Raw genomic sequence first — 67,308 nt, 5'->3', positions numbered from 1 at the left:
TGACCTCAGGTGATTCACCCGCCTCAGCCTCCCAAAGTGCTGGGATTATAGACATGAACCACCCCACCTGACTGAAACTCTGTAACTTTAAAGCAATAACTGCCCACTCTCCCCTCTGGTAACTTCTCTACTTTCTATCTTTGAATGACTTTGCCTATTCTAGATACCTCGCATAAGTAAAATCACACATTTTCCCTTTTCTGTTTGGCTTACGTCATGTAGCATGTTTTTAAGGTTCATGCATGTTATAGCATGTTTCAGAGCTTCATTCCTTTTTATGTCTGAATAATATTCATTATACATATATACTATATTTTGCTTATCCATTCATCAGTTGATAGACACTTGGGTTGGTTCTACCTTTAACTAGTGTGAATAATGCTGCTATGAACATTGGTACACAAGTTTCTGTTTGAGTCTGTTTTCAATTATTTTGAGTATATACCATCGAGAAGTGAAATTGCTGGGTCATCTAGTAATTCTATATTTAAGTTTCTGAGGAACCACCAAACTGTCTTCCACAGCAGCCCACCATTTTATATTCCCACCAGCAATGCACAAGGCTTCCAACTTCTCCACATTCTAACCAACCCTGGTTTTCTTTCTTTCCTTCTTTCTTTCTTTCTTTCTTTCTTTCTTTCTTTCTTTCTTTCTTTCTTTCTCTCTCTCTCTCTCTCTCTTTCTTTCTTTTCTTTTCTTTTCAATAATAACCATCCTGCTGGATATGAAGCGGTACTTCATTGTGGTTTTCATTTGCATTTCTTTTTTTCTTTTTTTTTTTTTCTGAGACGGAGTCTCCCTCTTGTCGCCCAGGCTGGGGTGCAATGGAGGCTTACTGCAACCTCTGCCTCCCAGATTTAAGTGACTCTCCTGCCTCAGCCTCACAAGTAGCGGGGATTACAGACACCCGCCACCACTCCAGGCTAATTTGTATATTTTTAGTAGCGACGGGGTTTCGCCATGTTGGCCAGGCTGGTCTTGAACTCCTGACCTCAGGTGATCCACCTGCCTTGGCCTCCCAAAGTGCTGGGATTACAGGTGTGAGCCATTGTGCCCGGCCTCATTTGCATTTCTCGAATAACTGTGATGAATATCTTTTCATGTGCTTATCGGTCATATTTATATCTTCTGTGGAGACATGTCTATTCAAGTCCTTTGCTGATTTCTTATTTGGGTTTTGTTCTTGTTGAGTTTTAGAAGTTCTTTATATATTCTGGATATTAATCACTTATCAGATAAATGATTTGCAAATATTTTATCATATTCTGTAGGTTATCTTTCCACTCTCTTGAAGGTGTTCTTCAAAGCATAAGCATTTTAAATTTTTATTATGTCCCATTCATCTATTTTTTTCTTTCTTGCCTGTGTTTCTGATGTCATATTTAAGAATTCATTGTAAAATTCAATGTCGTAAAGATTTCTCCTTATGTTTTCTAGTTTTAGTTCTTACATTTAGGTTTTTGATCCATTTTGAGTTAATTTTTTTTTGAGACAGAGTCTCACTCTGTTGCCCAGGCTGGAGTGCAATGGTGTGATCTAGGCTCACTGTAACTTCTACCTCCCAGGTTCAAGAGATTATCCTGCCTCAGCCTCCTGAGTAGCTGGGATTACAGGCATGCGCCACATGCCTGGTTAATTTTTTTGTATTTTTAGTAGAGACGGGGTTTCACCATGTTGGTCAGGCTGGTCTCGTACTCCTGACCTCGTTATTGGCCTGCCTCGGCCTCCCAAAGTGCTGGGATTACAGGCGTGAGCCACTGTGCCGGCCCACGAGTTAATTTTTATACATGGTATAAGGTAGCATCCAACTTCATTCTTTTGCGTGTGGATATCTAGTTTTCCCAGAACTGTTTGTTGAACAGAATGTCTTTTTCCCAGTCCAGCTTTCTTTCCATTAGTGTTTTTGGTGGTAAGCTTTTTTCCACCTATTTACTTTTTTCCTCCCAGAGACAGGGTCTTACTCTGTTGCCCAGGCTGGACTGCAGTGGCACAATCATACCTCACTGGAGCTTTGAACTCCTGCACTCAAGTGATTCTCCCACTTCAGCCTCTGGAGTAGCTAGAACTACAGGTGTGCACCACTACACCCAGCTGGTTTTATTTATTTTTTTACTTCTATTTTCATAGAGATGAGGTCTTACTTTGTTGCCTAGGGTGGTTTGAACTCCTGGTCTTAAGCAGTCCTCCCTTCTTGACTTCCCAAAGTGCTGAGATTACAGGTATGAACTACCATGCCCGGCCTCTTCTATTTATTTTTAGCCAATCTGTAATTTTTTTTTGAAAGTGTCTTTCTTATTTTATTTTGTTTTATTTTTTGTAGGCATGAGGTCTTGCTATGTTGCCTAGGCTGACTCTAACCTCTGGCCTCAAGTGATCCTCCTGCCTCATCCTACCAACGTGCTGCGCTTATAGGCGTGACTGACTGCACCTGGCCTAAAAGTATATTTCTTGTACATAGCATATAGTTGCTTTTTTGTCCAATCTGATAATTTTTGCCTTTTAATTGAGGTATTTATACCAGAGATCCACAAACTTTTTCTATAAAGGAACAGATAGTAAATATTTTAGGCTTTGTAAGTTTTCCAGTCTCTATTTTAACTTCTTAACTCTGTCACTGTAGTGAAAGAGGAAGTCATAGACATCCTCAAATTAATGAGTGTGACTGTGTTCCAATAAAACTTTTCATTTTCTTTCTTTCTTTCTTTCTTTCTTTCTTTCTTTCTTTCTTTCTTTCTTTCTTTCTTTCTTTCTTTCTTTCTTTCTTTTTCTTTCTTTCTTTCTTTTTCTTTCTTTCTTTCTTTCCTCTCTCTCTCTCTCTCTCTCTCTCTCTCTCTCTCTTTTTTCTGAGATGCAGTTTCAGTCTGTCACCCAGGTTGGAGCACAGTGGTATGATCTCGGCTCACTGCAACCTTGACCTTCTGGGCTCAAGCAGATACTCCTACCTCAGCCTCCCAAGTAGTTGGCGCTACAAGTATACGCCACCACACTTGCTTAATTTAAAAATTTTTTCTGTAAAGACAAGGTCTCCCTATGTTGCTCAGGAGGATCTCGAACTTCTGGGCTGCCTTGAACTCCCAAGATGCTGGGATTACAGGCACAACCACAGCTGGCCAATAAAACTTTTCTTGTACAAACAGGTAGCAGGCTAGATTTTAGCTGAGGGCCATACTGTATCTACCCCTGGTTTAGACCATTTATATTTATTTTAATTATTGATATGGTTGGGTCTTGCTATTCATTTTCTATTTGTCCCATTTAAACTCTTTTTTATTTTGGTTCTGCCTTCTTTAGAATAACAGTATTTTTTAATTAATCTTTTTAATCCACTATTGGCTTATTCATTATGCCTTTTTTTTTAAGACAGAGTCTTGCTCTGTTGCTCAGGCTGGAGTTCAGTGGCGTGACCTCAGCTTACTGCAACTTCCACCTCCTGGGTTCAAGTGATTCTCCTGCCTCAGCCTCCTGAGTAGCTGGGACTATAGGGACCCACCACCACATCTGGCTAATTTTTTGTATTTTTAGTAGAGACGGGGTTTTACCATGTTGGCCAGGCTGGTCTTGAGCTCCTGACCTCAAGTGATCTACCCACCTCTGCCTCCCAAAGTGCAGGGATTACAGGCATAAGCCACCCTGCCCGGCCAAGTTATGCCTCTTTTTAAATAACTGGTTGCTCTAGGGTTTATAATATGTATACTGAACTTATTAGAGTCTACCTTGAAATAAATACTACTTCATGTATAGCCTAAGAATGTCCCAACAGTACACTGCCAATTCCTCTCCCAACCTTTGTGTTATTGTAGTCATGAATTTTAATTCTATGTGCTATAAATCCCATAATACATTTACTAAGTACTATTCTACTTAGTAAATTTTCTTTTAAAGAGAATAAAAACTTAATTGTCTTTTAAATTTATACTACTTTTTATTGTTTTCATTACCCTTCATTTCTTTGTTTTTTGTTTTGTTTTGTTTTTTGAGACGGAGTCTTGCTTGGTCACCCAGGCTGGAGTGCAGTAGTGCAATCTCAGCTCACTGCAACCTCCATCCCCCAGATTCAAGCAATTCTCCTGTCTCAGTCTCCAGAGTAGCTGAGATTACAGGCATGCAGCACCACGCCTGGCTAATTTTTTTTATTTTTAGTAGAGATGGGCTTTCACCATGTTGGCCAGGCTGGTCTTGAACTCCTGACCTCAGGCGATCTGCCTGCCTTGGCCTTGCAGATTGCTGGAATTACAGGCATGAGCCACTGTGCCCAAGCCATTTCTTCATGTATACCAAAATTTCCACTAGTATCATACTCTTTCCGCCAAAGAACTTCCTTTGTTTTTGTTTTGTTTTGTTTTGTTTTTGAGACAGGGTCTCGTTCTGTTGCTGAGGCTGGAATGCAGTGGCTCAATCTTGGCTCACTGCAACATACGCCTCTGGGGCTCAAGCAATCCTCCCACCTCTCAGCCTCCCAAGTAGCTGAGACTACAGGTGCATGCCACCCCACCTTATTAATTTTTGTAATTTTTTTGTAGAGATAGGGTTTCACCATGTTGCCCAGTCTAAGAACTTCCTTTAACATTTTGTGTAATACAAGTCTATTGGCAATGAATTCTCTAATTTTTATTTTAAAAATTTATTTCATCCTCATTTTTAAAAGACATTTGCCTTAGGTATAGAATTAAAGGTTGACTCTTTTTCTTCTTTCTGCACTTAAACATGTCACTCCATTGTTTTCTGTTTTGTACAACTATGGTCAAGAAGTTCGCTGTAATTTTATCTTTGTTCTTCTGTATATACTTTTTTTCTCTGGCTGCCATTGAGATTTCTTCTGTATCTTGGGTTTTTGTCATTGTGACTATAATGAGTATATAGATAAATTTTATTTTGATTTTGTTCAGTTCAATTGTATTTATGCTGTTGAGTTTCTTGGATCTGTAGTTCTTTATCATTCATCAATTTTAGAAAATTCTTGCCCATTAAATCTTTAAATATTTCCTCTTCCCTATTGTCTCTCTATCCTCTCCTTCATATTGCTCTCCAGTTTTTTAATGATGAGTTCTGTACCTTCCTTCTCAACTTTTTCCCCTTTGTGTTTCATTTGTGATCATTTCTATCATACTATCTTCAAGTTCATTGATTTCTTCATCAGCTATGTCCAGCCTGCTGATGATCCTATTACAAGGATTCTTCATTTTTGATGTTGTGTTTTTTTGTTTCTCACATTTTCTTTTTTTATAGTTTCTATCTATTCTCCAAATTACCTATATGTTCCTATGTATCTTCTATTCTGCTAGATCTTTTAATATATTAGTGATAGTTATTTTAAAATCCCTGTCTTCTGTACCCTTATTGCTGAGCCTGGTTCTGTTGAGCCTGGTCCTATTGATTGTTTTATCTCTTGACAATAAGCTTTCTCTCTCTCTCTCTCTCTCTCTCTCTCTCTCTCTCTCTCTTTCTCTTTCTCTCTCTGTGTCTTGTTTTTATTTTCTTTTTTTGTACTATAATTTGTTATTGAATGCTGGACATCATGTGTACAAGCCATGAGAGATGAGGTAAATATTTATACCTGGAAATGGCCATGCTCTTTCTTTTGTTAAGTTAGTATTGTAGAGGGTTGAGTTAATCTAGTTAGCAGTTGAACTGGTTTGAGTTATGTTTTTGCTATCACTAACCTCAGTGCACCAGAAAGTGCCACTGTCTTGTGCTTAGTGTGGTGAATGGAGGGTTTCTCTCAGTATTCCTGTTCTGTCATCAGCTTTCAGCAGTACCTGTATACCTGTACTGTTGAGCAGGGATTTCTCTCCATAGTATTGCCTCCCCTTCAGCAATAGACTGTTGTTGCTTGCTATTTGTTACTGGGGTTGTTGCTCAGCCAAGTGGTGATTCTTGATTCTCCTAGTCCAGTCTTAGTCTTAGGTAAGGCCTATGCACCTGGGCTTGGGGGATGGGACCTCCTCAAATTCCTGTCCTCCTCCCCTCACCTGCCCCATGGTAGCCAAACTCTGCCATGTATCTTCGGTGGGCTTGGGCAGAAGACTTTTACCTGTATCTCTCCCATGGGTAGTCTATCTCTACTTTATATTGGTTCAGGTTCTTGGACTCAAGAGGTTTTTGTGACCCTCCCAACCCCACCCTAGAAGCAAATAGCTTTTACTTCTGCCCTCCCACTGAAGGATTAGATATTTACTGATATCATGAGAACACAAAGGATGAATTCTTTTCCTTTCCCAGATGTACACATGTTTATCTTCTACCCCTCCCCTGGTCATCCTGGTAGTCTGCTGCCCCTCCCCTAAAGCCCTTTAATAAGAGAAGGGTCATAGAATATGGGTGGTGGTTTGTGACTGTCTTCAGAAGCAGCAGCAAGTCATGTCCTGCAAATGTACACCACTAAGGGGGACTCTCTCTGGTCTCCTATCTTGCCCCCATCTTTCTTTTGAGCACTCAGTGAATACTGTTGGAGTAGACATTGCAACAAGTAAACATACATTCCCCTTGTGTCTGGGGCTCTGTATTAGGGTTCTCCAGAGGAACAGAAACAATAGGGTAAGTGTGTGCATGCGTGTGTGTATTTGTGTGAGTGTGTATGTGTATGCAGAGAGAGGAAAATTTATTTCAAAGAACTGGTTCATTGGCTCACACAATTATGGAGGCTGACAAGTCCAAAATCTGCAGGGTAGGTAGCCTGGCAGGCTGGAGACCCGGGGAAGGGTTCAAAGGTGGTCTGCTGGCAGAATTCCCTCTTCCTTGGAGAAGATCAGTCTCTTTTCTCCTGAGGCCTTCTACTGATTTCATAAGGCTCAACCACAGATAGAGGGTAATCTGCTCAGAATCAACTGAGGTAAATGTGATCTCGTCTTTTAAAATACCTTCACAGAAATATCTAGAATAGTGTTTGATCAGATACATGGGTACCACAGCCTAGTCGAGCTGACACATAAAATTAGCTGTCACAGGCTCCCAGTTATTCTAAACTGGTCTGCTAGCCCAAACTCAGCCTTTAGGATTAGTGAAAATTTGAGCTGATTTCTTCTTTCCCACTTTTATGATGGTTACCTTTTCCCCTAGTGCTCTGCCAAATGTGAAACTGTTTGCATATCTCTTCTATTCTCAGTGGGGCTTGTTACTTTTGGAATTAGGTTATGTGGTTGCTTTGTGACCTCAACTCTCTGAAGAATTCAAGATAACTTATTGGCTGGGTGCAGTGGCTCAGGCCTCTAATCTCAGCACTTTGGGAGGTCGAGGCGGGTGGATCACCTGAGGTCAGGAGTTTGAGACTGGCCTGGCCAACTTGGCAAAACCCAATCTCTACTAAAAATACAAAAATTAGCCAGGCATTGCGGTGGGCACCTATAATCCCAGCTACTGGGGAGACTGAGGCAGGAGAATCACTTGAACCTGGGAGGCAGAGATTGCAGTAAGCCAAGATCACGCTACTGCACTCTCCAGCCTGGGTGACAGAGCGAGACTCTGTTTCAAAAAAAAAAGGAAACTTATGATTTTGTAGGCTATTCATTTTTCTTATTTTAGGATGGGAGCGATGTTCCCTTGCAACTGTTTACATCCTAAATCAAAGCAGAACTCCATTAATGTGGTTTTCGTTTTGTTTTTACTATGGCTATGATGTGGATTCTTTAAGAACCAGGAAGGACAGGAATTACATTTGCAGCATCTAGCACAGGGATTACAAGTTAATGGCCCATAGGTTTCACATGAAAACCTAGGTTTCTAGATTATTTTGAGAAACGTGAATATCTGACACAGTTAATCCACATTTACTGGCCTTTTCATAGGTCACAGGCTCGCTAGTTGTGCATTGTGCCAGAGCGAGACGGGTACCTCTCAACACTGACGCCTCCTTCATCCCCTTGGGGCAGACCGTTCTGAGACCCAGGTCAGCTCAAGAGCCCCCTTGGAAGTAAGTCTGTGGCAGAGCATTGTTCTATGCAGATCCCGTGCCAGAAACCAAATCGTGGCATGTGACGACCAAGTGCGCTGGGTTTGCTCACAGATGGCAAAGGAGGTCTTAGATCTCGCTGGAAGAGCCATCATGCATCTCTTCTGCCACAGCTAGGAGTTCCATGTGGCCCACAGAGGTGGCTCCAGAACTGCATAGACTAGAATGCCAGCCCCATCAGGTAAGCAACCAGAATGCCAATTTCCTCATTTCATCAGAAAGTAACATAGCCTGTGATCGTCCCAAAGAAATTCTGGGAAGTAGGTATTATTCCTCTGCAAGGGGCCATAGGAATGGTTGAGCCCTTTGGGCTCAGGCCAAGTACTTCAACTCTAGCCTAAGCTGGAGGCAGGCAAGGGCCAGGCCTCCACTCAAAGGCTGGTATGTCCCTCTCTCAGACACATTCTGCTACTAGGTGGAATGAAATCAAATTGTTACCACATTTGCAGGGACTTCATTGCACAGTAGGACATGCAGATCTGTGGGTTCACTGCCTCAGGTGTAGTTCCATTTCTGGAGACCAGGGGAAGGACCCCGGGCCTGGACTGGATTAGGCAGAATTGTTCCAGAAGCATCTGGAAGTGCATGTCATTTAGGGAATGAGGGTAAATGAAGCCAAGGGAAGTAGCCAAGGCCCACATCAGAGAAGTAACATCATGAGACAGGTCTGAGGGGAGGCTGTTTGGCTGCAGTTAGGAAATCAGGCTTGAGAGCCGAGGGTGAGAGAGGAGAGTTCTTTGGGGGCTGTGAGGTTGGAGGAGAGGGATTCAGGATGGGAGAAGGTCCAGAGAGCTTTAAGTTCAGGAGAGGGCCAGCCTGCTGGACACCAAAATGCCCATTTAGTTCCAGGGGAAGGGAAATGATCACCTAAAACACAAAATAGCCCTAAACCAACCGCACTTAGCTATCTAGAGCTTCCACCAGCTCTGCAGAGAATAAAGGCTTTTTGGAACACATAGAGAGTTAAAAAGAAGACATCAAACAAATGGAAGTTCGCAAGAGCACTTCTAACTTTGAGAAAAATAAGATTAATCAGTGGAAGTAGGAACTTTTAAAGAAAAGAATCAGAATTTCTTCTCTTACAGACAAAGCTTGAACCTCTTAGCAATCACGACTTTGATTGCAAGACTCTTACTAAAGCGCCTGGAGAGTCTTTTACTGCCAAGGACTGCAGCACTTCAGATAGAGGAATTACTCAGAACTCAGCTTCAGTCTAAATCAGCCCACACAAAAGCCATAGACAGTTCGCAGGCTAAAGTCAACATCAGGTTTTTTGTTTCTTAGAGTGAGAATGTAATTTTTAAATTATAAAATTAATTCACAGTCAATGAAGAAAATTTGTGAAACACACAAAAGTATAAAGAATAAAACAAATATCTGCATTCCATAATCCAAAGATGGTTTATATTTTTGATTTTTTTTTCAATTTTTCTCTGCAGATACCTGTACTTTTCCTCCATGCAAATCAGGATTATATTAAATAAAAAGTTGTTTCTTGCTCTTTTCCTTTACTGTATCAGGAACAGTTCTCCACTGCCTTAAGTATGCCTTGAAACATACTTTTAAATGATTCCATAAGATTGCTTTTTATAGATATGTCAGCATTTATTTTAATCATTTTTAAATTGATAATCAATTAGATTGTTTCAATTTTTATCATTTTAAATATACTTCCAGTAAACATCTATGGATGTAATGTCTACACATTCGTCCAATTATTTCCTTAGGAGGAATTCTTAGCATATTAAGATTTGAGGACTTCTCAATACCTACTCTCAAATTATTCTTCAAAATTGTCATGCTCCTTTATATTCACACTAACAATATGTGATCATGTTGTTTCATGAATCGTTAGCCAGCACTAAGCATTATCACTAAATAAAAAATAAGAAAAAAAATTTTGTACATTTGATAGTTGAAAAATGGGGTCTAGCTATTTTGCTCTGTGTTTTTTTATATGTTTATTGGATGTTTTTCTTTTATCAATTATCATTTTGTACCATTTGCCTATTTTTTACAAATAGAGACAGGGTCTCTCTGTGTTGCCCAGGCTGGTCTTGAATTTCTGGCCTCAAGTAATCCTCCCGCCTTGGTCTCTCAAAGTGCTGGGATTGGCCGGCGCGGTGGCTCAAGCCTGTAATCCCAGCACTTTGGGAGGCCGAGACGGGCGGATCACGAGGTCAGGAGATCGAGACCATCCTGGCTAACACGGTGAAACCCCGTCTCTACTAAAAATACAAGAAAAATTAGCCGGGCGAGGTGGCGGGCGCCTGTAGTCCCAGTTACTCGGGAGGCTGAGGCAGGAGAATGGCGTGAACCCGGGGGGGCGGAGCTTGCAGTGAGCCGAGATTGCACCACTGCACTCCAGCCTGGGGCACAGAGCAAGACTCTGTCTCAAAAAAAAAAAAAAAAAAAAAAAAAAAAAAGTGCTGGGATTGCAGGCATGAGCCACTGCAACCACCATTTGCCTATTTTTTCAAAGTAAGCACTTGGCGTTCATTTTGATCCAGTTTTGGGTAGCAGGATCCAAAAAGGAATCCTAAAGAGAAATTCATGATATTAAAAATCTTTTGGTTTATAGCTTTAAGCTTTCCAAGGATTCCATTGAAGCCAAATGTGAAGGAAAGGGGTGACTCTTTTAAAGCAGAGTCTCCTTGGACCTCCCCCCTACAAAACCAGAATCAGAATTGAGGGGTTGGGGAGGGAACATGTATTTAAATTACCCCACCCAGACACACTGTCAGTTGGATTCAAGAACCAGCTGGATTCTGTAATCTCTCTATAATGCTTCCTGTGCAGTCCAAATGTGACAACCACAATGACTAGTGAGGCAAGTAAACCAGATGTTCCTATACCCTCTGGAACAAAAGAGAGACAACCATACAAAGAAGTGAGCCAAAACACTGAAGAATGGAAGTTGAATGGACTGGTGGACCTTCTTGTACCTTCTGCTGTTTGGGCTTTTTGACTGTTGTTCTTTAACTTGATTAATGCATTATCGCCCATCTACTCAGTTCCTCAAGTTAGAGAAACTATAGCCATCTTTGATGAATTTCTATTTCTCATACCCCTTATCTCTTCTCGTGTATGCTATTGATTTTACCTACAAATGTCTTTAAATCTCTCCTTTTCTCTCTTTCTCACCACCTCTGAGTGTAGTCCCTCATCATCTCCCTCTCTCCTTTCCCCTGTTATTCTACGCATAATCTCGATGGTTACCCACAAGGTGCACCAGGTAAGCATACATTCTAAATAGTAATGAATCTAGAAGTTTCTGCTTGCTATGCAAAAGCTTCTAGATTAACATACTTCCCTCTGCCTCCTTCCAAGTTTTTTGCAGCCTTCAAACCCTTCCTTAGTAGAGGAGTGAGACTGAGAATTTTAGAGGGGTTAAAGAACTGGCAAACACTATGAAAATTAAGACAAAACCTAGTAAACATGAAAGAGTGACTCAAGTACAAGAAGCAGCTGTGGCCAGAATTCAAGATTCTGGTCAAGCAACACTGAGTGGCAACATGATCCAAGGTGTAGCCCTAAGGTTGGGTTGCTGAAGTGCCTAAGAGGACAAGGGCATGTGAGGCCATGCTGCTGAATGGGACATCTCACAGACCCTGAAGTAGCTCAGAAGTGTGCTATTATTCACTAACAGAGAACTGGTGAGTATGAACTGCTCAGAGTAACCTTTCTCCATTCCTGGAAAAACAAGTTAGAGCAAAGGACAAAGGGTTACTGTGTTGTTCCTTCCATGTAAAAGGAAATAATAATTTTAATGGATTTGGTGGGACATTTAGAAGCCAAGTCAAACTGTGCGTGTAATTGTTTTGTAAAGGTGCTAGGACTTCATTTTCAGATCCGGAATGGGAACAGGTGGTGGCTGGTGGCAGGAGTCACAATGGTTTCCATGACGACGGGATTGGGTCCTAGTCATCCTCCCATCCTCCACAAAACCTACTGCAGCTTTTCTCATAAGGTGCTTATTAAGTATTTGTTAAATGAACGATGAACCACAGAATGGCGCGTGTGCTTTGCAATTAAGGATGTCACTCTTTAGCTAGCCTGAAAGCTTTTAAAGCACGGATAATTATTGTATTTACACACGTATTTTGCATAATTTGCATATTAACCTAACCAGAAAATAATAAACCATACTCTCCCATTTCTGCTGAACAACCCTGGCCCATATCATATTCCCTATTGTGGAATCAGTAGCCCAGATGTTTGGTCGAAACGGCCATAAAACGGAGGTGGGGGATGGGGAGTCTTGTGTCGTATTTATGGTTCCACATCAGCTAAAACTCGCATTTTGTCCCCTTTCTCGAGCCCCTGTCCCCGCCCCCGGCTTTGCGCAGGCGCCAGCCTTCCCCTCCCCCCACGTCCCTCTTCCCGCCCTAAGGCTGGAGCCGGCGAGCCCGGGCCCAGAGCACAAAAGGCCTCACTAGCCGGCGTCCCGCGTTGCCCTTGGCAACCACTGAGCGGAGTCTTGCCCTCCTGTGACCCTAAGATGAGAGAGTAAACGGGGCCCCCATTGGCTGGCCGGGGAAGACGGGCCAATCGGAGAAGGGGGTATAGGGAGGCGGCTGAACGAGGTTGTGGGGGTAGGAAGCTAGGGTTAGAGGCAACCGGTGAGGCTAGAACCCCGAACGTGGTCGGTTGGAGCAAATATGTCCCTCCGGAGGCACATTGGGAACCCTGAGGTGAGGGCCAGGTCCCGGCCGGAGAGCCGGAGGGGGCGGGCACACCGGAAAAGACTCCATGTGGGCAGGGAAGAACAGCCAGCGACTTCCGCCGCCCGGAAGGCGGGAAGGGGCCGGCGTGAGGAGGGGTCGGGGTGCAGGGGCGGAACGGGGAGGGACTGGGGGCCGCGGGGCCGTGTTCAGGACCCCGTGGTGAGGAGCGATCTCTCCCCGCGAACGCACGCCAGTATTTGTGGCTGCGAGGAGCGAAGTACACAAAGACACGGCCCTTGCCCTCAAATGGCTTACAGTCTCGGAGTGACCGTTACAAAACAGAAAAGACAAAGGAACCGCTGCACACTAATGGCACGTGATGAAAGCCAGCCAGCATCTCTGATTGTGGGGATACAGGAAGAGCAGGAGTAAGCTGACCAAACATTTGGAAAACGGGCAAAATAGGACATTAGGCTTACCCGTCTCTCCATAGGACCCTTCAGTTTCTTCGTCAGTTTCACCCCTAGTCCCCTGCTGCATTTGTGGCAGTTCGAACAAACGTTATTGGACTTCTACCGTGCAGTAGGTGCTAGATGTACAAAGAAGACAAGGCCTCTGCCTTTTAATGGGCCGGGCGCGGTGGCTCAGCCTTTGGGATCACAGCACTTTGGGAGGCCGAGGTGGGCGGATCACGAAGTCAGAAGTTCGAGACCAGCCTGGCCAACATCACGAAACCCTGTCTCTACTAAAAATACAAAAATTAGCCGGGCTTGGTGGTGGGGCGCCTGTAATCCCAGCTACTCGGGGGGCTGAGGCAGGAGAATCGCTTGAACCCAGGAAGTGGAGGTTCCAGTGAGCCGAGATCGTGCCATTGCACTCCAGCCTGGGCGATAAGAGCAAGACTCTGTCTCAAAAAAATAAACAATAAATAAATTGCATCTAGTGAAGGAGACAATGAACAGAATTTGAGTACAGTGTCGAGGAGCAAGATGTTATGAGAAAATAGGTAGGACTCAACTGAGAGAGTGAGAGAAGGGTTGTGGAGATGAAAGGGGTGGCAAGGCCTTCATTAGCCAGGTGAAGCAGCATCCCAGGTAGAACAGCACAAGTGAAGGTAAGGAGTGTGTGAACTCCTAACAGGCCCCTGTAGCTTTCTCTGTCTTGCTGAGGTTCTTAACCTTTATCCCAAATAGGAGTTGTAACTGTTTCATCTTTTGGTGACTGCCTGGTACTATGTTGAGAAAGTTGTAAGGCTGAGTCTAAGCTCTGCAAGAGAGCCATGGTCAATTAGTAATGTCTGAATGCTGCATGATCTCGCTTATATGTGGCATCTTCAAAAGTCCAGCTCATAGAATTAGAGATTAGAATGGTGGTTACCAGAGCCTGGAGGGTTGGGGGAAGGAGGCAGAAATGGGAAGATGTTGATCCAAGGGCATAAAGTTACAGTTAAATAGGAGGAATAGTTTTTGAGATCTCTGGCACAGCATGGTGACTATAGTTAATAATAATTACAGCAGACTCAACACTCCCAGTAGAAAATCCATGTATAACTTTTTACTCCCCTCCCCACTGCAAAAAAACCTTAACTACTGATAGCCTACTGTTGACTGGAAGGCTTACTGATAACAGAAATAGTTGATTGACATAGTTTGTATGTTGTATGTATTATATACTGAATTCTTTAAGGTGGAGGAAAGATTATTATTAAGAAAATCATAAGGAAGAGAAAATATATTTACTATTCATTAAGTGGCAGTGTATCATCATAAACATCTTCATCCTAATTGTCTTCATGCTAAGGAGCAAGGAAAAGGAGGGGTTGGTCTTGCTGCCTTAGGGGTGACAGAGGCAGAAGAAAATCTGGGTATAAGTAGACCTGCACAGTTCAAACCCATGTTGTCCAAAGTTCAACTATATTGTAGATTTCAAAATAGAGTAAATTGTGTATTTCATTGAGAGTAAATTTCAAATATCTCACCACAAAAAAATGATAAGTGGGTTGATGGATATGTTAATTAGTCTGATTTAATCATTCCACATCGTGTGTGTGTATACCAAAACATCAAATTGTACCCCATAAATGTATACAGTTATGATTTGCCCATCAAAATATTAATAAAAAATGTTAATATTGTCTTTCATGGGGGTAGGAGAGATAGGTGACGAGAGTGGCAGTTTGCCACATATTTATCTTGTTTGCTGGTCAGAATTTGAGAAGTTTTTTGAGTTATTAAGGGAGTGACATGGTCAGATCTGCGTTTTAGGCAGATGGCTGTAGCTACATTGTGGAAGATGGGTTTGAGGAAGCTCCAGGACTGGAAATGAGATTGGTTAAGTGGTTACTTTTTTTTCTTTTCTTTTCTTTTTTTTTTTTTTTTGAGACAGAGTCTCACTCTGTTACCCAGGCTGGAGTGCAATGGCGAGATCTCAGCTCACTGCAACCTCCACCTCCCGGGCTCAAGCAATTATCCAGCCTCAGCTTCCCAAGTAGCTGAGACTGTGGCACACACCACCAAAGCCCGGCTTATTTTTGTGTATTTTGTAAAGACGGAGTTTTACCATGTTGCCCAGGCTGGTCTTGAACTTTTGAGCTCAAAGCCACCAACCTGCCTTGGCCTCCCAAAGTGCTGGGATTACAGGCATGAGCCACCGCTACTATTTTGATAGAGATCTAAACTAAGGCCATTGAACTAGGGATGGAATTGAGGATAAATATTTAGGGGGCAAAATCATCAATACTTCCTGATTAGCTTTGAGAGATGTGTGATGGGTGACTTAAGTCTCAGCTTAGACTACTCATTGGTGCTGGCACCATGAATGAGAGCAACAATATGGGAGGAAGAAAAGGAGGAATAGTTTTAGGAATGTGGGGAAAGAGGAGCAGAGATGTTGTGTGTGGTTCTGTTTGTGCCCAAGACAAAGATGCCCAGTTACCTCTCTTGTTTGAATAGAGCACAACTTCCAGTAGTTTCTTAAGAAAGAATTCGCAAGAAGTAGATTTTAAAATTTATGTCTAAAATGTTAGGCATGTCTAAAAATGTACTTATTCTACCTTAACATTTATTTGCCAGTGAGTTTGGCTGAGTATAGAATTATTGGTTGAAAATCATCAACTTTTTTTTTTTTTTGAGACAGAGTCTTGCTCTGTCACCCAGGCTGGAGTGCAGTGGTGCAAACATGGCTCACTATATCCTTGACCTCCTGGGCTCAAATCTCAAATAATCCTCCCACTTCCTGAGTAGCTGGGACCACAGGTGTGCGTCATCGTGCCCAGCTAATTTTTTTATATTTTTTGTAGAGATGGGGTCTCCCTGTGTTGCCCAAGAGGGTCTTGAACTCCTGGGCTCAAGCAATCCTGCCTTGGGCTCCCAAAGTGCTAGGATTACAGGTGTGAGCCACCACAACTGGCCATCATCAGCATCTTGGAAACATTGCTTAGTGGTCTAGTGCCTTGTGTTGTGAAGTCCAAAGCCATTCTGTTGCTTCATGACTTAATTCCTCTCAGGAAGCTTGTGGAACCTTTTTTTTTTTGTCCCCAGTATGACTTTACAAAGATATTTCTATTTTTCTGATAGGCACCAGAAATTTATGTCTTTTTAGTCTGTAAAATTTTCTTAACTTTCTCCTATTTTCTCCATCCTCTTTTTCTTGAATTCATTATTCTGATGTTCTCTATTCATATAGATAACCTATATGACTGGTTCTCTGATTTTCCTAACTTTCATCTCCTGTTTCCCTCATCTTTGTCTTTCTGCTCCCTTTGGGAGATTTAACTTTTATCTTCCAATCCTTTTTAGTTTTTAATTTCTGCCGTCATGTTTTTAATTTTTTTTTTTTTTTTTTTTGAGACAAAGTCTCACTCTGTTGTTCAGGCTGGAATGCAGTGGCACGATTTCGGCTTACTACAACCTCCGCCTCCCAGGTTCAAGCGATTCTCCTGCCTCAGCTTCCCAAGTAGTTGGGATCACAGGCACCCGCCACCATGCCCAGCTAATTTTTTTTTGTATTTTTAGTAGAGATGGGGTTTTACCACGTTGGTCAGGCTGGTCTTGAACTCCTGACCTCAAGCCATCCACCTGCCTCAGCCTTCCAAAGTGATTGGATTACAGGTGTGAGCCATCATGCCTGGCCCATGTTACTAATTTTTAAGAGCTCTGTTTTTTGCTCTGTTGTACGTTTAAAACACATTTTATTTCTAAACAAATATAGATTCACAGAAAGTTGCAAAAAAAAAAAAAAAAAAAATAGTACAAAGAGGTCCTATGTATCCTCCACTCGTTTTTCCCCGATGATTATATTTTACTTGAGTACAGTACAATATCAAACTAGAAAATTGAAATTTGTACAATGTATGTATAGTTCTAGGCCATTTTATCACTTGTGTAGATTTAATCAAGATTTGCACATATGTAGATTTGCAATCAAGATAAAGGACTATTGTATTACTAGAAATAATCTCCAAGCTATTCTAGTCACACCTACTTTCTTCCCTCTCATCATCCTAACCCTGGGTAACCATCTCCATAATTTTATCATTTTGACAATGTTACATAAATGGAATCATACAGTATGTGATCTTTTGAGATTGGCTTTTTTTTTTTTTCACTCAAGATAATGTCCTTGAGTCGCATACAAGTTGTTGCATGTAGCAGTAGTTCATTCTTTCTGATTCCTGATCAGTATTCTGTGGTATGAACGTACAGCAGTTTTTTTGTTTTGTTTTGTTTTGCTTTTTGAGACAGAGTCTCACTCTATCACCTAGGCTGGAGTGCAGTGGTGCCATCTTGGCTCACTGCAACCTCTGCCGCCTGGGTTCAAGCAGTTCTCCTAACTCAGCCTCCCGAGTAGCTGGGATTACAGGTGCCTGCCACTGCGCCTGGCCAATTTTTTGTATTTTTAGTAAAGGTAGCATTTCACCATCTTGGCCAGGGTAGTCTTGAACTCCTGACCTCATGATCCACCAGCCTTGGCCTCCCAAAGTGCTGGGAGTACAGGCGTGAGCTACCATGCCTGGCCTGTACAGCAGTTTTTTTAACCATTCAACTAGTATAGGACATTTTGGTTGTTATCAGTTTTGGGCTATTACAAATAAAGATAACATTTGGGTATAACTCTTTGTGTGGATGTTAATTTTCATTTATCTGGGATAAATGCCCAGGAATACAATTGCTGGGTTGTATGGTAAACATATACTTAGTTTTATTAGATACTGCCAGACTTTTCTAGAGAGGCTGTACCATTTTACATTCCTGCCAACGGTGTATGAGAGATTCAGTTTTTATATACTGGGCAACATTCAATACTGTCAATATTTTTTATTTTAATGGTTATAATAGATGTGTAGTGCCATCCCATTGTGGTTTTAAGTTGCATTTCCCTAATGGATACGAAGCACATATTTTCATGTGCTTATCTGTCATCCATATATCCTCTTCAGTAAAATATCTCTTTGTGTCTTTTGCCTATTTTCTATGTTTCTTAACTGTTGAGTTTTTGTTTCCTTTTGTGTTGGTGATGACTGTAAATATTATTGCAAAACAAGGAAATGTAGGATTATATTTCCTTTCTTACTGCTTTTTGTTTTTTCCTGGAGTTTCTGTTTGCCTTTATTTTTAATTCTATACTTTTAATGAATAATTCAGGGCATTTTCTTATATCACTACTTATTATGTTTTCATAGTTATCTTTTCCAAAACCGTCTCTATACATTTGAACGTGTGGGTGATTGGGGGAAGAAGAGAAATATAAGAGTTTTATTTTGTAGTTTTGTTTTACATAAATGTTATAACATTTTTATATATAGTTCTTTGACTTGATTTTTTTTCACTTAACAATATATCCTGGAGATCTTTCTATGTCAGAAAAATATACCTCAATGTAATGATTTCCTTTTAACTCTTGCCTAAGTATTTGGTGTGATTGTATCACAGTTTTGTTTGTTTATTTGTGTTTTTGTTTTGCTAGTTCTGTAAGACCTCAGTTGTACAAATGGACTGATATGATTTGATTATCTGTATACTTCAGTTATAGCCAATTTTGGTTCTTACTGCTTTTATTCCCACTCATCTCCTTGGACTATAGACATCTGCTCCCATATATTTAATGTATAGCTTTCTAATTCAGCAGCCATATTTTTCTTATAAAACAGACATTATTTTGTGAGCTTAAAAATTTTACAAAAATAGTGTTATGCTATTTGTATACAATTTGCTTTTATCATGCAAATTATGCTTCAGATCCATCTATGTTGATAAATATGTCCAGTTTATTACTTTAACTATTGTATAGTAATCTAGCATGTGACTAGACCACATTTTATCTATCAGTTTCCCCATGGTGGTCATTTAAGTTGTTTTTGACTATTTGCAGTTACAAACACTGTTACAATGAATAGTTTTACTGTTGAGTTTTGAAAGCTGTTTATATATTTGAGATAGTAGTCCTTTATTGGATATGTGCTTTGCAAATATTTCCTCCCAGTCTGTAGCTTATCTTTTCATGTTCGTAACAGGGTCTTTTGTAGAGCAAAAAGCAATTTTTTAAAAATGTATTTACTTTTTACATTTTTTTCTGTAACAGCTTTTTTGAGATATAATTCACATAGCATAAACTCACCCATTTCAAGTGTGCAGTTCAGTGGCTTTACTGTATTCACAGAGTTGTGCAATCATCACTGCAATCAATTTTTTTTTTTTTTTTGAGACAAGAGTCTTGCTCTGTTGCCCAGGCTGGAGTGCAGTAGTGCAATCTCGGCTCACTGCAACCTTCGCCTCCCAGGTTCAAACGATTCTCGTACCTTACCCTCTGGAGTAGCTGGAATCATAGGTGCACACCACCACGCCTGGCTAATTTTTTTGTATTTTTAGTAGAAACGGGGTTTTGTGATGTTCCCCACGCTGGTCTTGAACTCCTGGCCGCAAGTGTTCCACCTGTCTCAGCCTCCCAAAGTGCTGGGATTACAGATGTGAGCCACTGCATGAGGCCACTGCAATCAATTTTAGAGCAGTATGGACATGTATTTTCATTTCTTTAATGATAGTTTTCTTAAATGTTCTTTTCCCCTACATGGTCTCTGTTTCTTCCAACTTGCTATTTTTGTTTTGTTGGAGATGTCGTATTACTCAACTTAGGCTGCCATAACAAAATACCGCAGACTGGGTGGCTTCAACAACAGAAATTTATTTCTCATGGTTCTGGAGGCTGGAAGTCCAAGATCAGGGTGCCAGCTGATTTAGTTTCTGGTGAGGACTCTTCCTGGCTTGCAGATGGCTACCTTCTTTTTTTTTTTTTTTGAGACGGAGTCTTGCTCTGTTGCCTAGGCTGGAGTGCAGTGGCGCGATCTCAGCTCACTGCAAGCTCCGCCTCCCGAGTTCATGCCCAGATGGCTACCTTCTTACTGTGTCTTCACAGTGGCAGGAGGAGAGAAGGAGTCCTCTAGAGTCTCCTTTTATAAGGACGTTAATCCTATTGGATAAGGGTGTGAGCTCACTTTGTTTTAGTTGCCTTCCAAAGGCCCTATCTCCAAATAGTCACATTGGGCTTCAACATACAAATTTTGAAGGGACACAATTCAGAATATAGCAGTGTTCTCAGACTTATTTTATTCCTCAGTTGTAAATTTATGTTTTCGAGTAGGAGACTTTATTATTTGTTTATTACAAAGACCACATTACAAGCTTCAATCAAGTAGGAGATTTTAAAAGAAGATTGAGATCTTTGTATATTTGAGAGACACTTGCTGATGGTAAGATTTATTATTGAATGATCTTGCTAGGCCATGATTTGGGGGTACCCTCCTCCCAAATCTGTACCTTCCTCTCAGGCTGGCCATTTTCCCCAGAGAACCCCTCCAGTCTCCTGAGGGTAAAAGCCTAGTTGAATTCCTGGAGGCATTAGAGCTGGAGACTAAGTCTCAACATTGGTATTCATTATTCACCTATTAACCCTATTTTCAGTAATGATATCTCTGGCTTTCCCTGTGTGCAGACCTCCCCCTCAAGAAACCTTTTCCAGGGAATAAATCTATAGATATCTGCCAGGACTGGGCAGAGGCAATCATCCAGTGCGTGGCACAGAGAGGAGAGGGATTTGGAGATCTAGCTGCTTCTCAAAGACTCTTAGGCCTTTAACCAGCTTTTGTTTCAGCCACTCCTCCTACTCCCCACTTCTGGAGCTGCCTAAGGCTGTCAATTCCTCAGCCTTTTAAGAATTTGTTCTTTGCCTTCCCTGTTGCCCCATACATAGTCTTCAGCTACCTTGAGTCCATCAAGGCATTTTCACTTGTTGATTGACTTTGTAGATTTCAGAATTCTAGTGCAATATCGCTGTCACTTCTCCCACTCTATTTTTGGGGCTTTATGTCCTCAAAATAATATCTTTTTAATGACGTTTTATTGAAGCTTCAAGGAGGGACATTAGATGCATTCATTCATTTGGCTGCCTCCAGCCCATAGATCATAATCTGTATTTTATTTACTTTTTTGGGCATACTTACAAGACCATAAAATAGAGACCTTGTCTGCATTGTTCCATTGGCTGGCATACAATAGTTGCTTCATAAATACTAACTGAACGAGTAAATGAATACACGTCTGAACTGCAGAAGAGAAGTCAAGGCTAAGGTTCAGTATTTGGAAATCAGAAACATATACATGGAATTAAGCCTAAGTGTTAGTCCACAGGGAACTTACAGATTGAGAAGTTGGAATCCTGAGAACACAATAATTAAATGGCTGACAGAGGAATGATCCATTTGTTAATGGAGAATCAGGGGAGAAAGATGTCACTGAAACCAAGGGAATGGAAACTGAAGAAGATGAGGATCTATAACAGTGTTATATGGCATAGAAAGGTAAAGTAAGTTAAGGACTGTTAAATGTCCATTATATTCAGCAGCTAGGGGATCGCTGATGTTGGTTAGTGCCATAGGAACCTCAGTAGAATGTGGGCACAGCAGCCATGTTGCAATGGATGGAAGAGTAAGGTACAAAATACCCAGTGTAGATTTCTTTCTTTCAAGGAGCTTGGCTAGAAGGGAATAAGGGTGGGTCATGTTCCAATTACATATTGGTTTATAATGAATCACCCCATGTTTAGTGGCTTAAAACAATAATAGTCATTTATTATTAGCTTTTGTGATTCTGAAAGTTGACTTGGCTCTGCTAGACTGGGATTTCTCATGTGGTTTTGTAGACAGACAGGAGCTAGGGCTAGCATTATCTTGAAGGCTTCATTTACATATTAGGCCACTGATGCTATCTGTTTTCTGTGACCTGAGCTGGGGCTGTTGGCCATATCACCTACGAATAGCCTTTTTTATGTGGCTTGGACTTCCTCACAGCATAGCTGCTGAGTTCTATGGGCTGCCATAACAAAATACCACAGACTGTGTGGCCCCAAGTGTCCCAAGAGAACCAGGTGGATGGAAGCTGTACTGCCTTTTATGATGTAGCCTCAAAAGTCATCTGACACTGCTTCCCTGTAGTCACAGGCCCCTGTAGATTCAGGAGCGGAAGCAGAAGCCCTTCCCTCAGTGGGAGGGGTGTAACGTCACAGTGTAAGTGGGATGGGAAATTTTTTTGTGGCTATCTTGAAAAAATGCAATCTGCTACAGGTGGTAGCTGCTGAGAAAGTAGGGGCTGCTGCACATGGAGACATGGGTCAAGGTTGGTGTTTGAGATCAGGGTAATTAGACCAGGTTAAACATCCCATTTTAAAAAGTTCTCGGCCGGGCGCGGTGGCTCAAGCCTGTAATCCCAGCACTTTGGGAGGCCGAGGCGGGTGGATCACGAGGTCAGGAGATGGAAACTATCCTGGCTAACATGGTGAAACCCCGTCTCTACTAAAAATACAAAAAACTAGCTGGGCGAGGTGGCGGGCGCCTGTAGTCCCAGCTACTTGGGAGGCTGAGGCGGGAGAATGGCGTGAACCCGGGAGGCGGAGCTTGCAGTGAGCCGAGATCGCGCCACTGCACTCCAGCCTGGGAGACACAGCGAGACTGTCTCAAAAAAAAAAAAAAAAAAAAAAAAAAAAAGTTCTCTAAAAGGCCTATTTTAAATGTGAGATTTCCTTCCATGCGGCTATAGTAAAACTGGTACCCACTCTCTTCATTTTATGGACTTTCTCTCCACAGAAAATAAGTAGTCTGAACAAAATGTATAATGGTATTTTAAAAAATCTTTTAAATGTAAATATTATTACATATGTTGCAGTTGAAATACAAACAACTTTGTGAGTCCCATTTGAGAGAGATGGGAAGTCTTGAAAAGCTCATTCATTTTTCGATATTTTCCTTCAGAAAAATCCCATCGTTGACTTCTCATTCTTACCCCTTCTTCTCCAACATCCATGTATTCGCAAAGCCCAGTCTTACTTTGCATATGTTAATAATCTTCCAAAAAACTGATGAGATTGTGTAGCTCACAGCTCGGTATTTTTGGCACTTTCCATTGCCTTCAGGACCTAGTCCAGACCACTCAGCCTACATTCAGGCTTCTCCACGTGCAGCCTACCTGTCCCTGTCCAGTCTTATATCACAGGGTTCCATATACCAATTATTCTTAACTCTTTTGGGGCTACATACCCCTCTGAAAATTTGGTTAAAACCAAAGACCCTTTCCCCAGAAAAATGCACACACACAAAAGTTTGCATAGTGTCATGAGACTCATGGACTTCCTAAATCCCATCAGTGGACCCCGTATTAAGAACCCTTGCTGGAGTGAAGATGTACAGTGGTTGTGGGGAATGAGACAATGTAGGTAAAATGCTTAGTGCCTGATGACGTAGTGAGTGCTCAATAAATGTTAGCAGCATTACCATGTTTCTTGTTGTTGTTAAATCATCTCCAGCAAATAGAACAATTTGTTGTTCTTTAAACTTGTTTTTAAAGTGGCTTTGCTATTAAAAATTGCTCCACTTGGAATACTTTTGCCATTCCTCCTTCCCATCTTTTTTATCCACAGAAGGTCAACCCTTAAAACATAGCTCCAGTGTCCATTCTTCCATGAAGTCTTTCTTATCACCCCCAGTGGATGAGCAATCTCCTTTGACATTCCTCCCTAGAGCCCTTGATGTCCGTGCTGCCCACATGACACCAGCATGCACACTACATATGTTGCTCAGGTCTTCATTTGGCAGGTACTTACTGCTGTTTCATTAGCAGAGGGTCTTGTAGTAGGTACAGAGTTCTACAAGATAGAGCCCCTGTCCCAAGTGCAGGAAGTAAGAAGTGTGAATGGTACAAAGAACTGGGAATATTCAGTCAAGGAAGAGATTTCCATTTCACTGAGGCCTTCAGAGGAATCTTCCCAGAAGATAAGTTTGCCCTGGGTCTTGAAAGTCACGTAGAAGTGAAATAGCTGGGGTCTGGTGGTTAGACAGGGAGGACATTTTCTTTTATGTAAACCCTGAAACAGTCTTTGACATTTTTGGTTGTTTTCAAAGAGCCCTGTAATGATACCACAAACATGAACTTTCTCAGCTTCCTGCCTCTTCCAGATGAACTTCATTCTGACCACCTACCTATCTTATATATTTATCTTAAATAGATCTAAAGTTGACCCTGCTGTCTGGGCTTTGGACCTCATCCTCTCTCACTCTCTCCATACTATTTTCAAACTCTCTTATCTTGCCCATTAGCCCGTATACATCCTCAAATCTCTCCTTTTTTTTTTTCCAAAACAAAATAACAACAACAGAGATTATTCCTTAGCAACTCTCTTAAGGGAAAATCTTAAGGGAAAAAGAAAAGATCATCCAGCTACTGTCCTCTTTCCTCCTTCGCCTCTCATATGCTTGACCTGCTGTTTTTTGCATCTGCCCCATCAGTTTCCCATAGCTGCTTCCACCAGGGCCGTCAACAGTGTCCTGGTGTGCTACATTCAGATTCACTTTTCTCTTGGTCTCTTACCTGAACAGCATTCTTGTTCACTTGTTCATACTTGACCTCTTGTTCTCTGACTTGACAGCATCGTTCACTGTTGGCCACTCCCTTCTTCCTGATTTAATTTTCATGACCCATTTTTGTATGGCCTCTTCTGAGTTTCATCCAGGGTGCCTTTCCTCCACCTGACCTTAAATGTTGGGGTTTTTCAGTCTGCCCTCTCCCCAGGATGATTTTGTCCATTTCCACGGCTTCCTCTGCTGCCTGTATGCTGACAACTACCAAATCTTGTTTTTTTCTAGCCCAGGTATCTCTCCTGATTTCTAGACCCAAATAGACAACTAGATACTTCCATTTTGTTTTTTGGGGTTTTTTTAGTGAGAATGTCGCTCTGTCACACAGGCTGGATTGCAGTGGCAGGAACATGGCTCACTGCAGCCTTGACCTGGGCTCAAGGGATCTTCCTACCCCAGCCTGCCGAGCAGCTGGGACCACAGTCACATGCCACCATGCCCAGCTAATTATTACTTTTATTTTTATTTTTTTGGGGAAGCAAAGTCTTCCTGTGTTGCCCAGGCTGGTCTTGAACTCCTGGGCTCAAGTGATCCTCCCACCTCGGCCTCCCAAATTAATGGGATTACAGGTGTGAGCCACTGTGCCCGGCCGATAGTTCCATTTTGGACAAGCCACAGATATCTCATACTCAGCATGCTCCAACTGACCATATTATGTTTTTAATATGTGCTTCCTCCTTAACTCCCTTTTTTGGAGAATGGTATCACTGTCCTGTTACTACATGAGTCAATTTCAAATTATATTGATTTAACATTTTAAAGATTTCTTCAAATGGTCTCTTCCTCTTCATCTTTATTGCCACTTCCTTAGGACTACAGATCCTCTTAGCACAACAGCCTTTCAACTGATTTTCATGCCTCCTTTCTTGACTCATATTCTCCATATTGCTCCCAGGGTCACCTTTCTAAAACAGAAATATAATCTTGTCACTCCTCCTTCAAACTTCTCCAGTGACCCCCTCATCATCTTCACCACCCTGGGCACTATTGGCATTTGGGCTCATTCTTTGTGGTGGGGCTGTCTGTAATTGTAGGGTATTTAGCAGCACCCCTGGCCTCTACCCACTAAGATGCCAGTAGCACCTCCTACCACTCAGTTGGGACAACCAAAAATGCCTGTAGACATTGACAGATGTTTCTGGGGGTAGAAGGAGCAAAATGGTACCTGTTCGAGATCCACTGATCTATAGGATGAAACCCAAATTTTTTTAAACATGTATGCGAGGCTTTTTGTGATCTGCCCCTGCTGCCTCTCCAGCGTCCTTTGTCCCCATATTTTCCGCTATGCTCCAGGCAGGCCAGTTACTGTTAGATTGCTGAAAACTGTTGGTACTCCCTTGAGACTCCACTCCTTCGCCATGCTTTTCCCTCGCCAGAAACCCCGTAGCTCCCATCCACTACTCCTTTAGCTTGACTAACCTCCTTAACCCTCAGAATTCAGCTCAGATGTGACCCTTCAAGAAACAGTTCTTGACTCTTTTAACCTGGATTAGATGCCAATCTGATGTGCTTTTGTCACACCCCCTCCTTCCCTTTCCTTGTTCCTCAGGCAGCCTCACGTCTGTTTATCCCCTTGTCTGTCTTCCCAGCAGTCAGTGAAAGCTGGATGGCAAAGACTGTTTTTCACCTCTCTGTCCTCAGCACAGAGGCTTGCCCCTAGTAGGCACTCAGTAAATGTCCACTGAATGAATGGTTGGTCTCAATAAGTCTTTGTTCAATGAACAGTCTTCCTTGAAAACAGCTTCTTTTTTCAGCTTCTTCACTTTCCACCATTCCATCCTGTTTATGTAATTGAAAGAAAGCCAGTTGGTCAGTAGGTCAAGAAGCAGTCACCCCACAAAGCAAGAATTTTAAAGAAAAAAAAGTATGTCCATCCCATAAAAATCTGTGGTGCTCGGCTTGCAGTGGAGCACAAATAGTTTTACATTGCGGTTGGTACTAGAAAGACAGGAACAAGAAATTGGACTGCAGTGGGAACACAGAAAAGAAACTACATTTTTTCTCCTGCAGCATATGGATTTCTCATTAGTCTATGTAAGGGAAAACTGGGGGCGGGAAGGGCTCAGCCACTGCAGCTGTCCACACTCTCTCCCCTCATCATTCTGCTGCCACCACACCTGGTCCCCAGAGACACCCTCACTTCTTAGCTATTTTGGCTTAGGTATGGACAAATCCCCTTGGTTCAGCAGAGACTAGCCTGGAATTTTTAAAAGAAGCTTTGCTAGGAAACTAATGGGAAAAACAAAACAAAAGTAAAAACAGGAAATAGAGTATAGAAATGATTAAAAAAAAAAAAAATACAGAGTGCAGAAAAAAATCCCTTAGCCTAAGATAACTGCAATCTAGTATTAGCATTTCTTGACTCAATTTACCAGACACATACTTTCCCTGTTTTTTTTTTTTCTTTCTTTGTTTCATTTTGCCATGATATTGTCTGTCTCTGGGGAATTTGTACTGAAGTCCCACTTTTCAGTCTTTGGATATTTTCCATCTTTTGCTCAAGAATCTGCTCTGTCTTCCTCTAGGGAAGAAATTGAAATTGATGTTATTTTCTCATATAGACAAGTTACTTTCTCATATAGACATGTTACTGATCATGTGGAGAAACAAGCTTTCCAACCTTTTTCTAAGGATAAAATAGCTCAATGGTTCCAAACACAATCTGAGGACAGATGCTAAGAGTTGATGATAAAGCTGTGACTTGCCTGGGGCGAAGTGAAAATCACAATGTCATGAATGGTTTTTAATGACACTGAAGGACTGACCCTTTCACGCTGGGCCTTTTTTTTTTTTCCCCCTTACCTTTTAGATGTTAAAATAGCAGATGTTGTGAGGCTTTTGCTTTGGTTTTGTTTTTTTATGTCCTTGGCAATATTAAAAGGTGGTAACTGTAGGTGCCTCTAGTTTTTAAAAATTCCCCCTGGTCCTGAAATCTAAAACTCTGGCCAACAGATATTTTGTAAGACACTAAAGTATCCCATATTGTTTGTATGCTTTGTGGGTCATTTGAACCATTATTTTATAGGTAAATGTTTATTTTGCAATCCTCCCGACAGAGTATGCCGTGGTTAACTGTTTTCAAAGGCAAAGGATGCAGTTTTTGTAAGTCCGATGTTCTCATCTAAGGAACCAGATAGTTACTGTAGTACAATCTTCATTTTCGGTATTCACTTATTCACTGAATATCAATAAATGTACTTACCATGCACTAGGTCGTAAGCAAATGCAAATATGAGTAAGTCATTGCCCCTGCCTTCAGGGAAATCCTAGACTAGGGAAGAAGATTGAGGTTTAAACAATGGAGCGGGCTGTGAGTATTCTGGGAGCCAGGGAGAAGAAAGTGCCTAGTTCTGTACTGGATAGCTTTACAGAGGAAATACATTTTGCCCAAGGAGTAGTGAAGGAAAGGCATTCTAGGCAGACATCTGCAGAGACTGGCAACCTGAATGAGTGTGCTGCATTAAGGAGACATTCCCAGCAACTTCAACGTGGGAACATGAGGAAGGGTAGCAGAAGATAAAGCCGAAAAGGCACTGCGGTAATTTCATATTCCACAGCTACCTGTTATTGAGGAAAGGACTTTCATACCTGCAGGCCAGAAAAAGGCCTGAGCAAGAAAGCGCTATTTCATGATACCTTTATTCATTAGCTTCTCCTCACTTAATGGCTTTCACAATCGCCACTGTAATTTAATGTGGGTTAATGTCTTATGCTTGGATTCAAAGAGTTAACTACCAGAGAGCAGCACAAAGGAGAACTGACATGACATATGCATTTTTGCTGAACCTACACTTGCACTGAGCCCCAGGTGAGCCTCAGCTGCCATGAGAGCAGATGCCATGGTCGACATCCCTGGAGCTACAGACTTGGGAGCAGTGGGAACCTGCCCACCTGGGGCCTGGCCTGCCCACATCTGGAGCACTGTGCTTAGGGCTGGATCCCTGCAGGGGAGAGATGGAAAAATCTCAGGGGTGTCCAGAGGAAATGGCCTAGAAACCATCATAAAGAAAGTGAAATGAAACAGGGTCAGGACGACTGCCTTTGGTCATCTCAACAGATTTCTTGAGACAGAGGCAGATGACTTACAGTGGGTTGCAGCAGTGGACTGAATGAAAATTAGAAAGACTGATTTGGGCTCAATGTAAGAAATATGTTTTTTTATTTTTTTGAGACAGAGCCTCGCTCTGTCACCCAGGCTAGAGTGCAGTGGCGCGACCTCAGCTCACCGCAACCTCTGCCTCCCGGGTTCAAGTGATTCTTCTGCCTCAGCTTCCCAAGTAGCTGAGACTATAGGTGCGCATCACCCCGCCCGGCTAATTTTAGTATTTTTAGTAGAGATAGGGTTTCACCATGTTGGCCAGAATGGTCTCGATCTCCTGACCTCGTGATCCACCCGCCTCAGCCTCCCAAAGTGTTGGGATTACAGGCGTGAGCCACGGCGCCTGGCCAAGAAATAATTTTTTAGGAGCTCTTTTTTTTTTTCCTTATCATGTAGTGCTCTGAGATGAGTTTGACGAAATATGGAAGTTTTCTGACAGAAACAAGATAAATATATTCAGCTATGGAAATGCTGTCGAAAAAAGTCCTATGTTGAAAAGACAATTGGACCTCTGGAGCTCATTCCATCTTTTTTTTTTTTTTTTTTTTTGAGTTGGAGTCTGGCTCTGTCACCCAGGCTGGAGTGCAGCAGCATAATCTTACCTCACTGGAGCCTCTGCCTTCCGGGTTCAAGCGATTCTCCTGCTTCAGCCTCCAGAGTAGCTGGAACTACAGGCGCCCGTCACCATGCCTGGCTAATTTTTGTATTTTTAGTAGAGATGGGGTTTCACCGTATTGGCCAGGCTGACCTCAAACCCCTGACCTTAGGTGACCCGCCGACCTTGGCCTCCCAAAGTGCTAGGATTACAGGCGTGAGCCTCCATGCCTGGCCCCATCTTTAATTTCTAAGAAATTTTACCTTTTTTTTTTTTTTTCCGTTTTCTGAGTATCTGACTCCTGACTTTACCACCCTTATCCTTACATTAACCCAATTAATTGTGAATTACCTTGTTTTTTAGTATCTGATGAAAAGGATACCACAGAACCCAAGATACCAGCATGTCAAATCAAGACTGGACACTGGTGAGTAAAGATTAGAAAATTAGAATTTAAAAAAACCCAATAGCGAATTATTGACAGAAAGCAACCCTACATGTCTGGTAAAAATCACAGCTAAAAGTTTCTGACTATTTTGCCTGATGTCTTTCTGGGCTCAGGATTTATCCTTAAAAGATGTTTTTCAGAGTATCAGTAAAAATTTATATTTACATAATTTAGCTGATTATTCCTTACCACATAAGAAATATTGTAAACTGAGAAAATGAAATTCTAGAAATCAAAACCATTGTTCAGTAAGTTTCAGGGCTTTAGCTAAATAAATATCAGGAGGTCAGCCTCTATTTTGGAATAACTTAAGTATATTCCTTTAAACTGGCAGTAATAGATTAGACACATGCATATTTGTTCAGTGCAGTGTTTGCAAAGTGCTGACCATATGCCAAGTTATGGACCATGAGAGATGTGAAGATGAGTATGAATTGTGTGTTTTTTTTTTTAGTTAGAGAGTTTAGATCCAAGTGGAGGCAGACAGACTTGAATGAGTAACCAAAATACCAGTCAGAATTTAATTAGTGCTGCAGTGCAGGTAAAATGAACTGCTTATTTCCACGCTGTTCCCATTTTTCAGTGTTGTGACAGACTGCTGCACAGACCCTAATGGATTTTCTGTCTTGTGGGGTTTTGGTTGTTTGTTTTTGTTTTTTTCAACCTTTTAAAGCCTGCTGTGGAAAATTCACGTGATTAAAATGGTTTCGCTAGTGGATTGGGGTACTGTATGCCTTTAGCAATACCGAATTTTCCACTAGCAACCTCAAGATAATTGAGAAAAGTAAATGACGATGTTGACTTGGTTTAAATCATTTTGTTTATTTTGTTTCTCTTTCTCCAGTCTCCTTCAAAAAATCATTGGTTTCTTCATATAAAACAGACTTAAATTCAGTGTTTTAAATTCACCTCATTTGCAGATGCTATTTCTTGGTACCCTTCATTCAGACATTTCCATGCTGTACAGATATTTATCCTTGCAAATATCCTGTTTGATGGGCAGGTGAAAATATTATCTCTGTCTTAGAAGAGGAGGAAATTGTGGCACGGGGATTTTGTGATTTATTCGGAGTTCAATAAAGGAGATAGAACTAGGATTATATACAGGATGAGGAAGTCAATATTGGAGATCTGGTGCCAAGTCTGGTGTACAGTTTCTTAGGCCGTACTGTTCCTGTATTTCCCCCAAGCCTTGTTTCTTCTGCCACAAAAACCCTCAACTCTTTCATCTCTACCCATCTAACCCCTAATTGCAACTGTGATCCATCCTTCTGAAGTAAGTGATTCTGTGAGGTAAGCACCTAGATTTAAAGTGCTGTATTTTTTCTGAGGAGTCTAAATATTATTTTACAGACTACTATAAAGGAAGGAATTTCTTTTGGAATCTGTATGCTTTCTTATAATTAAAACTTTAAGAGCTGAGGTTTATTTCAGATATATAGATTTGTCTATGCCTTCATAGTTTTTTTTTTTTTTTTTTTGTCTCCTGGAAATTAAACTGGGATTTGTGAAGGACAGCTCCCTTCTTCCTCTTTAATTTTTCACTTCATAACCAGAATTTGACTCAATAATGGTGCCTAAGATTAATTTCATTTTTTTGATATTGAGATAAAAGTATATCTGCTTTTTATGATATATATTAAATACATATGTCTTTTTATATCCTGAGATTTTTAAACTGGCTTTTTTGTTAAACTTTTAATTTCAACATAATTGTAGATGCATATATATTTTGTAGACAATAATGCAGAAAGATTCCATGTGTACTTTACCCAGTTTCCCATAGAGGTAACATTTTGCAAAACTATAAAGCACTATCACAACTGTGATATTGACATTTGATACATATAGTCAAGATACAGAACATTTCCATCACCACACGGATTCCTTATGTTGCCCTTTTATAGCCACATCCACTTTCTACTCCCATCCCTTTCTTAGCCCCTGCAATCACCAGTCTGTTCTACACTGCTGTAATTTTGTCATTTCACAAATGCTGTATAAATGGAATCATACAGTATGCAACCTTTTGGATTGGCTTTTTCACTTAGCATAATTTTCTGGATATTCATCCAGGTTATTGCACGTATCAGTGATTTGTTCCATTTTATTAATGGCTGGTATTCCATGATATGAATGTACCAAGTTTAATTAACCGTTCACTTGTTGAAGGACATTGGGGTTGTTTGCAGTTTCTGGTTATTAAAGTAAAAGTGCTATAAACACTTATGCACATAGTTTTGTTTGAACCTGAATCTTCATTTCTCTGGGTTAAGTGCTCAGGAGTATAATTGCTGGTCAGAATATACGTGCCCGTGTAGTTTTTTAAGAAAATGCCAAGCTGTTTTTTAAAGTGACCGTACCATTTTACATTCCCACCAGCAATGGATGAATGATTCATTTTCTCCACATCCTTGTCAGCATTTGGTGTTGTCACCAGTTTTTATTTTGGCCATCTTGATAGCTGTGTGGTGGCATATATCACTGCAGTTTTGTTTTGTTTTGCTTTTTGAGACAGAATCTTACCCCGTCACCCAGGCTGGAGCGCAGTGGCATGATCTTGGCTCACTGCAACCTTTGCCTCCCGGGTTCAAGCAATTCTCCTGCCTTAGCCTTTCAAGTAGCTGGAATTACAGGTGCTCACCACCATGCCTGGCTAATTTTTGTATTTTTAGTAGAGATAGGGTTTCGTCGTGTTGGCCAGGCTTGTCTCAAACTCCTGCCTCAAGTGATCCACCCGCCTTGGCTGGGATTACAGGCGTGAGCCACGGCGCCCAGCCCATTGCAGTTTTAATTTGCATTTCCCTGTGGTAATGGTGAATATCTTTTCATGTGCTTATTTAATTTCTGTATACCTTCTTTGGTGAAATACCTGTTCATATCTGTTGCCTATGTTCTAATTAGTTTGTTTGCTTTTTTATTGTTGCATTTTGAGAGCTCCTTATACATTCTAGCTACTAGTCCTTTGTCAGATATGTGGTTTGCAAATATTTTTTCCTAGTTCATAACTTATCTTTTCATCCTCCTAACACGGTCTTTGGAAGAACAAAAGTTTTTAATTTTGATGAGGTCCATTTTATCAGCTTTTCCTTTTATGGATCATGATTTTGTTGTCTAGTCTAAAAAGTCTTTGTCTGGCCTCGATCCCCATGATTTTTTTTTTTTTTCTATCATGATTTTTTTTTTCTAAAAGTTTTATGTTTAAGTTCATGATAAACTTTGAGGTAATTTTTATATAAGAGATGTGACTCACATCAAGACTAAGATTTTGCTTACGGATATTCAGTTGGTCTGGTGCCATTTGTTAAAAAGGTTACCTTTTCTCCATTTAATTTCGTGTTCACCTTTGTCAAAAATCAGTTGGGCATATTTATGTGGGTCTATTTCTGGGTTCTCTATTCTGATCCCATGATGCATGTGTCTGCCTTCTGCCAATACCATAGTATTGATTACTATAGCTGTATAGTAAATTGGATAGTTAAAATTGGTTAGGCTAACTATGCCCACTTTCTTTTTTTTTTTTTTTTTTTTTTTTTTGAGACAGAGTCTTACTCTGTAGCCCAGGCTGGAGTGCAGTGGTGTGATCTCGGCCCACTGTAACCACTACTTCCCGGGCTCAAGCAATTCTCCCACCTCAGCCTCCCAAGTAGCTGGGACCACAGGCGGGCGCCACCGTGCCTGGTTCATATTTTTGTATTTTTTGGTAGAGATGAGGTTCTACCATATTGGCCAGGCTGGTCATGAATGCCTGACCTCAAGTGATTCACCCGCCTCAGTCTCCCAAAGTGCTGAAATTACAGGCATGTTCTACAGTGCCCAGCCTTTCTTTTTCTTTATACAGTTATTTTAGCTATTTTAATTCCCCTGCCTTTCCATATAAATTTTAGAATAATCGTATTTACATTTACTTTTTAAATACTGTGATTTTGATAGGAGTTGCATTAAGCCTGTTTATCAACATAGGGAGAATTGACATGTTTACTATGTTGAGTAACCACTAATCTGCTTTCTGTATCTATGGATTTTGCTATTCTGAACATTTCATGTAGATGCAGTTGTACAGGATGTAGCCTTTTCTGTCTGGCTTCTTTCACTTAGTGAAATGTTTTCAAGATTCATCTATGTTGTAGCATGTGTCAGTTCTTTACTCCTTTTTATTATCAAATAATCTTCTGTTGTATAGCTATTCCACATTTTGTTTATCCACTCATCAGTTGATGGACATTTGGGTTGTTTACACTTACTGGACATAGTGCTGCTAAGAACATCAGTGTACAAATTTTTGTGTGAACATGTGTTTTTAATTCTCTTGGGCATATACCTAGGACTTGAATTGCTTTTCATATGGTAACTGTGTGTCTAATCTTTTGAGGAACTGCCAAACTGTTTTCCACAGCAGCCACACCACTTCACATTCCCAGCAGCAATGTAGGAGGGCCCTGTTTTCTCCACATCATCACCAGTGCTTGTTATTGTTCATCGTTTTGATTACCATCTTTGTGGGCATGAAATGGTATATTATTACGGCTTTGATTTGCATGTTCCTAATGACCAATGTTTGAGCACCTTTTTATGTCCTTTTTGGCATTTGTATATCTCCTATGGAGAAATGTCTATTCAAATCATTTGTCCATATTTACGTTGGGTTATTTTTCTTCTTATTTGTTGAGTTAGAAAAGTTCTTTTGGCTGGGCGCAGTGACTCACACCTGTAATCCCAGCACTTTGGGAGGCCAAGGCAGGTGGATTGTCTTAGCTCAGGAATTCAAGACTAGTCTGGGCAACATGATGAAACCCCGTCTCTACTAAAATACAAAAAAATTAGCCAGGCGTGGCAGCGTGCACCTGTAGTCCCAGCTCCTCGGGAAGCTGAGGCAGAAGAATTGCTTGAACCCAGGAGACAGAGGTTGCAGTTAGCCAAGATTGCGCCACTGCACTCCAGCCTAGGTGACAGAGCAAGACTCCGTCTCCAAAAAATAAAAGTAAAACAGAGTTGTTTTATATATTCTGGATACTAGAGTCTTGTCAGTAATATGATTTGCAAATATTGTCTCCCATTCTGTGGGTTGTCGAGGGTTTTCTTTTTCTTAGCTGGAGGAGTAGCTAAGTACATCTACCCCATCTTTCTGGAAGCAGAAGTCTCCCAAACTAGTCTTGTAAAGCTTTTGGAAGGGCCAAAGTATGTTTCATTGCTTAAAACTCACAGTATTTTAAAGTCAGTGTGGGAGAGAAATCTTATTCTAGTGTTCAATTTTTTTTTGTTTCAAATTTAGAAATTATTCTAAAGTCAATTTAGGGGAGAGATTTTTATTTTAATGCTTATATTTCTGTGCATTTTTGTGACTCACCTCCCTGTGTATTCAGAAAAACTTTTCTACCTGGTGTGCAGCAGCCTATGCGTTACGTGCCAAGACACAGATCCCTACAGCCCTTTGGGTAGCCAACAGGGCCTGGATCAACCCAAACCCAGCATTGTATCCACATTGTATCATTGTATGTGTGTCATGAGGTGAAAAGGATAAAGAGTTAAGAAAACAGAAAAGGGACCTTATAGCCCAAGTAAGAGTACGGAGTTTCTACCTGTAGTATGTTTTTAAGCTCTGCAGTCAGAGCATTGAAAATAGGCACAGGAGTGAGTGAGCATTTCTCATTTTTAGGCTAAATAGATGGGTCTTTCATCTTTTCTTACCAAACAGCAAGCAATTCAGAGTAATCACAAGAAATCAAGAATTTCGTGATATCTCCTGCCTTCACCCAAATCAGCTTCTACTGAGTTCTTCAAAGACTGCTATCTTCCTCCTGGGTAAAGATTATTTTTTTGTTTTTATACCTCTGGCTCTGCTTCTCATATGAACTCAAACACTGATGTGTGGCCATGGCTAGAAATCTCAGAATTATTTTGAACTTCAAATATTTCTTTTGTTCCATAGGTGCCTGTGTGTGTCTTACCAGCTCCCCAGCACTGCCAGACTGTGCCATGAATGGATTATGCTTCTGATGAAATCCCTGGCTGCGTTTTGTTCAGTCACCACCGCAGGGTTCTTGTATATTCTCAAGCACCCTCTCTGGGTTTCTGTTTTGCAGCACTGCAGGCTGATTAAGGGACACTTTCCAAACCACAGGGCTCTCCCTTTATTAGTCCCCACAGTCTTTCATTGGCTGCATTGTCCTCTCATTTCTATCTATATTCAATCTAATTTCCAATTTCTTTAGCTTTCTGAAATTCTGTAGGCTTTCTCCACTCAGTCTTTTCTAGCCTTATTTTTGTCTTTTTAAAAATTCACCTTCCTTTTATTATCTCTAGACAAACTATTCATTCCCTTTTTTCTTCTTTAGGCTTTACTTTTCCTGAATATTTGCTAATAGCCTTGATTGTAAGCATCAAACTCATTATAGACTAGGTACTCTTCATTTTTATTTGTTGTTTAATTCTGTTCCTTCCGTCAAAGGAAGAAATGTATGTGAAAGGCTTTTATAAACCAGAAAGCACTATACACACATATCACTTATTGAGGTTAACAAAGGACCACTGTGCCTCTTTTCATGCTTTCTGCTCTTCCGAGCCAAGAGAACTTCTCCATAGAGGAGGGAAATATTGAAGAAAAATAAAGCCATGGAGTTGTCTCTTAGCAACTGAGTTCGTGCCTTATAAATCTCATCTACTTTAGATTACTGCTGCACAAAATCACTTGCTTTTCTTAGTGGCTCTGTATAAATAATGTTATTAAATTATAGGAAAACAATGGAAAAAATCTAATGAATGACTCATTCATTTAATCAGTTGTACTCTGTCTTTGCATAGCACTATTGATATAGTTGGGTTATTTCTTCCTCTTGAGTCTAATTGTAAAGTTTTGTTATATATCTTTTATCAGAACTTTAGTTGTAAGTAAACAAAGTAGAAGCTAAATTCTACCTTATACATTTCTAGGTTGCTTAAGTCGTGAAGCAATATGAGTCATATATGTAGCACATAACATATGCTGTGTAGAGGTCAAGTTGTACATAGTTTCAAGAAAATCAGGTGTGCAGAAACTCAGACCAAATTGGGAAGTATTTGCATTATAAAAGAACTCATTATAAGGATTTTTCAGATAGTAGATCTCCATAGTATATTTCGTTCATTTCATTCAGCAAATGTATATTTTTCCTTTTTATTTATTTATTTATTTATTTATTTATTTATTTATTGAGACAAAGTCTCGCTCTGTTGCCCAAGCTAGAGTGCAGTGGCAGGATCTCGGCTCACTGCAACCTCTGCCTCCCGGGTTCAAGCAATTCTCCTGCCTCAGCCTCCTGAGTACCTGGGACTACAGGTGCGCACTACCATGCCTGGCTAATTTTTATATTTTTAGTAGAGATGGGGTTTTACTATTTAATTTATTATTTATAAATTAGTAATTTGTAAATATAAATTTACTATTTAATATTGATCAGACTGGTCTCGAACTCCTGACCTCATGATCCTCCTGCCTTGGCCTCCCAAAGTGCTGGGATTACAGGCGTGAGCCACCACGCCCAGCCTATTTATTTCTTTATTTCTTTATTTTTTATACAGATGGGCTCTCACTGTGTTGGCCAGGGTGGTCTTGAACTCCTGGCCTCGAGCAATCCTTCCACCTCAGCCTCCCAAAGTGCTGGAATTACAGATGTGAGCTACCACGCCTGGCCTTTTTTTTTTTTTTTTTTTTTTTTTGAGATAGAGTCTCACTCTGTCACCCACACTGTAGTGCAGTGGCACATTCTTGCTCACTGCAACCTCCCCTTTCAGGGCTCAGGTGACACTCCTACCTCAACCTCTCAAGTAGCTGGGACTTACAGGATGCGCCACCATGCCTGGCTAATTTGTGTGTGTGTGTGTGTGTTTTGTAGAGACAAGGTCTCGCTATATTGCCCAGGCTGGTCTGGAACTCCTGGGCTCAAGCAATCCTGCCTCCTCAGCCTCCCAACATGCTGGGATTACAGGCATGAGCCAGTGCACCTGACCATCATTGAGCAAATATTTTCGAGTGTCTCCTATGCTAGACAATGGAAGGGATAAAGATTGTACATGCATGCATGTTGTGTGTGTGTGTGTGTGTGTGTGTGTGTGTGTGTGTGTACGTGCCCATAAATAGTCTTTGGCTTTCTGTCTAGTAAAGTAGGTAAGACAATACAGTGATAAATGCCTTGTGGGTTGTAAGCCGAGTGCTGTAGAAGCTCAGAGGAGGGAAAGGTCAATTCCTGCTGGGTGGGCTGTTATGAGTATGTGGCAAGGTGATACGTTAGAGAATGGAAGATCAGGAGTTTGTCAAGTTAAGTAATTAAGGCAATATTAAGAAGTAGTGAGTTGGTGTCCAGTGCTAGAGCAAGGAGTTTCAGCTTTAGTTAGGATGCAATGGGGAGCCACTGACTTTTTTTTTTTCTTTTTGATCAAAAAGTCTTATCTGGGAAAATGTATCTGGCAGTAGTGTGTAATTTCAATTAAAAAAAAATTGGTTCTTGGATAGTCTTTTAGGCTCCTTTTGTATGAAACAAAGCCATGTTTATAAATAAGTGAATTATGAAATGGATTCATTTCCAATCTTTTTAAAAGGTAGTCAGAAACTATTTTCAGATGCAATTAGATACAGTAAGATAGGCTATATAGTTAAGATATAAGCAGTTTACAAAGTGGGATAAAAATGCTACTTTTCATAATTTCTCAAACCATTTTTAGGGGTATTTTTGTGTCAGCCATCCTGCTATCTCATTTGCCCAATTAAAACAAGGAAGAAATCCTCCATTCTCCTTTTTTCCCCATTCTTGGATAGAATGAATGTCTGTAGTGAAAAGAACTCATCAGTAGTCCTCTCAGATTTGTTCTGAATTTCACCAAATATTTGTATAATTCTGCAAAAAACGTTTGTTTCTCAGCCTTCTCCTTTAGGGAGAAAACAAATAGTGGGCGTGATGGCCTACCTCCCTGCATTGTGGTGAGGGTCAGCTGATACAAGATAAAGTGTTAAGTGTAATTACCCTGAAATGCTTGTAATTAATGGAGAAATGAAGTGTAGACACTTTGTTAGTAGAAACCACGGTGGTTTGGAAATGCAGTGTTTCAATAATAAAGACTGGATAAATAAGGTTGTGGTTTGGAAATGCAGTATTTCAATAATAAAGACTGGATAAATAAGGTTGTGGTTTGGAAATGCAGTGTTTCAATAATAAAGACTGGATAAAAAAGGTTGTGGTTTGGAAATGCAGTGTTTCAATAATAAAGACTGGATAAATAATGTTGTGGTTTGGTAATGCAGTGTTTCAATAATAAAGACTGGATAAATAAGGTCGTGGTTTGGAAATGCAGTGTTTCAAAATAAAGACTGGATAAATAAGGTTGTGGTTTGGAAATGCAGTGTTTCAAAATAAAGACTGGATAAATAAGGTTGTGGTTTGGAAATGCAGTGTTTCAATAATAAAGACTGGATAAATAAGGTTGTGGTTTGGAAATGCAGTGTTTCAATAATAAAGACTGGATAAATAAGGTTGGCTACTAGTGTTTTCCATTCCTCAGGGAATTTACAACACAAGATGATCCCCACCTCTCACTATTAAGGAAGTAGCATTTCCTACAAATTTACCTCATGATTAATTGTGTTTTTTTATAACACGACAAGAAAAGACGTGTTTTTCAGGAGGTTGGAAATGCGAATCCTGGCTTAGTTACTAACTTGCCGTGCCATCAGACAAATCAGGTGATCCTTTTTGTCCCTCATTTTCTGACTAGATTGCCTAAAGCTTCCCTAGCTGAAAGAAACTACCTGCCACGTCAATAACACGCAACTGTGGGTGACTCAGAGACATATAACCTAAAGCTACTGGGTAAAATATTTTAAGAACGAGACTTGGGAAGCTGAACAGGATATTGATTTGCCGTCTTCTTCCCCCATTGTATTGACCGAGCAAGTCCACGCCTGAGTTCAGAGTTGCAGTGGGCAGGAGAGATGTATGTGTCCAGGAAGAAATCGTGGCTTCTGCTCTGAAGATCTGGTCACTTCTCAGGTCAATTGCCGTCTGAAGAACCTAGGAAAGACTGTATTTGGTTCTAATCTTGGTGATTTGGGCCTCTTCTGAGAGGTATTCAGTGTTTCTCTTGAGAAGGCTTAGGCCTTCCTAGCAGCTCTGACTGCCTTCATTTCTCTTGGAACTTCCAGGTCCAGGCCTACTCTGAATCCTCCTTTTTGGTCCTGGATACAGAGAGTGTGTGTCTTAAGACCAAAAAAAAAGAAAAAGAAAAAAGAAAACAATGGTGGATTTTTATTCCATGGTGAATTCATGGTAAAGATTTAATAATAGCCAATGAAATAAGTTGTTTTTTTGAAAATGTATTTTGGGTTTCAGAGCAAGGATTTTCTTTTTCTACCTCTCACCCGAATGTGAAGAAAAGTTCAAAATAGTCCTTGAAAATGTCAGTTCACGCTACTATTAATTGAAAGCATTTCTTTTATCTGATACTGGGGCTGCATCTGACTAGATCCTCGCCAGGCTTAAAAAGCTAGGCGCGCAGTTTTAGAAATGAGAAATTATTTTGAATGTTTTCCTTTTGCCATACCAGAAAGAGCTTGCTGCGTTGAATTGAATCAAATCGAAGCACACCCAGTAAAAAATAATAGCCCCTGGCGTGACAGCTAGAATTTAGTTGGAAACCAGAAGGTTCCTGGCTGAGTTTTTTAAGTCTGAAAACCTCCAAACCACCTTGGCCAGTACCTAGTATTGTAGAAACATACTGTAAAACGTGAGGGCTGGGGGCTCTCTGCAGTGGCGAGAATCTGCTGTTGTTTCTCAGCACATTAAATCTATGGTGAATACTAGTGTGTAGACTGTGTAGTCTAGTTCAGACTGCAACGTGAGCATGAATAGTAGAAGAGCAAGTTCAGGAAAGAGAAGGAAACTGTGAAGACAAAGCCGAGAGGAGAGGGTTGCTTGGGTAACCACAAAGGCACATTTTAGACATTCAAAGAACACTGCCTCCTTTTTGCTCCTCTTCTATATATCTTCCCCACAAAAAGATCATCAGCGGGGGCAGGGGAGATAAAAGGAGGAGAAAAGCCTAGACTTGAAAAACAAATTGATAGAAAATGCTCATCTGTATCTCCTGGATCTTTTCAATGTTTTGGGGGTATGCATCCCAGCTTAAACACATTCTACCAAAACATTTCGCTCGGCTCTGCAACTTTTAATAATGCTGTATTATCCAAAAGATTTTACTGTGTGTGGCCTGTATGCTGCTGTCCAGAATCCCTAAGAACAGGACAGGAAAGCTTAGGGGATACTTTTCTTCCATTCTGTTTCCACAGTGGTGCTCATTTGCTTCCATTTAAAGTATATCTAAAACCCTTATTTTCTTTTTAGGTAACAGTATGACTAAATATACTGAGAAGCTCGAAGAGATTAAGAAAAGTAAGTAACACTCTTGATGGTTTGGGAAAATGGAAGTCTACAGTTGTTCTATAAGTTGGTTCTTAACTAACAATTGTGTTCTACAGCTGACAGGCACAGAGAGCTATGGATGATCTGATAAGCCTAGCAGGTGCCTCAAGGGCTATGGGAGATCCTGGGTGCTGTATTGGGCTGCTCCTCAGATTGTGGCTTGTAGGCCTAAATTCTGCCCTACTTCTATCCCATAGGAGACATTGGTGTTGGCCTGTGGAGTCAGATCTAGTGGAATGAGCTCTGGTTAAGCTTCTAGTGTCATTGTACTGCAATCTTCATGCCCTTCTTCAAGATATTTCATCTTTTCTGTCTTATTTTGTCTCTATTTGAGATAGGGGTAATAATATCTTCCTTCAGAACATTCTTGTGTGTATAAATGAGAGTATTCATGGAAGACAGGGACATGAGAACTTAGTGTTATGTATTATCAATTCATTGCAGTCTGTTTTCTTTTAATTAAAAATCATATTTCATCTACGTCCTTTTAAAAAGCTAGTCTGCAAAGATATGTTACCAGTCATTGAGTGCATTGCCCTTGCGCAAAATCATAATTTTTCAATCTGCATCCAAAACTGATGTAAAGTGTACACTTCAAGGCCAGAATTAAGGAAGAAGTAGAAACATCTATTTTCTAAGATGGATTTGCTCGTATCTTGAATAAGAGAACCCAGTGCTAGGGGAGTAGTTAATGGTGGTAAAGAGGTACTCTGATTGATCATAGTTCAGGACTTGGCTCTGGTAATGTACATCTTCTTGGAAGAGAAAATTGCACATCGAGAATACATCAGAACATTTTCTTTTGTTACACAGCAGACCTTTTTATTTGAAATCAAAGTTCCATTTGAAGTGCTGTAATATTGGGAAACCCTAACCAATAGGTGTGGACTCAGGAGCCGCTTTATGCTGTGTTTTCATTTGCCATGTTCAGCTATAAGGGCTAATGCTACAGACTTCTTAAAAATATGTAATGCCACAGTATCCTTCTCTTTTCTTCCTAAACATTTTATATTACATAAGTATATGTATTTTAAATATTTATATAAAATATATACTTTTAAACTCTGGAGAAAGATCGCATTTACTCACCTATACTTCATTGTTGCCATCCTTAACTTATCCAAGGCAGGCAGAATCCAGCTGTCCTGCTTCTTTTGGGGTTTGTCGTCTCTGTCACCTCTCATCCATTTGCAGCTGAGTGTGAGTTCACATGTCCTCACTAGACATTTGTCCCATAAAAATGTCCCATTCCGCCCAGGTTGCCAGAACCTCACTTAAAACATTTCCTCAAGGTACAATGTGGTTTCTTTTAATATCTAAACCTTGCGTGGAGGTGATCTCCCAGAAGAAATACCCTTGGAAAAGAGCCTTGAAAATGCTCACTTCACTTTCCCTCCGTAGGAGTGGAGGGCTTCCTTTTAGTAGAGCAGGAGATTCCTGTTACCCCATTTCACACACTTTGTGCTGATTCCCTGACAGAATTGCTTTAGATTCTGGTTTGGCATCTACATTTTGGAAGATATTTCCTTCTCTTTCCCCATTTTCTGTTGTAAGTATTCTTTGGGGTTGAAAGGGAGGAGAATATTCCCTTGTTTCATGATACCCTAGACCCATCACTTTACTCAGATTACCTTAGATGCCATTTCTTTCTGTGAAACCACAAACCTTGTTCTGTTACTTCCTTTGATTTGTCTTCCACTGTGAGCCCAACTTCCCTTTGCTAATAACACATTTCAACAGAACCCTGAAAATGCAGAAATCCTTTGTAATCTGAATATGCTTTCAACTCTACCTGGGGAAAATAGACACTCTATGTCTATTGACAATTTACAAAGCCCATTCTTGGTTTCTGGTGGTTAGATGACACTAGTTGGACTCAGTGTGAAACATCCTAGATAGTCAGGTCTCTGTCCTTCCAGTAACTCGAGAGAGACAGACTTAGAACCTAGACTTACTGGAGAAGAAAACCTTGATAACGTATCTGAAACAAGGATTGTCTTCAACACAGAGTTTGGGAGAAGACACACAGCAGAAGCTCCATTCTTAAAGCTCTGTTCGCTCTTGCAAGGACAGACTGACAGAGCCTTCCCAATCATCCTTTTTATAAAAATTTAAACTTACTGTAAAACATCTAGTTTGATCTTTTATCTCTGAGTAATCATGTCAGAAAGTCCTACTGACGGCTGTCCTTCTAAACCAGAACCAGGTACGTAGAGTTCAGGTTCAAATATTTAGGGGGCTTCTAGTGCTTGTGCAGAAGACAGTAGAAATGCCAATCTTTAGAATAAAGCAGTCTTTTGTTTGTTTGTTTGTTTGTTTAAATTAATCTCTGTTTAGTTAGTGGGGATTTCAAAATATACATTTTATGCTTAGAAGCATTTTAAACCATGTAACCATACCAGAAGAATATCAGTGGGTAAATGTCACAGTGCAAACTACTTGAAAGCTGTTAGCTGTTTCCATTTGCTGATTTATTGTTGTTTTGATTTGCATAAATGACTTTTGGTGGGCAAGTTGGTGGCAATCAAAAGGAACACTGTAGTTATTCGGTTGTACTTTGTAAAGCCTCAGCTCATCCTATTTGGGTCTGCATCCCGGCAGGTTTTAGAAGTTCCACTGCCTATAGGTTTGCTACCTTGTTGTATCCAGAAGCAACATCTCTAAGCATTTTCTAGAAGTAATGGTCTGTTATTAGCCAAATTACTCTCTTTAAGACATTTTAGAACAGAGAAGTTTAGTTCCCTATTTTAAAAAAGCCTTGATATATTTACAGAAGGCTAGTTTTTAAAGTAGTATCATTTCCTGACTCTGAGTCTTAAGGTGCTTGGTAAACCAAGATTACATTATCCTCCAAAGTAACCACCTGGTCTGTGCTGGTTTTTGGAAAATTCATGGAAGTGATTAGTTACACCAGGTAAATAATCTTAAATACCTTTAATCCTTTCCTTTGTTGCTAGGAGTCTTGGTTTACGAGACATTTATGCTGTGAAGGCCATAGCAATTAACCAGCTAACATTGAATAATTCTGAAATAATGAAGCAGCATTTAAGGAGTCACGGGTACCAATATAAAAACCTAGGTGAGGAGGAAAGGATAAGGGTGGGCAGAGTTCAACACTGAAAACCATTCAGAATTTGACTGTCATCTTCAAAACAGTTTAAGGACGCTAACCTTTAACACACATCTATGGAACAGATAACAGATAAAGTGCGACTGGCTTCGTTTTTAACAATTGTTTAATGTGACGGGAAGAATTATTAACACAAGTACGGAGGTACCTATATTTGAGTTACAGCTCAGAACTGTAAAGACAGCACTGAATAAATGTTGATATTTTAAGTTTTTTTTTGTTTGTTTGTTGTTTGTTTTTGAGACACAGTTTCACTCTCGCCCAGGCTGGAATTCGGTAGTGCAATCTTGGCTCACTGCAATCTCCACCTCCCAGGTTCAATTGATTCTCATGCCTCAGCCTCCGAAGTAGCTGAGATTACAGGTGTGCGCCACCACACCCAACTAATTTTTGTATTATTGGTAGTGATGGGGTTTTGCCATGTTGGCCAGGCTGGTCTCAAACTGCTGAACTCAAGTGATCCGCCCACCTCAGCCTTCGAAATTGTTGGGATTACAGGCGTAAGTCACCAAACTTGGCCTAAGTTGGTTTTATTTTATTTTATCTTTTTAAATGGTGGGGCCAGGTGCTGTGGTTCACGCCTATAATCCCAGCACTCTGGGTGGTTGAGGTGGGTGGATCACTTGAGGCCAGGAGTTCAGAACCAGCCTGACCAACATGGTGAAACCCCATCTCTACTAAAAATACAAAAATTAGCCAGGCATGGTGGCGGGCGCCTGTAATCCCAGCTACTCAGGAGGCTGAGGCAGAAGAATTCCTTGGACCTGAGAGGCGGAGGTTGCAGTGAGCCGAGATCATGGCACTGCACTCCAACCTGGGCGACAGAGAAATAAAAATAAATAAATAAATAAAATAACATAACATAACATAAAATGGTGGTAAACCACAAAAACAAAAACACAGAACACCTAACATCATAATGGTTTTTAAGTGTACAGATCAGTAGCATTAAGTATTTTCACACTGTTGTACAACAGAACTGCAGAACTTTTTCATCTTGCGAAACTGAATAGGTTAATTTTTATCAAATTGAAGTTGGAGAGAAGCTGAGAGATGATCAGAACCAATCACAGCTGTGTGTCCAGCCAAGCACACACGTAGAAATGTCGTCCTGTGGCTCCAGCATAGTGTGTAATGGCAGGAATATTTTTGCTCTCTTTTTAAGCTGGAGTCAGAATAGTGGGGCATGAACGTCTTACCAGCTGTTCAGCTTCTCTGAGTCTCTGTCCTCATTTGTAAAACACAGACATTTCTTCCCTGCTTTGCTCTGAAAAGGATTTGAGGCGGCTTACAAAAGTGCATGGAGTACAATGTGGTCAAAGTGGAGACAACTTAAAGGAAAATGGTAGACTAATAAAATAAAGGCAAGGGGTTATCACTAGACCAAAGATAGTTTGTAAATTAAACTTCAAGCTTCCTAATGACAAAGCAAAGGGAAACAAATTGAACAGATGATACTACTACCTGCCACACCTAATTTTGAGGATATCATGAGGCTCAAATGAGATAACAGATTTAAAAGCATATAAATAATTTGAAAGACCACATAACTTGACAGCTAGAAAGAATAGCTCTAAAAAAGCAAAATAAATCTAAATAAATATTTGTCTTACCATATTTTTCAGATTATAGATACAAAAAAGATGAGCTTTTCAAGAGACTAAAAGTTACAACTTTTGCCCAGCTGGTAAGTTTCATGATCTTCCTACTGGAATAAAGACTGTCTAATTCGTGTCACTTTATGTGAGTATTTCTAAATTCAACTCTAGGGAATGTTTGCCGAGGAGTTTCTTCTGATTCTTTGTATGTCGTTCAGCTATGGGAAAATTAATTGGTATGTGGTATGTGTGTTCACATGAGGATGGTGAGAAATTTTTCTCTCTGATAAGAATTCTGTAAAGTAAATGTTTGCCCTACTTTTAATTCATTAAACTTGTGGTTTAGGGGTTTTCTTCCTTATACATTTAACTTCATAGTTAGAATCTACAATTCCGGATCCTGGATTGTTTCAGCATTTTTCTCTGGAAACCGAGTGATTTCCCCTCTTCTTGGACTGATCTTTCCCAAATCATCCTACCAAAGCTGTTTTGTTATTTTGGGCAAGTCACTTTCTTCTTTTATTTGAAAATTTTGGAGAAGGTGTCTCTCCAGCTCCCAAGCAGGAGTTCCACCGGCATCACTCAAGTTGAATCTTGGGTCTTGTGAGCTAAGTTGTGAAAAGTGCTTTAAAACTGAATACTGTATAGAAGTATAAGACACTGTAATCAGTGTATCTGTTATTACATTTGCATTTACTTCTTCATTGTGTGGAGAATTGCTGATTCCATTCTATGTCATGCTAGGTCAGTATTGCATTTTCAAGTAATAATGTGTAATGCTTGGATCACGATATATACAGATGTGGTTTTAAACTCTTGTTCGTGTTTCTTGTCCTAAACTATCCTCTTAGCATTCTAAGTTTATGTAGTGTTCTGAGTGTGCTTTTCTTCTGAAATGATCATCTGCAGTGTATTACCAACACAAAAGGAAGGAGGCCTGAGATTCAGTCTTCAGTTGAGGACACTGACAGCTTCTTCAAACAAGAGATCTTTGATGTTTGTTGTTTCCTCGTCTTTTGTAAAAGACAAAATTGCCTCTGTTTAAAAACAAACAAACATCCACACATTTCATTCTTTTTTCTATCAGATCATCCAAGTTGCTTCCCTCTCTGATCAAACACTGGAAGTGACAGCTGAGGAGATTCAAAGGCTGGAAGGTAATGAGAATTGAGGGTGTGGGGAAAATAACAGGCTGACCATTTGACTGAAACACTCACCCTGTACACATTTGCTGTCTGTTCCCAGGGACTGGGACTTTGATGTGTCTATTTGTAATTAGATTGTTACTCTCAGGGAAATGCTACCTGATACTTTAGTTGTTCATTCTTATTTTAAAAAGCCATCTGGTTTTCTGGCTCTAACACTTACAGTTTTAAATGTTTTAGATGTGTTTAAAATACTAATTACTTTTTTCAATGAATATTTTTAGCATTCTGTGTACCTACACATTAAGTGCTATGAGACTACAGAGATGAACAAAGCACAGCTCTGCTGACATCAGTCACATGTGTGCACATGCACACATGTATATGTGTTAGGTGGGCTGAATGATAACAGTACCACAGAATTACTAAGGTGGAAGAATTTTAAAATGGAGGAATGGAAGGAAACCATCGTTTGTTGGCTGTATATTGCAAGGTGAATTCACATGAATTTTCTTACTTAATCTTCTTACAAAGTCTGGAAGGAAGGTACACTTGACCAATGAGAGGCCCAAGCTGCAGAGGTTAAGCTGCCTCCTCAAAGTGATACAGCTAGTAAGGAAGGGACCTGGGTTACAAATCTAAGTGTCTCCAGTAGCATCCAATGTCTTCTTGCTGCCTTCATTGTACCCTTAAGGGACTGAAAAGTGCTTTTAGGAAAGATGCAGGATGTTGTGGGAGAGTTCCAAGGAAGGAAAGACACTTCTAGTTAGAAGACCGAGGTAGTCAGCCAGGCACGGTGCCTCACGCCCAGTGCCTCACACCCATAATCCCAGCACTTTGGGAAGCCAAGCGGGGAAGATCACGAGGTCAGGAGTTCGAGACCAGCCTGACCAACATGGTATCACCCTGTCTCTACCAAAAAAGATACAAAAATTAGCCAGGCGTGGTGGTGCACGCCTGTAATCCCAGCTACTCAGGAGGCTGAGGCAAGAGAATCACTTGAACCCAGGAGGCGGAGGTTGCAGTGAGCTGAGGACTACACCACTGCACTCCAGCCTGGGCGACAGAGCGAGACTCCGTCTTAAAAAAAAAAAAAAAAAAGGGAAGAAGACCAAGGTAGGCTTCCTCAAGGCACTGGAACTGGACCTTGAAGTAGGGTAGAATCTCAACAGGTACAAGTTAAAGATGAAGCTGTTGCCTGCGAAAGGCATGGAGAGGACAGCACACCAGGCATGTTTGGGGAATTGAGTCATCCAATCTGGCTGTGGTCTAAGGGACGAGTAGGCACTGGGTAGGAGATAAGGCTAGAAAGACAGGTAGGCTCCAGATCTCCTTTCTTAAATACCAAGTTGAAAATAAAACTTCCTAGTTGTACTCTCATGAAAAGAATACACAGAGTTAAGGTCTTTATTTTATCCTGAAGTACCCAGCAATCAGCGTGTGGCTGTTTATTGAAGAGGAATGTGTTTTGTTAAGGTTGATGTAGGTCAGGAATTTGACTTCTGATTTCAAGACAAGTTTCTCAGGAAGTCTGAACACTGGGTTTGTGCAACTCAACTGTCATTTCCCCGGGCTGGTTTTTGTTAGGGAGGATAAAGAGAATCTGAAAACGACAGGAATTTATCTTTGACAGATGCCTCTCACAAAGCAGAGAAATAAGAGCTCTTTGTAACAGAGATAATTGAGTCTCCTCATACAAGTACTCCCAATTTTAACTGGGTTATATAAGCACCTAGATTTGGTCCTTCAATTCATTGTTGAGATTGCAGCACCAGAACATATGGGCACATGCAATTTTCTCTTCTGAGATAAATTTGCGCAGCAAAGTAGGCTCTTGTAAAGTAGGACACCATAATGTGTGAGTAATATTAGTGTTTTTCTAGTGCTCTACACAGATAATAACTCACTCAGGAGTGCCTGGGGAACAGATTGTATCTGTATACATACTGGCTATCTTTGAAGGGATTAAAAACAAAAAAAAAAAACTCCTTTTATAATGTTTATTGCTTTTTCCTAACTTAAAAGTGTGTTTCTAGTAAGTTAGGAAGCCGTAAAAAGTATATAAAGAAGCAAATTAAATAACTAATAATCACTCTGTATGTTTTGGTCCGCTTTCCCCCTCTCTAAACCCTCACCCCAATTAAATCTATATTCTTTGTATAATTTTGTATTGTGCTGTTTTCAGTTATCCCTTTTTCATTCATACTTTCCCATGTCGCTAAATAGGCTTCAGAAGCATGACTACAAAGATTGTGTTGTCATCTAATATCTGTCCTTTGGATATACCATAATTTAATTATTCTCTTGTTGGGCATTATAGTTTTTTCTGATTTTTCACCTTTATAAAATAATGCTACAATGTATATATGTAAATGTTTGTATGATTCTGATTATTTCCTGAGGATAAATTGCTGCAGAGGGCCAAAGGGTGGAACCATTTTAGACACCCAGTGCTGACTGCCACATTCTCTCCAGCTTGGTTCTACCTATTTGCATTCCCACCAGGAGTGAATGAGAAGACCTGTTTTTCCTCGTCCTAGCCAAAGCTGAATAATTATCATTTCTGTAAATATTCTCCAGTTTAATAGATGAAAAATAGTATCTAATAGATTTTTATTTCTTTGATAGTAAGATTATGCTCTGTGTGTGTGTTTACTGGTCATAAATACATATTTCTTCTTTTAAGGAGTTTATATGCTCTTTTTCCTTTCTTTCTAATAGGATGTTCATCTTTTTCTTACTGATTTGTGAGAGTTCTGAATAATTATGATATCTTTATACAGTGGAGAACAATACTAACTTGACAATGCATGAGGGAAAAATCTTGATTAGTTGGAACAATTTCCAGGCTATATTAAGTAAAAATAAAACAACAATAAAACAAAAACCCAAAGTATAAAATAATATGAATAGAATTCTCCTGGATTTGTAAAAGGGGGCAGAAGTAAAATATATGCAAGCACATGTAAATGTTTTATTTCTGGAATGAGACATAAATACGTGAAAGTGTTTAATACACTGATACTTCCCTTGGGGAAGGAGGCAGGAGGGCCTGCATGTCTTCAGTGGGGAAAAGACTTCCTTTCCATGTTAACAATTTAACCTTGTTTGCATTTTTACCTCGTGCACATGATCTTATTGCATTTTTACTCTTTTCACATTATATTACAGAGCTAGTTAATTTTTTAAATCTATAAATTAAGTATATTAACCTTCTTGATTTATGTGTGTTACAGATCTTTCTCCTAATTTGTTATTCACCTTTTAATTTTCTTTGTGTTGGTTTTTGATATATATGAGGTTGCATTTTTACATGATCAAATCTATTAGCCCATACTGTTGTTTTCTTTTATTGCTTTAGACTCATAAAATTCAATGTTAGTAAATTATTTACCTACATTTTCTTCTATTGGCTTGTTTGTTTGCATTTAAAACCATCTGGTATGTATGTTGATATATGACACAAGGTGATTATTTGAATTAGATTTTTCCAGATAGTTGAGAAATATTCCCAGCACCGTATACTCAGTAGTTCTACCTTTACCCACTGATTTATGATATGGATGTATTGACTTTTTGTTTATATTCTTTTCCATGTTCTCTAAGGGAATTATATTCCATTGTTCTGATTGCAGTGCTGTACTATTTTGATCATTTACCTTTTTAACATATGTTACTATTTGATAAGGCAGGTCTCCAAATCGCCCCTAATTATGTATGTATATACATATATTTTCCTATTTCCTCATATATATGAAAAACCAACACATCAAAAACCCATGGGTATATATTGCTTCCAGAATATATATTCAGTCTTGTGAAACTGAATAGGAAAAAAGGATCTGAGTGTGTGTGTGTGTGTGTGTGTGTGTGTGTATTTGCTCTTCTTATTTTTTAAATCCTTTTCAATTTTAAAAAAATCCCTTTGGGATTAGTATTAAGGCCAAAAGTTAACTTTGGGAGGGACTCATGTTTTAGTTTTAGTTGCCTGATCAGGAACATGCAGGGTGTGTCACTCTCTTCATTGAGGTCTTCTTTAAGGCCTCTAAGTAACGTTTTTATAAGTCCTATAAAGGATTTATACATTTTTATAGGTTATTTACATTTGGTTTAGGTTCATTTCTTGGAGAGTACGTTTGATAGCTGCAGTTGTTACTGTATATGAGATTTTTTTTCCTGTCATTTTTTACTTGGTGTATAGGACAAATATTTTAGCATTTCTTTCATCTAACCACATATTTATTGCACTTATTCTCGTATTATTCTCTTAAAATTTCTAGGTATATTATCATATAATATGCAAAATTAATATCCCCTTTAATAATTAGACTTGTTGTTTTTATTTTTATTTATTTATTTTTTTGAGATGGAGTCCTGCTCTGTTGCCCAGGCTGCAGTGCAGTGGCACGATCTCAGCTCAATGCAACCTCCGCCTCCCAGGTTCAAGTGATTCTCCAGCCTCAGCCTCCTGAGTAGCTGGGATTACAGTGCCTGCCACCACACCTGGTTAATTTTTGTATTTTCAGTAGAGACAGGGTTTCGCCATGTTGGCCAGGCTGGTCTCAAACTCCTGACCTCAAGTGATCCACCCCCCTCAGCCTCCCAAAGTGCTGGGATTATAGGCATGAGCCACCACGCCTGGCCTGTTATTATTATTATTTTTTAATCTTATTGTATTGGTTAGAACAGCAAATTCTCAAACATTTTGTTCTCTTCCTCCACTCTGTTAAAAATTATTGAAGATCCCAAAGAGCTTTGGCTTATGTGCTTTATGTCTATTAATATTTATTGTATTAAAAATTTAAACTGGGAACTGAAACAGTATTTATTTATTATTTCACTTAAAAATAACAATACTAAACCCATTACAAACATAAATAACATGTTTTTATGAAAAATAGCATTATTTCCAAAACAAAATTTTACTGAGAACGTCATTATTTTATGTATTTTGTAAATCTCTTTAGTGTCTGGTTTAATGAAAGGATCGCGGATTTTCCTCTTTGCTTCTGCGGTGTCTGTTGTGATATGCTGTTTGGGTTAAAGTGTGTGAGGAAAATTCAGCTCACACAAACCTGTAGGTGGAAAAGGGAGAAGTATTTTAATAGCCCTTTCAGATAAAACTTGACAACTGCTCGTTTCTTAAGGATTAGCTGTAATGTAGAATCTGAAATCATATCAATGAATCTTTCATACTGTTAGATTAAAATCAGGCACTTTCAGTGTAATTGTCTTATATCTTGAATCTTTTACCTGTGCAAGATTGTATAACATCATGCATTGGCCATTTAGAAAATATTGGTTCACTGAGTTACGAAGATCTTCCCAAAGGTTAATACATTTTATTATACAACTGTCAAAAAAAATCACATATATTATTCTCACGATCTATCTTACCAAAAAGGTCTGTAAGCATGGGGAAGCAGCTCCCCATACTTCAGTTCCTGATGGCAAACACAGTTTCTAAAACTTCGAGTTTTGCTCAAAATACAATCATTGGCAACAATGCCATCAGTAGTGTTCCTTGAAATAACAGGCTTATTTAGTTCAGTTCTGAGAAAATGTCTGCCAAATACACAAGTCTAACTAACCATAGTTTTTCTGTCAGTTTTTCGTCCAAGCAGAAATGGTGTGCATAGCAAAAGTTACTGGTTCAGCCTGCAACTCAGCAATCACACTAATACTTTTCCTTGAGATAACCCTGGTAATTTGGTATGTAGCAAACTTAATTGTATGGACTCCTCACTTCATCACACAGAACATTAAAAAAACATGTACTTCAAGGTGAGATTTAATAAGAATAGTAACTGTTACTGCTTTAACAGGGACCGTCTTTTAGTGTGACTGCCATACTTATTTACTATGAATGCATGCGTGTGATGGTGAATAATACAATGATTGCTAATAAAGTTTGGTGCCACAGCCCTGATTTTTACTAAGGTGCTAGCAGCTTTATCCACCATTTCTTTTGTACCATCAGTGCAAATATAAACACAGTAAAAAAGACAAGTAACATCTTATGAAAATAGCTTTTACCTTGCAGATACCTGGAAGGGCCTTGGGGATATCTGGGGTCCACCACACTTTGGGAACTTGTACATTAGCACTTCCACAGCAATTTAATACTGATGATAAGATTTCCTTTTCTTGACTTCATGTCTTTGGAACTGTCTAATAAGTAAACACAAATCCTGAGGCTCAATCTAATTATTTCTTCATTCGTAAATATTAGACAATGATTCTGCAGCTTCAGACCCTGATGCTGAAACCACTGCCAGGACTAACGGGAAAGGAAATCCAGGTGAGCAGTCGCCGAGCCCTGAGCAGCTCATAAACAACGCGGGAGCAGGGGACTCCAGCCGCTCAACCCTTCAGAGGTACTCGAAGCTGATTCATATTTTCACTGTGTTTTGCCTTTATATTAACCTAGAGGCCAATTTCAGGGATCTGTGTTTTTTTGGGGTTTTTTTTGTTTTTTGCCTTAGAAACAGAACTGGCAGGAGTAAAGTCTCACATTTTAATCCCAGCCTTCTACTTTCTCTTTATGTAAATGCCACCTCCTGAATCTTTTTCACTGCATTGTTACTGAGTTAATGGAGAATATATTAATAGGAGAGTTTAATTTTCATTTCTCAGTTCCATTCTTCTCCCTCCTGCATGTAAGTTTGTTATGAGGAATTACTTTACAAATACTATCTCTTGATTCAGAGTGTATGATTTTTCCCCCTTTTCCGACTGCTGCAGCTTATAATACCCGGTCCGGAAGTGACAGTGCCACACGTAGTGCTCTAATACTGGGTAGGTGCAAAGGAAAAAGCAGTACTTGGTGTTGATTCTAAAGCTGAACGTGGCTGTTCCTCCTTTTTATTTTATTTTTCTGCTCCTTCTTCTAAGACATGGGCCTCCTTATTCCATGGATTACATGGACTTTAGTCCGTGTAGTACTTTCTCACTAATATTAACTGTTGATTATAAGACAGTACTGATTTTCAGCAGATATCCATCCGTTTGACTGATAAAATAGTTCTAGAGAAATTAGTTCTACCAGAGAAAGAATTGCTATCATCATTTCACCATTATTATTATTCTTTTAGCTTCATATTATTATAGTTAACTTTTGCAAAAGGACTCTAAAATTACATTCAAGAAGAGATAGGCCAACAGGACTTCCACTGAGGATGCAGTTTCTTATCAAACAGATGTTCTTCTCGTTTGGTTCAACAAAATATGCACTATATAGCACAGATATATAGCATAGTGTTTATTGGATTTAAACGCAGAATTTGATTTGCTGTTATGGGAAGGGAGCTAAGGTGCATACTAAGCTGTGATTTAGCATATGTGCCTTGATATTTCCTAAGAAAGTAACCATCTTCTTATTCCAGTAAGGATATTTCACTGCTTGCCATTTTGTTCATAACACTTAGTCTTCTTATTCCTTTGATTCATGTGTTTACCACATTTTCCCTATAATAATAAGACGGTGACCAGTTTTGGTGATTGATTGACTGTAGACTCAGAACTGTTAGTGGTAGTGGTTAGCTTCCTCATTTTAATCCCAGCTCTTCCTCTGTCTCATTCTATGAATGCCACCAAATCTAAAGCCTCATCAACCTCAATGTTGTAACCTACAAAACTGAAGTACAGAGAGTTATGGAAGTATTAAGACTCAATATCATAGCAGATAGGTCACTGACTATGTATATGAAATGTATAAAGCATTATTGTTACTTTAATTACGTATAATATACCTAGAAAGAAATGCCCTTCCTTTTTCCTGTCCTACCAACCATATTCTTTCCTCTTTCGCCCCACTGGATTCACTGTTCCCTTCTTTCTCCCTCTGATGCTGCCCTTGTGGCTAGAGGCAGCATGCACCCTTCAGTCCCTAACCCCTCAGCCATGTAATGCACTGACACGCATTGTTTGAAGGTGAGTGTGGACATGTGGGTCTCCTGTGTGGGGTCCAGTGCAGTAGAAGAGGAAGTCCACAGGAGTCTGCATTCAGAGGCAGAACTGAGACACCACGTCCATGTTCCTTTCCCTTTGAAGCGCCCTTTGAAAAGAGATTGAGCACTCATCTCACTATTCTGAAGAAACATGTTTGACCTTTAAGCCACCAACCTCTGACTAGTTTCTGCTGACCTACTTTTTCACTTGCAGTGTCATCAGTGGTGTTGGGGAACTGGATCTAGACAAAGGGCCAGTGAAGAAAGCAGAGCCCAATACCAAAGACAAACCTTATCCTGACTGCCCCTTCCTGCTGCTAGATGTGCGTGATAGAGATTCTTACCAGCAGTGCCACATTGTTGGAGGTAAGAGAGAGAAGGCTTTAAAGTGCTTCACTCTCAAGAACAGAGAGCCTGCTCTTGAGTCTAGGCAGGCTGGAACCACGGCTCATGGTAGACAGTTAAGCAAACCGTACGTTAGCTGGATCCATTATGGAATCCTACAGGATTGGCTCCACCATAAAATACTCTGAGAGGCTGCTGATTTTCACAGGTGGCGGTCAGAAGGAGGGAAATGAAGCTTCATACTTTGTTCATAGTGCCCTCTTTCTTTGCTTTCACAGAAGTGTTTAGGTTTATGGCTCGTTGGTTTTTTTTTTTTTTTTTTTTTTTGTCAATACCTTACTCTGTGTCCAAGACTGTAGTGCAGTGGTGCGATCATGGCTCACTGCAGCCTTGCCTTCCTGGGCTCAAGTGATCCTCCTGCCTCAGCCTCTCGAGTACCTGGGACTACAGGCATATGCCACAACACCCGGCTAATGTTTTTGTATTTTTTATAGAGATGAGGCCTCACCATGTTGCCTGGGCTGGCCTCAAACTCCTGGACTCAGGTGGTCCACTCACCTTGGCCTCCCAAAGTGCTGGGATTACAGGTGTGCACCACCGTGCCCAGCAGCTTATGAATTTTGAAGATGTATTTAACTCTTAGATTTTAAACCAGCTGGGAATTGAGGCCAAGTTGTATTAAGAGAACAACAGACTTCCTAAACTTTTTCTTCTCTTTGCAGCTTACAGTTACCCAATTGCAACTCTGTCTAGAACAATGAACCCTTATTCAAATGATATTCTTGAATATGTATCCTTTGTTGCATTTTAAGGAATTGGATGGTATGAGGATTATAAGAATCGAAGTTACCGTGCACCACGCTCCTGGTAAGAATGCTGTGAAGGACCTTTGATGTTATTCGGCTGAGCATATTTTAGAATTTGGATTCCTAGCTATTGCCGAGAATCCTGACTCTTGAGGCGGATGCTTTCAAACTGTCTTGCCCTGGGCCAAAAAACACTAGGTTAAGAGTTAGGATCCCTTGAGAGTTAGTCCTAAGAGAGTTTTTTCCTCCCAGAAAACTTTACATAGCAGAACTTAGGGTTGTTTTCTATTTTAATTTTTTCTTTTAAAATTTTAATTTTTTCATTCATAAAAATTATACAAGCAGAATTTTTTTTTTTTTTTTTTTTTTGAGACGGAGTCTCACTTTGTCGCCCAGGCTGGAGTGCAGTGGCACGCTCTCGGCTCACTGCAAGCTCTGCCTCCCGTGTTCACGCCATTCTCCTGCCTCAGCCTCCTGAGTAGCTGGGACTACAGGCACCCACCACCATGCCTGGCTAATTTTTTTTTTTTTTTTTGTATTTTTAGTAGAGACAGGGTTTCACCATGTTAGCCAGGATGGTCTCGATCTCCTGACCTCGTGATCCACCTGCCTTGGCCTCCCAAAGTGCTGGGATTATAGGCGTGAGCCACCATGCCCGGCCAAAAATAATTTAAATACCAAAACTTATTGAAAGGAAAATTGAAATCTCTTATAATCACACAGTTGAGCAGTGGCTCCTGTTACACTATTAGTATATTTTGTTCCAAACTGTCTTTTGCGTGTTTTTTTTTTTAACGAAGTTGAAACCTTACTGTATATGTAATTTAGTATCCTGCTTTTTTCAGTTCATATTCCGACGTATTTCCTCATGCTGATGCAAGCCTTCTGTAAACCACATTTTTGATGCTGTGTAATATCTTCAGATTTACTATGATTTACTAAACTATTCCTTGATTTTGGACTTTTTAGATGGCTCCCACATTTTTACTATCATAAATAGGCTTCAGTGGACACATTAGGCATAGAAATTGTTCTATTTATTCATCTGTAAAATGAGGATTGCAATATTTACTTTCCAGGGTCATAAGGATAAGAGAGCTAAAGGATGTAAAGTCCGTAACTAGTGCTGTCTCTTAGACCATGGTAACATCAGTTTGCAGAAAAAATGAATACCAGTTTGTGTGGTTTCCATGACGGGAAACCATCTAGTCCCTGCTGGTGTGATGGTAAGAATGGGCTTGTCCATCATTCCCAGGAACTCAGACGGGTGGACTGACCTTTTATTCCTTGGGGGTTTCTCATAGTCTTGGGACATCAACCCAGTGCCTTGGAACCTTAACTCATCTGACTCTTAGAAAAATGCCCATGGTAAGATCATCATTCTGTATGACGACGATGAAAGGCTGGCCAGTCAGGCAGCCACCACCATGTGCGAGCGTGGATTTGAAAACCTCTTCATGCTTTCTGGAGGTGAGCAAGTGATACTCTGCTTGGGACTTCAAAGGCCAAGCAGTCCCACCTGCATCCCCTTTTCTCCCTTGGTGCTCAGAATTCAGTGTTCAGGAAAGAGAAAAAGCCATGCTGGCTGAAAGGAGTCAGGAGTTATGTGAAACTTCCCTTAGCTTCATCAGCACATGTTTTTAATTCCTGATGTTGCTTCAGGGCTCTGTCAGAAAGCCCTAATGCGGAAGACTTGAGCAAAAGGATTTCTTGTGGAATTCTCAGAATCCCATGTAACAACAAATATTTTCTGGTATAATTTGCTTAATGATGAAATAGTTAAGAAAAATTTCATGTCCTTGTGTTGGCCTCAACTTGATGACCAGAGATTAGAAGACATGCAGGCTTCTTTCCAGGTTTTGGCTTGGCCTTGCCATATTAATGCAGCTTTTTCTGATGCTTTTCCAAACCTAGGTCTAAAAGTCTTAGCTCAGAAATTCCCGGAAGGACTGATTACTGGTTCCCTGCCAGCGTCTTGCCAGCAGGCCCTTCCTCCTGGTTCTGCCCGGAAACGATCCAGCCCCAAAGTGCCACCCCTACCAGCTGAGAATAAATGGAGATTTACCCCAGAAGACTTAAAAAAGATAGAATATTATCTGGAAGAGGAGCAAGGGCCTGCAGATCATCCTAGTAAGATCTTTTGACCTTTAAAGATAATGTTTGGTTTTGCAGCCTTGAATATCACCTCATCATATGAAAACTTTCATCTCTTATATTTAGATTCTTAAAATACTAGGAAGGTATGTTACAGGTGCTGGGGAGGGGAGGCAGTGGAGGTGACCCCAGATAGTGGCAAGAATTATGCATTAAAGAGAGACTTTGTCAAAACGTAGAGACTTTTTTTTTTTTTTTTTTTTTTTTTGAGACAGAGTCTTGCTCTGTCACCCAGGCTGGAGTGCTGCAACCTCCGTCTCCCTGGTTCAAGCGATTCTCCCACCTCAGCCTCTTGAGTAGGTGGGATTACAGGTGCCTGCCACCACGCCAGGGTAATTTTTTTTTTTTGTATTTTTAGTAGAGACAGGGTTTCACCATGTTGGCCAGGCTGGTCTCGAACTCCTGGCCACAAGTGATCCACCTGCCTCAGCCTTCCAAAGTGCTAGGATTACAGGCATGAGCCACTGCGCTCAGGCAAAAATGTAGAGACTTCATCAAAAAGTATATCTCAGGCAAAACTGAGGAGTTAAACATCAGACATTCAGATTCTTTCTTGGAAAGTTTTTGATTCCTTCTGCTGCGTTTGCTTCTCCACTCTGAGAGCCTCCGTGGTTTGTCTTCCTACCTTAGTTTCACCAAACTGCGTTCTCTTTTCTTTCCCCTAATCGTTCCTCAACTGCATCCTCTCTACGAAGGAAGTAGTGGAGGACAGACTAGGTTTGTTGGGGATGATGGAGAGGAAGGGGAAAAAAACCTTTCTGCGTTTCCCTTCATTTCTGTCCCCCTCACCACCTTCAGGCTGATCTCAAGGATGAGGAGTAGGTCATCATTGGCCTAAAGTAGGTACTGCACAGGACTTCATTAGCTTAAAACTGTACTTGGCAGATTGTCCCTGGAATCATTCTTGCAGCTATCTTCCTTCTTTCTTGCTCCCTTCAGGCCGACTGAACCAAGCTAACTCCTCCGGAAGAGACTCTAAGGTGCCTGGTGCCCGAAGCACTCAGAATCTGCCTGGCGGGGGCCCTGCCAGCCATTCAAACCCCCGCTCCCTCAGCAGTGGCCACCTGCAAGGCAAACCCTGGAAGTAAAGACTTTGTCTCACTTAGGCAAATAAATGTTTTTCCTCTTTTCAGAACCCCTGAGCATTTCCCAAGTTGGGTCATTTCCAGAAACTTCTGCAGAGGAAAAGACCATGACCTACGTATGGGATAGGCCCTCTTCCCTCTCCCTATCTCCAGTTCCTCTCCCCTCCGGAGGCCACCTCGAGAAGAATTTTGACAGGTGACCACAAAAACCAGAGGCGTGACAGGCTCTAGTGTCCTCCCTGTTGTTTACAGCATATTTAAGTCTTGTGAAACTGTATAGGAAAAAAGGATCTAAGTTTTTAGTTTTTTTTGTTTTTTTTTTTTTTTTTTTTTTTAATAAGGTTCAGCTTGTTGGGTATCTCTTCATTGTTTTGTAAATAGTTCAGTCACATCCGCCCATGTGCCCCTCCTGACCACCTTTTCGTTCACTGTTCTTGACTTCATGAAGGCTTCTCTTTGCAGTCTTGATGTGAGAAGCTGTTTCCAGGGGTGCAGATGAGCCTTAGGTTCCAGCCGCCTGCAGGCCCCACCCCAACAGACTCACTCGGCAAGGAGCTCTCTGCCTAGCATACTGCAGGCCCTATTTTGAGTATGGAAGCCAGTGCCTGTGTGCATCGCTCAAATTGAAGATGAGGAGAGTAGCTGTACACTCACTGAATGCTCCCCCTTATTAGATACTTTCCTGGAGCCAGAAAGGTGTGCATGTGGGCGTCTTCACACCGGGGAGGAGGGCCTCTCATAGGAAAGCCCTGGCCACCACACCCTTGAAGCCCACCAAAGCGGCCCTCACTTGTGGTCAGTATATCAGTTTTAATGCCCATTTCCCAGCTTCAGTCCATCCATGTTAGATGGATAGAAATTATGGCCACTTGAAAATACCAGCTTTGGTTGGACAACTGTGGACACACAAGGTGAAGAGAACTCCGAAGTCCTTTCTCAGGGCTGACAGCCTCGTAAGCCCTTGCTTAGAAATACAGTATTAGTCTAATTGAGTAATTAGTGCAATTTCCTGCTTACTTTTCATTCTCATGACTGAACTGTGATTAGGAAGTTGTGATTATAGATTCTGGTTTTGGCCGGAATTTTGAATCAGCATTAATTGAATTGCTAAATGACTGACATTCATTCCATTTAATTGGGGGAACAAAAGGCCTCAGGTAAGGATGAGAAACTCTGAAATCAGATGGAAAAGAGCCGTGTTAATTTTTATGGTCTGTGATCGTAGCTGTGATAAGGGACTGAGGAATAAATTGTGCTCTTTGTCATGGCAACCAGCTTCTGAAAAGCCAGCTGAAAATTGCCTGTCCTGCTGGTAACTGCTACAGGGTAAGATTTGCCTTAACAGTACTATTTTCTCGCCACAAAAAAAAAAAAGAAATGCACCACAGTATTTCTAGCATGGGGGCTGTGTTTGTATGAGAAATAAACGTAATAAATATCTCATAAAGACATATGGAAAAATAACTTTCAGATTCAACCCAGTTCTGTTTTAGAGTGTGTTTATTCTTCTCTACTTGATTTCCAAAGCGCAACATTTTCCGATGCTTTAGAAATCAAACAAACCAGGAACATTGTTCAGATGTCAAGCCGTGCCCAATTTTCCACAAGATTCAAGAATCTTGTATAAAATTCAGCCAACGTACACATAGCTTTAATGAGGAGTCTGTCATGTTTCCCCATAAATTTATTGCCTGAGAACTTAGTTCAGGCTTTGCTAATGCCAAAATGCTCTGGCTTTGTATTTTCTTTACAGCGTAGATAGAAAAATGCACATTTTTCCACATTCAACTTTCCCCTAGCATGGACAAGATTTTCAGCCATTTTTGCCACATATACGTTTTAAGGAAAAAATATTTTTCTCTGTAACAAAGTTCTAGTTATGCCGTTTTAAAGGTGACTTGTCAGGAGTTGAGACTTCCCTGCCGCATTCTGTTTTGAAAGTAAATGGTCTCCCTCCTTGTTCCGATTCTGCATTCCCATCGTCAACTTTGGAGTGTTGGAAACCACTGTATATATGTGGAAAGCCAGGTCAGCCAGACCTATTAGAACTGGTGTGCACTCACCTGAGAGATCTGGCGGGTTGAATATATTTGTGTGTATTTCTCCATAGTGCTTGCTTTACCCTGTTGGTAAGGATTTTAAATAACCATGCTGAAAAGAGCTGTTCTAATTCTGCACTTTGCATGTTAAATGTTAATATCAAACATTCTTTATGTGCTCGAGGTATTGCTTTTTACATTGCTTTACCAGTTTCTTCATTAGATTAATTGACATGTATTATTTAAATGACCAGTGATGCTTTGTGCAATTATGAATGTTGAAGATTAAAGTACATAGTTACTAATTTGTCGTTTGCTATGAATACGCTGAAAACTGCCAACTTCTCTCTTCTTTTCTGTCGAGATGATTTGGGGAGCCACAGGAGACTGGTGTGATTTTTGCTGCATCTCCTAGAAAAGCATTTTTTTTTTTTCCAAATAAATGAATCAGGAAATCAGTCCAATTAGGGCAGGGGGCCTCAGCTTTCCAGTCAGAAAGCCTGGATTTCTTTTCCTGCTCAGGCTGGGATTGAAGCCACCTTCAACAACTGGATCATGGCTTCCTGCCAGCGTCTCAGGGGTTGACTAGCTGCCCTTGTCTGGGGTTTATGAACCCTGAGACGGAAGGTGCTTCATCCGTGTACAGCTACAGCGCCACCTGAACAACAGTGATTGCCAAAGTTTAAATAATACCTTAAATGCTTTAAAGGGGTTTGTATTTAAGGAAGGGAGAAAAGAAGGAAAGAAGCAAGGAAATAGGAAGAAGGGAGGGCACAGAGAAAAAGAGAGGCAGAAAGTGAGGGAGAAAAGAGAAAGCTACATTACTTATTTGAAAATAAAAGGAACACCCTGGGCTGTAATAATGTCAGGCTCAATCTCTTGAAAAATGTAGAATGATTTAAATGGCCTGCATTCATTTTATCTTTTTTTTTTTTAAAAAAAAACCTTTAGTGGTTAGCCAGGACCAGCACAATCATATTGGGCTTGGTATAAATCCGAATGAAAAGAGCACAAATAACATTCATTAGTTGCTCAGGGATTTTTCCTGTGGTGCTATTTAAATTATACAAAAATTCTTAAGACTTTAGGCTACTCGACCAAGAAAACAGAACAAAACAAAGACCGTGTTTTCTCTAATTCCGTTGTGGAATGTAAGTGAAATCAGAGTCCTAGGCTAGGAAGAAATACATAGGTAATTTTTCTTGTGTGGGTTTTGGTTTCTGTCATGTTGTTTATTGGCTATAGATTCTGTCTTTTATGTTATCTGACTTTTTTAGAGCGAATAATTAGTTTCTGTCCACCTAGATTTAAATCCATGACCACCTTCTTGCTCTACTCTGAAGATAATCATTAAGAACCTTTCTTTCCCCAGTTCCAAAACGTTCTCAGTGTCTTTAATGTGTGTTTATTTTCTTCCCAATTCTTTCAAAGATTTAACTCCCATGATACTTCCTCCCCCCGCCCCAGGAAACACCAGAAACATGTATAATTATAATTCACCAGTTTAATTATGTGAGCATGTTGAGTACTTACATGCAGGTCCATTAAGTTTTCACTAACAAATATTTTTTCATGCAAAAGCAATAAATAACATTGTGCTTCCAAAATGTTCAGAATACATTTGGGTAGTAATACTTTCCTAGACTTACAATAATTATTGAAAGTATTCTTACGACATCTTTAAATGGATACACAGGTCAGTTACAACATACAAAATGTAATGGTGGAAATTTGTCAGTCTTGAATTCAGGCAGAACAGGATTCAGTGCATGATTTTATGTGTTTTCGAAACTGTATCTGTCACATTGTGATCCCCTGATGGCCCCCCTCTCTGTTGCTGATCCTCTTTGTTCTATGCAGAAGCAAATTCTCACCTGTGTAACGTCCTGAGGCACCTGGTAAAATGTGAGGTGAAGAAAGGCCACTTCTCAAATGCTGTGGACGGACGGCTGCATCTTTTAAAAGACGTCAATATGTCTTCCTGTTGCAATTATTTTGACTGTAAGCTCCCAGAGGGTGAAAATCACCAACCCTATGACAGTGGCCCTTAATAAGTGTTCATGAATAAATGAATTGAACCTGTCAAGATTGAAGTCTGGATGTGATGCCCACTGTGGTGGCCACTCAGTGCTAGTCTGTCATTCTGCAGACCCAGAAAGCTCGTTATCTTCTGTCCCCCTTGTGTATCCTGCCTTTGTAGGCGAGGCATTCAAAACCCTGAGGTTTTTAGATCTCCCTCTACAGGAAGTACCTAGAGAGCTGTTGGGGGTGTTATTACCCTGTCTCTGCCAGGCTTAAAGTATCCTCCAGAATTCAGCACGCACAGGTCACACACCACCCCCATCCAAGAGTGGGTTATTTTTCTCTTTTGTTTCAAATCTTGAAGATTTCCAGAAAATAATAATACTAGCCAATGTTTGTGGAGAGCTTACTTTGCTCCTAGATTCTTCATTATATGTTTTGACTCATTTAATTTCCACAACAGTCTGATGAGTCAGGCACCCCCATTTTCAGATGAGGAGACTGAGGTTCGGGTAGAAATTAAGTGATTCAGGTTTGCCTTCAGTCTCTGAGCTAGGAGGTTGAAAAGCCAGGAGCCAGCCTGAGAACTGTGATTCCAGAGGGTGTTCTTTCAGCCACTCCGCTCTGTGCTTCTCACTCTGGGTGGGCACAGCCGTGTTCTCCCTTGGTGATGCCCCTAATTTACTGTGAAAATGTACCTTTCCCTTGGCTGTTGGCTTCCCTTCCCTCCTAGTCACCTGAGATTCTTTTGAAAACTTTCCTCCGCTTGCCTGCACAAAAGGTGATGGAAATTCAGGAACTGAAATATCTGCTCCACGGAGTATGTATTTCCACATTTCCACCGTCTGTGTCTGGTGTCCTGTCTTGAAGACAGGTGCTCCAGGGTTTCCGAGGTTTATTTTGTCTGTTAATGGACACCTTGCGAAGTACCACTTAAGGAATGAGAATTACAAACTTCTAATTATATTGTAGGAGAAAAAACGTAGGCTGTTTTCCTGATAGGCCGAGCCATTCATTCAATAAACCATATTGATATGATTTGTGCCTGACCTTTTCTTTCCTTTTTTGTGGTGATGTTTCTGATTTCCACTGAAACATAAGTTGCATGAATTGGGGATGGCCGTAGGCTTGAGTTCCCAGGGAAATCAGAGGCAAACCTCCTTGCTCCAGTCCTTGTCAGCAGAGCCCTTATTCTACTGCAGTCTTCTAAAAATGTAGCTGATACCACTACTGTGGTTAAGCAGAAGACTTTCAATTTTCTCCTTTTAGTTTGGCAATAAACATTTGGCAATCCCAGTCTCTGAGGTTGTTGGATGATGCTCAGCGTTAGAGTTGCCAAATTAATGCAGATCCTGAAAGCTTTGGGGAAGAATTCATTACCCTTTGACAGTTCTTTAGATTTGATGATGCATGCTCTGTGCTTTTCTGAGGGCTTCTCCTTGATTTGGCCAATTTGGATGTTACAGTTGGTCATATCAGCTTCATCTGAGTAGCAACTGGGTCTCAGTGTGTTCACAGAATGATGTTGCTGTAGTTCTTAAAGCAAGGGTCCCCGTTCATCTTCAGATCCACCTCGACCCACTCGCCCTTGCAAAACAATTGCCAGAATGATGAATAACCCTGCACTAGCTGAAGGACCAGTGAGGTCATATCTGGATTGTATTCAATGACATTCCCATTTTAACTTTAGGCCAAAGACAGAAAGCTAGCCATGCATATCTGAGTGTTAATTCAAGAGACTGCCCTAAGGATTCTCATGGACCATCAATATTGGGCCCACAGGCCATTAGAGAACAATATGTAATGGTCTAAGTAAAAAGTAAAATGAGTTCATTTGAAAATAATAGACTTTCAAAGGCCCTGGTGAATAGGCATTAGCATAATCAATTCCCAAGACTGCTACAAGAACTGAATGTGAGCAGGAAGGGTTTTGGGGAATTTTCATCAAGCTACAATAAGGTGTAGGATGGGGAATGGCCCCCAACTGCATGAGCTGAGGAATGTCTTCCTCTGGTAGAAACACTGCTGCTTCCAGCTGTACCTTGGAGTGTACATTTTTCTCAAGATAAGACAAACAGCAGCGTTCTGGGCAAGATGATGAAATATGATACCAGAGCAGAAAAAAATGAGTTTAGACAAAGTAAAAGAATCTGAGCAAAAACTAAGATGGCCAGTTAGCTGTTTGATGTTGATAATAAACCGATGTTAGGTAACTTTACACACAGGTTATCTACTGTGTTTGAAATAGCTCCCTTCGCTCCCTGCCCATTATAAAAGCTGATCATAAAAGCTCATTGCGAGAAATGCTGAGAAACATAAAAAGGAAAACGACCACCACCACTACCCAGGTTAGTCATAATTATTATTGGGGGTATCTCCTTCCAGGAAGAGAGAGAGAAGGAGAGAAAGCGTGTGTGTGCGTGTGTGTGTGTGTTTGTCTTTTAAACAAGATGGGATCTGGACTCAATATTTTGTATCCAGCTTCTTTTTTAAAACAACTGTATTGTATAAGTCACATACCATTAAATTCACCCATTTTAAGTGTACAATTCAATGATGTTGAGTAAGTTTACAGAATTGTGCAACCATCACCACAATCATTTTATTACGTTTCCATCTTATAGCCAGTTTCTATCACTTAGTATGTTGTGAACATTTTTCCATGTCAACACACCCCTTAATGATTTCATGTTGTTCCAGCGTGTGGATGTGTCAGATCAGCATCAAGACTGGTCATTATCTAGGTTCATTTTATTTTTTACTTTTCCAATCTTGTACATACATATTTTTGAACCCATCCAAATATTTTTGTAAAGTAAATTCTTCCATGTGGGTTTTCTGGGTCAAAGACACAATACATTTACAATTTTGATTTATATTGCCAAATTTGCCCTCCGGGAAGGTGGTGCCAATGTCTGCGCCACCAGCACTGCATGTTAACGCTGGAGTCTTCAGTCTTTTTATTCTCTGCCAATCTGATGAGAGAAAAATATCTTCATTTCTCCTTAACGAACAAGAAATCACTTAAAGGATCAGTATCTTTCATACATGTATTGATTTGTTTGTGTTTCTTAGTGGAATTGCCTATTTTGCCTATTTTTCTTTTGAAATGTTAGTCTTTTTCTTTAACCCCTTTTATGATTTTAACTCCTTAAAGTTATTAATACTTATTTTCATATCAATACTTTTAAGTTGCAGTATTTTCCAAAATTGTCTTTTAGGTTATTAACACATTTTCATATCAATACCTTCATTTTTAAGTTGCAGTCTTTTCCAAAATTCTTTTAGCTTTATGTTTTTACTTGGGAATTTTAAGTGTTTTCACCCATAGATTTGTAAAAATATCTGTCTACAAACAAAATGTAAATCTCTTCCCACACTTGAAAGTACAAAAAAAAAAAAATCATGTCTCCATTTAACAAGCATTTATTATTTTTTAATATATTTCAGTTTGTTTTATTTATTTATTTATTTAGACAGAGTCTCCCTCTGTCACCCAGACTGGAAATGCAATGGAGCAATCTTGGCTCACTGCAACCTCCACCTCCTGGTTTCAAGCAATTCTCATGCCTCAGCCTCCCAAGCAGCTGGGATTATAGGCATGCACTACCACCCGGCTAATTTCTGTATTTTTAGTAGAGACAGGGTTTCGCCATATTGGCCAGGCTAATCTCAAATTTCTGACTTCAAGCGATCCGCCTGTCTTGGCCTCCCAAAGTGCTGGGATTACAGGCGTGAGCCACCACATCCAGCCTAAAATTGTTTTTTTATAGAGACTGGGTCTCACTGTGTTGCCCAGGCTGGTCTTGAAATCCTGAGCTCAAGCAATCCTCCCACCTCAGCCTCCCAGAGTATTGATATTACAGGCATGAGCCACT

General features: G+C 40.3%; 1 protein-coding gene across 7 annotated transcripts; it reads left to right on the top strand.

The window, feature by feature from the left end:
- Positions 1-12,502: 12,502 nt before the first annotated feature.
- Positions 12,503-64,468, top strand: CEP41 (centrosomal protein 41). 7 transcript variants are annotated; one of them, XR_012090409.1, is made up of 12 exons: positions 12,503-12,639; positions 29,626-29,689; positions 41,080-41,127; positions 45,913-45,974; positions 46,973-47,042; positions 53,263-53,407; positions 55,194-55,345; positions 56,047-56,114; positions 57,486-57,600; positions 58,045-58,260; positions 59,224-59,565; positions 63,269-64,468. XR_012090409.1 is itself a non-coding variant. In XM_007982925.3 (11 exons), exons 1-11 carry the CDS (start codon positions 12,607-12,609, stop codon positions 59,370-59,372), a joined length of 1,122 nt encoding a protein of 373 aa, XP_007981116.2. In that variant the 5' UTR covers positions 12,503-12,606; the 3' UTR covers positions 59,373-62,862. The 7 variants fall into 7 exon arrangements, 5 of the variants coding, with proteins under 5 accessions (XP_007981116.2, XP_072865439.1, XP_072865441.1 ...); XR_005242349.2 differs by having other exon boundaries at positions 59,224-60,695; XM_007982925.3 differs by lacking the exon at positions 63,269-64,468 and having other exon boundaries at positions 59,224-62,862.
- The last annotated feature ends 2,840 nt before the right edge of the window (positions 64,469-67,308 follow it).

Source organism: Chlorocebus sabaeus, chromosome 21 (genome assembly GCF_047675955.1).
Source record: "Chlorocebus sabaeus isolate Y175 chromosome 21, mChlSab1.0.hap1, whole genome shotgun sequence".
Classification (NCBI taxonomy): domain Eukaryota; kingdom Metazoa; phylum Chordata; class Mammalia; order Primates; family Cercopithecidae; genus Chlorocebus; species Chlorocebus sabaeus.
Note: the sequence above shows the minus strand (reverse complement) of the source record. Positions and strands in the feature narration are given on the sequence as shown.

What these genes read in the sequence shown, in the direction of transcription:
- CEP41 (XM_007982925.3), top strand. Translation starts at nt 12,607, where the DNA reads ATGTCCCTCCGGAGGCACATTGGGAACCCTGAG. An exon ending in GCAGTGCCACATTGTTGGAG is followed by an intron (nt 55,346 to 56,046) that starts GTAAGAGAGAGA and finishes TTCTCTTTGCAG; the next exon opens with CTTACAGTTACCCAATTGCA. An exon ending in CCTCTTCATGCTTTCTGGAG is followed by an intron (nt 57,601 to 58,044) that starts GTGAGCAAGTGA and finishes TTCCAAACCTAG; the next exon opens with GTCTAAAAGTCTTAGCTCAG.